Here is a 72,089-nt window from a genome sequence, read left to right as displayed (position 1 = left end):
TTCTTTATAATTCTTACAAAACTTATTTTGATGAGTGTATGACTGTATAATCCACTGTGCAGAGAGTGGATGAATATTGCAAGATCTTTGGCAACGCTTCAGTAGCCAAATTTTTGCCTTCAGAAGATCTTGCCGACACATTTAGATTGAAATTCTTGCATTTAATATATTTCTCAGTCTTAGGCCAACTATTTAGAAAAAAGTAAGGTTTCCGGTACGTTGGATGGATTACGATGCAGTAATAGTTCGTCATTACTCAGCGTAAATGGCTTTTCATTAAAAATTACCCGGCGACGCATCTTTAAAATGGCCGGCGACGCTTTGGGCTTAAAAATCCATATATTGGCGACGCTGCATCCACCCTCTGCATAGTGGTGTATAATAATGATGTATCTTCAACACCCCAGTCTGTCAGTCCCCACTCCCCAGCATAGTGGAAACGGGCCTTTACCTATTCACGCTGTCCCGGCTCACAACCTTCTTGCAGCCAATGACTTGCTCTACCCGCACACTTGGACCGCCTTTCTAACTTCTTGCAGCCAATGAGGTTAGATTAGGTCCGTTCATGTTTGTTTTGGGTGAGAAAGGTTGCAGCTTGTATAGGTTAGGCCAGAGGAGGTTTGGCCAGATGCAGTATGGCCATGTTTACATTTGGCAAGCTTATTTTGTGGCTGTGGACATCCGGCGCTATGGGTTTGAGCACTTGACTTCATAGGCCGTTATGCACTCTAGCATTCTTACCAATGGAAAGGAATATAAACTAAGTGTGAGGCTTTTGGTAGGCTTTTCGATCTATTTTCTTATATAAATGTGAGAATATATAACCTATCATAAATTCCACACTCCCTAGCCTCCCAGGGCCCAGCCCAGGTAAGCTGGTATTGCAGCAGAATGTAGGCAATTGCATTATTTGCATAGCAATAAAAGTTACCAAATTGTGGATTGTGCTCTGCAGTCTCATCCTAGCAACTAGAAACCAGAAATTAAAAAAAAAATGCAGCCACTTGACTGGTCACTGGTGTACCGTACTTCCTGTTCTACAGTTAGCCGCATCACCAAAGAATTGCAAATATCTAAAATGCAATAATTTTCATCAGAATGTGTTGGATAAGATCTTCTGAAGACATTAATTTTGCCACTGAAAATAGGCACTGGTGTGTTGTAAAGATCTTTAGATATTCATCCACTTTCTGCACCCTGGCCTCTAGCCTTTCATAGATTCAAGCTTTGCCTTGCCCTCTGGAGGCTGGAGTTTGAAGACCAATATAAACAGGAAATGAGGACTCAGGACACTGAGGACAGCCTGGGCAGGAGTCTGAGGGATGGGGAGTGGATCCTAGTCCTAGAGTCTTGACTCCTAAGTAGGACTGTAGGAATAGGTGTGGAAAAGATATACTTTCTGAGCCACACTTAGAATTAGTTTATCTGACTTAGAGTTATGAATTAGGAAACCATTTTTGGCCCTGCTAGATAATCTAGTTTCCGTTATAGGCTGCTAATGCTAGGTAAATAATACTAGAATAGTTCCTATTATTGATGAAACTGAGCTAGAAACTGAATGAATGGTTTTTCTTAACTCTGTCTCAAAAGTCATAAATTCACAAGATTATAAATTCCTCTAAAGCATGTGACTTTAGAATTGATCAGCCAAATTAATTACTTTGATTTTTGTCACTTTTCCAATCTTGCAACTGTTTTGGGAATAACTTTAGTAGTAAGTAACCATACGCTCCACTAGTGATGAGTCCTCTTGAATACGGTATGTGTTTTATTGTTAACATAGAGTTTTTATAAGATGTCACATTGCAGTGAGGTTCAAACTAATTTCAGGCATACCATTAATTTAATTTTTAAAATCCATCCATTAAAAATGATACAAATTTTTATTTGTATGTTGATGATATCAATAATTAGAAGCAATTTTCAACTTGAATGTAGCTTTTTTGTCAAAGATGGTCATGGTCTACATTATGAAATGTGGATGAGCAGACACTCATGCCTTCAATAGGTATTTTTTTCTGTTAGGTAAAGTCTTCACTATGTCCTCCCATGAGATGCCTGGAAATTCTTTTTCTCAGCAGGAATTTCTATGGGTTAACATTTCTAGTTTTCCAGAGCAAGGCCCACAGTCCACCAGCAGTGATGGCATCAACATGTGATTTCCTGGATGATGTTCCCACGCTCAAGTTTGGCAATGCAACTCTGGAGCTAAACCCTGCCTCTGCCAGCCCCTCCCGCACTGCCAGCCCCTCCCACACCGCCAGCCCCTGCCTTAACAATACTTGGTAACAATGTTTATTCAGGAGATAGTTTGTAGTTTAGATGCATGTTAACATAATAGATTGTTGTGTTGAATTTATTATTTGAAGCTAAGATATCTGTGATAATACATGAAAATGTTACATTTATTGTTTGTAGTTCTGATACATGTTAACATAATACATTGTTGTGTTACATTTATTGTTTGAAGTTTTGATACATGTTAATATAATGCATATTGGTGTTTCATTTATGCTGAATATTTTTCAGATCTTTCAGTAAGGTCATTTAATAATTTGCTAGTGTCATGTCATGCTTCATTTGCTGACACAAACTTTGTTATCTATTTTTCTGACAATATTTTCTGAAATCAGTTCATTACATCTCAGTATAGTATGCAATTCTTTGACCTTGGACTATTCCTTATCATGTAAGGACTGGGAGTATTATTATTGATGGCTTGATGTAGACTTCAAACATAAAATGCTATGAAATTTAATGATAGCTTTAAAAGGTTGCATCATTCAACTCATTAAACAGAATTACACAAAAACATGACCAAAGATTAGGCTTTCGGCATACGGTATATGATGAGCCTAAATGTAAAAATGCAAGGATTTTAAGTAATGGAAAAATGATATATGATCTAAAATATAGTTTTAAGTAAGGTGAAAAACTATATTCTATACCATTCACTGTTGCACATTTTAAGTATTTTGATTGAAATTATATTGAAAAATAAGCATTGCAGGCAAAATTCTAGGGAAATACAGAATTTTAGTTTGTAAAATTGAAGTTCCAACTGTTTGGCTCACCTGTTAAGAATTCTTCACTCTGTAGCTCGCTTGGCTCCCTATTTACCTTTCTTTTGTAGCCCACTCATCATGAATCATCATATGCCATAGCCCACTTAACAATATGGTATATTTTTGTAACCCACTCACCGTTAATCACTTTTCTTTGTAGCCCACTCATTATTTATTGCTTCTCTCTGTAGCCCACTCATTACTTATTGCTTCTCTCTGTAGCCCACTCATTACTTATTGCTTCTCTCTGTAGCCCACTCACCATGAATCATCATGGGCCATACCCACTTAACATTAAGGCCCATATCTGTAGCCCACTCTCCCCAATTCACCCCACTCAAAATCACTCATAATAATGAACCACCACTCATGCAGCCCACCTGAGGGGTTGCCCCACCGCCCACCGCCGCCCTCTCTCCTGCCCACTCTGTCCCCCCACCCCGTCCTCAGGCCCGCCTTCAGCGACCCACTGAGTGGGCTTGGGCCGCCCTGCACACCGCCCACTCCTGAAGAATGTGGGCTTGGATTCTACGCAAGAGAAGGTGGGTTAAAATGTGACTTTTTTTTAATTTAAAATTAAATATAAAAAATTAAAAATGAAAAAAAATTAAAATTAGTTTAAAATTAAAAATTAAATAAAGGCTCAAATTTAAAAATTAAATTCAAGGCTTTAAAATTAAATTTTTATTGAAGAAAAAAATCTTTGATAGACCCAGAGTTAATTTTTTAAAATATATTTTTATTTGTTAAATTGATTTCAAATTGAACCCAGAAATACTTTATCACAATGAAAAATTTTCATGGGATTCGACTTGATTGTTTGTTGTATGTACGTCCTACTGTGTGAATGTAAATAATAATAATAAATAATAATAATGAATGCCTGCAAATAATGTTTTTTATATGGCTTTAAAATGAAATTTTTATATAGATGCGAAATTTTTTTGTGATAGCCTCAAAGTTAATTTTAAATTGAACCTAAAAAGTCTTTGATTATCACAATAAAAAATTTGAATGAGATTCAAGTCTATTGTTTATAATAATAATAATAATGCACCATTTGTGTCAGGACTGAGTCATATCTTGACCCACCTTTTGTGTCAGGACTGAGTCATATCTTGACCCACCTTTTGTGTCAGGACTGAGTCATATCTTTGACCCACCTTTTGTCAGGACTGAGTCATATCTTGACCCACCTTTTGTCAGGACTGAGTCATATCTTGACCCACCTTTTATGTCAGGACTGAGTCATATCTTGACCCACCTTCTGTGTCAGGACTGAGTCGCTCGTTCTACAAGCAGCCTCCCATCGGTGGCCCCCGTCGCCATAGCGACGCCTCCCTCCCCCCGCCCCCCGAGCTGCAGGTGGGGTGCCACGTTGATTCGCTACACACAGAAAAATTGATGGTTCATTTGTACAATTACGCCCTTTATTACGGGCCAAAACTGTGTCAGGATGACCCACACAAGAGCAAAAAATGCATCAATTTAATTTATACATATTTAATACCTGATTTTCTTTTATATACACTTTTCAACACTACCGCTTAATTTTGCTGTACCCCGTTTAACTTAGTGACCGTTATATATAACCCTTATCGGTTTTCAGTTCTTCTCAGTGCGCGCCGGCGCGTTGTCGCGAGCGGTCATGCAGTGTCGCGCTCTGACCGACCCTTCACTGGACGGCGACATGAGAGGCGTGTGGCTCCTGACGCAGTGAGTGATATTATGAGGCAGTGAGTGATATTATGAGGCAGTGAGTGATATTATGAGGCAGTGAGTGATATTATGAGGCAGTGAGTGATATTATGAGGCAGTGAGTGATATAATAAAATATTGGATCAAAAGACGTAGAATTTTCTCTATATAAATCCAATAATATTTTGGAGCTGATAAAGTTACCGGGATTATTATTTATTTATTTGAATAAATATTGATAATAATTGTAATAATTAATTAATTATTTTATATTAATTTTTTAAATTTTATATTAATAATTAATTAATATAAATAATTATAATTATTAATTAATAATAATGATAATAATTATTATTATCATTATTTATTTTAAATAAATAATATCAACAACTTTTTTGACTGGGGCAGAGTGAGCCACTGGGGCATGGAGCAGGAGCGGCTGGTGCTGCTCCACGACTCCAGCCTCCTGGTCGTCAAATATGACTTCATTGCCCTCACTCCACTGCACTGCTCCAGGTGAGTGCATGCAGTGCTCCACTGCTCCAGGTCAGTGCATGCAGTGCTCCAGGTCAGTGCATGCAGTGCTCCAGGTCAGTGCATGCAGTGCTCCAGGTCAGTGCATGCAGTGCTCCAGGTCAGTGCATGCAGTGCTCCAGGTCAGTGCATGCAGTGCTCCAGGTCAGTGCATGCAGTGCTCCAGGTCAGTGCATGCAGTGCTCCAGGTCAGTGCATGCAGTGCTCCAGGTCAGTGCATGCAGTGCTCCAGGTCAGTGCATGCAGTGCTCCAGGTCAGTGCATGCAGTGCTCCAGGTCAGTGCATGCAGTGCTCCAGGTCAGTGCATGCAGTGCTCCAGGTCAGTGCATGCAGTGCTCCAGGTCAGTGCATGCAGTGCTCCAGGTCAGTGCATGCAGTGCTCCAGGTCAGTGCATGCAGTGCTCCAGGTCAGTGCATGCAGTGCTCCAGGTCAGTGCATGCAGTGCTCCAGGTCAGTGCATGCAGTGCTCCAGGTCAGTGCATGCAGTGCTCCAGGTCAGTGCATGCAGTGCTCCAGGTCAGTGCATGCAGTGCTCCAGGTCAGTGCATGCAGTGCTCCAGGTCAGTGCATGCAGTGCTCCAGGTCAGTGCATGCAGTGCTCCAGGTCAGTGCATGCAGTGCTCCAGGTCAGTGCATGCAGTGCTCCAGGTCAGTGCATGCAGTGCTCCAGGTCAGTGCATGCAGTGCTCCAGGTCAGTGCATGCAGTGCTCCAGGTCAGTGCATGCAGTGCTCCAGGTCAGTGCATGCAGTGCTCCAGGTCAGTGCATGCAGTGCTCCAGGTCAGTGCATGCAGTGCTCCAGGTCAGTGCATGCAGTGCTCCAGGTCTGTGCATGCAGTGCTCCAGGTCACTGCATGCAGTGCTCCACTGCACTAAAGTCGCCGGCTCCCAATGAACTAATAATTTCTAATTTCAACTGAAATAAGTACTAATTAAACGGAAATTAATAGTTGAACTAATAATTTCTATTGAGACGCATGCGAGTTAAGTGCAGTGTGTGCTGAGTGGTGACTTATGTCTCATTAGCGGTACTGTTTATATATTCTGATTATTAACTAATGAGCGTCGTTGCTTCTTCTTATTTGTGAAGCTCATTAGCTGAACTAATTAAGCGTCTTGAGCATTTGATAGCTTTCTTGCTTAATAGTTAACTCCTGTCATGTACCTAGTTAACAATCTTAAGTAGATTGGGAAACGTGTTAAGTAGTTTAGCAATCTTAAGTAGCTTAGGAAAGGTGTTGAGTAGTTAAGCAATCTTAAGTAGTTTAGCAATCTCGCGTATTTTTAAGTAGATAGTTTAACAATCCAAATTAGTTCAACAATTAATTAGTTCAAAATTGTTGAACAAATTAGTCCAAATTTGTTCAACAATTTTACGTGTTTTAGCAATTGTAATAGTTTAGTAATTTAGTAGTAGTAATTCAGTAGTTTAGTAGTTTCAAGTAGCTTAGCAATTTTAAGTAGTTTTACCAACCATATGTGGTTTACAATTTTTCGTATTTTGGCAATTTTAAGTAGTTTAACAAGCTTTGATAGCATATAAATCTCATTAAATCGCCTCATTAGCTCCTTGATTTAACACCCCCCATGTTACCCCGCCCCTCCCCCCCCCAGGTACCCGCTGGTGGGGCTGTCACGGGCTGTCGTGGGGGAGCTGGTCTACCCGCCCCGCTCCCTCGCCCCGTGAGTACAATGATATATATAATGATATATTGATATATATATTCATGTATATGATGATATATTCATGTATATAATGATATATTGATATATATAATGATATATTCATGTATATAATGATATATTGATATATATAATGATATATTCATGTATATAATGATATATTCATGTATATTATGATATATTCATGTATATAATGATATTCATGTATATTATGATATATTCATGTATATANTCCAATGATGTGTTGGCTGATGATGTCCGATGATGTGTTGACTGATGATGTCCGATGATGTGTTGACTGATGATGCAAGCTCGTGGATAATGAAAATGATTAGAATGTGACAGCAATTTATTCTGATATCCAGTTATTCTCTGACCCAATGACCATTCGGCCGAAGCCTAAGCGGTCTCCGAATTTTGTTAGGGTAGATACGGAAAGATCGGCAAAGATTTGTATGAACTTAGAAAAATATTGGACGCTTCTTAGAATGATAACATTTTATTTTTAACATTTTAATTTATATGGAAATATGGTCGGAAAAAGGAATTTACTTCAAAGAGACAAAAAAAGTCCGTGACAGGCGGAAATTTCCTGATAAAAAAGTGCGATAAGATAATTTGTGAAAAAATTGTGATTCTATACGTGCAGGAACACTAATTACCTACAAATTTAGTGGATAAACGGAAGTATAACACTTAATTTGAATGATATTCACAATGCTTCAAAAACGGTGAAAAATCGAATTTAAAATCGAATAATTGTCAGAATTTAGTTGTTAACCCGCATTCTGAACTCTAACGGTGAGAGTCTTTTACTGGTTGTCCCCATTTAGGCCATGTGACAATTTCATAAAGTATATGAAGAAAGCAAATCGTTGATGATCGAGAAATCAAACCCAAATGATTTTCTTTAGGAGCGCATCATGTTGGATATAAAAATACTAGCATCAACTATAACCTCTTTTTTCTTAAATTCAAGTTCTGTTTCATCATCTTCCATTTTATTCCTTCTTACTCTTACATTTTCCTTGCTTCCGCCTACATCATCTTTTCTCCTTGCCACTAATTATATATTTCCATCAACTTCTTTCGTCTGCCATCAACTTCTCCCTCCATTGTTTCATTCTACCTATGTCTCGTTTCGTACTCTGTTAGAAAAACGGTGAAAAAACGGTCCAACTGGCGTTCTAGTGGCCGGTCGCCCCGTGAAAATAAACTGTTTCGCCGTTTTTATCAGATGTTTTACGGATTTCTCGTGTTAAATTAGAATAAAAACGGCGACACGGTGTTTCTTTTCACGTGCCGACCGGCCACTAAAACGCCGGTAATACCGTTAACGGTAATTTTTCTAACAGTGTACGTTTCACTAGTTTCTAAACCTTACTCTTCCTCCCTCCTTTCCACTATGGTACACCTCAATTTCCGCTTACTTACGTTTATTTTAACTTTTTAGCGTTATTTCCGGACTGGCGGACAGTGTGATGTCCATCCTGCGGTCCGTGTTGTGGCCGCGGCTACATGCGACTCTGCATAACATCGCCGACACATCGATGTCAAAGTCCTTCCATAAGGAAGGTTAGTCTCTTATAACCTTCGCATGTGCTCCCATAACCATATATTTATGTCTTCCTCTTGCTATACTATTTAGACCCTATACACTGATGTGCTTCTGGGCCTTACTATGTCCGCTTTTCATAACCAATTTTGTTTATAACCGAAAAAAATAACGGTCCTCCGTAAGTCTCAACTTGCCTTCACTAATGCTGGTTTTTTCTCAACACACCTGTTTATGTATGCAGGCAAGCAAAAATTACATTGATGCCGTTAACGAAAAAATTGAGAACCTTCCATAAACTCACATGAAAAAATTAACTTTGATTTAATTTCAGAGAAACCTCCCAGGAATGAGTGCCGTGAAGCCAACAGCGGTGAAAGTGGCAACTGCGAAGGTACGGTTTTATTGAATAATTTCTTTTTTGTATATACACATTCATTTCTGTGCATAAATGTGTATTTTTTTCTCCACCGTGAATGGTGTTTAGTTCAAGAACGTGCTGATATTAATAAGTGTTATATACTAATTCAAAGGGCCGAGGGAAAAGAAGACGTTATAATAAATTCTGAACTATTCCGTTATTAGCAATGAATATAATTAATTAGGACACAGCATATTTTCTTCGAATTCTTAAATAATTTGTGGTTTTCTTCCGCGGAGTTTCGAAAAATAGACTTTAGACGAATATCCTTCTTCTAAAAGACATTAATTATCACTGGTTAACAAGAAAAACGGCATGAAAATTTTTTAATGTTTTCGTTACTTAAACACATTCACACAATGTAAACAAACTAGAATATCTGGATACTAATGTCAATGAGATACAGAACGTGAAAACGTATGCGACTGATGAGGGTTCTAGTCGCAACGAAGTTTAAAACCAACAAAAATCTAAGAGACGAACGTTTTGGAAAAAGCAACTAGAAATGTACCTACTACCTTATGAGTCGGCTGAGGCTTGTGATTAAGAAGTACAACTTCGGAAATGTATAGTAAAGTAACATGTAAACCCAGTCTTACAATGTGATTAAATTGTATCCGAATGTATCAGCAAACAGGTGCGCATAGCTCTTCGTGCATGCACATTCAATAACTCAACCATCACAAAATGACACGAAATAATCCATATAATTTTAATTGCATGCTCGTTAAATGAATTTGGCCTTATTATTATTCGATTGTATATCGTCGCAAGTAAAGAAACGTTAATTGATAAAAATAGCAAACTGATGTCCTTAAAATGGATAATAATAAACATATTCTAGAGCAGAGACGTTGAAAAACACATTCTTTTGGCAATACTAACGCAGAACTGGTTGATAAAACTCCTCAAGATACGAATGGTGAACAGCGACTTATCATATATGGTGAACATATGAAAGTGTTCATGACATACTCGCAGCACTCTAGCTTACCTGCCACCACCTCGATCTCCATGCGCTAAGTGCAAGTAGAAGTCAATACAGACCTCTGCAGACACGCGAAGTATCAAATCAATGCTACGATCTCCGTCACCTCAGTAACGTTTTGACAACAAACATGCGGCCGAACAATCAGACTCGCTTAAGTGCATGTTGCGGTGTAAGTGCACGTAGCGGCTTAAGTACTCGTAGCGGCCTAACACTTTAACCGCATCATGACCCATATGTGGGTCACGCGTGTCTGTCTCAACCTGCATCGTGACCCACATATGGTGCACACTCTTAAATTTATAATAATTCATTAAACTTCAATATCAACCTCCTCGATCACATTTTAGGTGTTGTAAGTAAAGGATAATGATGACGATAATGTATACTAAGCATATATTTTGCGTGTAGCGAGTAAACATTATTAATCATTCTTTGTTGAACTTGAGTCCTTAGGCGCTTTATGACGAAATGGAATGCTTCAGATTGAAGCATGAAACGCACAGATATGGTTTATTCTTGCAAGTGTCGCAATAAGTGTTTATCTTGCGAGTTTTTGAACGGGCTACTTTAGTTTCTTCCGCATGGGCAATTTGGCTGTAGCAAGACAGACATCTCTTCCTCTTCTTGCTTTTAGGCCCATCAGCCTCAACCAGTTCATGAGATTTGCGCTTTCCTGAGATGTTTGATCTACCTGGACCCGGGTTCAGATTCTCTTTAGCGATTCCGCAAATGAGTGACATTGCAAGACTCTCTTTGAATTTCAGAATTGACGTTTTTCTTCGTCGCTGCGAGAGACAAAATTGGTTATAAATAACCCAAGCATTTACAATTGAAGTTCCTAACAGCAATTCAATGGCAAGTTTTCTGTACCATTTGGTGCTTTTTCTGAGAACTGAATTATAAAAAGTCATTTGGTCCGATTTGTCAACCCCAACTTTTGCAGCATTATAATCTGTAATGCATGCAGGTTTCATCACCTCCTTACCCATTCGATTTTTTTACCAGTTGTAATAAGTTGCAAATCATGATCTGGGCAGGTTGATAGTGTGAAGACATCTCTCTTATCTTTCCAGTGGCATATTTTTACTCCTTTTGAGTTCATCTTTCCTGTTACCTCGCCTCTTTTCAGTTTTGCTGACATAACATCTTGTGGTAGTAGTTTCCTGTTCTTGCGTACAGTTCCACAATAGTAAGTTTTTTCTTGGAGCAATTTCTCGGCTAATGGTACCGAAGAATAGTAGTTATCAGCATAGATGGTTGCTCCATTTTTTAGAAGAGGCTTCGCCAGTTTGAAAACAATTGACTCCGAATGGTTATGCTCAGGCACATTCGACAAGTTGCCAGTGTATACTTCAAAATTCCATGTATACCCATTCACAGTGCAAAGCTTGTATAGTTTGATGCCGTATTCATGTGACTTGCCAGGAATGTACTGTCTGAAGAAAATTCTTCCTCTAAATGGAACCTGCAACTCATCCACGACTAGTTTCTCCCCAGGAGAATACACTGATTTGAAGTTATTCTTCAACATATCAAGGATTGGTTCTATTTTGTGCAGTCTTCTGTTTTGTTCAAAAGTATCATTATCGTTGAAATGCAGCATTCGCAGAAGGAGAAAAAATCGACTTCTAGTAATATTTCTTTTCACAAAATCATAGGCATAAAGTGTTTTCTTTGACCAATAGCATTCCATACTTGGCATGTTGACAAGGCCCATAGAGATCATGATGCCAAGAAACCTTATTTCGTCATTATTTGTCAGTTTCCAATCTGATAGAAGTGACTTCCTAGTCACTCTTTGAGTTTCAAAAACTTGCTCTGCATATCTATTTGTTTCCTGAACAATATGCGATATAACATCGTCAGTTACAAACAATTTGAAGGCATCAATAGGTGAAACAGTTCCATCTGCTCCAGAAGGTACAGGTTGTACTAATAGTTGTTCATTTCCTGTGAAGGAGAATGATCTCGCTGAAGCTACGGTTGAATTCCATTCATTGCCTGCGTTGTCATCACATGCTGAGCTGGCATCATCATCTGAAACGTCATTATTACTTGAATCGTTATCAGAACTACTTTCTGATTCATTTAGAGCATAAGTTGGTGAAAAATCATTGCATGTATCGGATGAAGAATCAGCAGAATCTCCAGAATCAGGGCTATCTGCTCCATTTTCATCAGCATCATGTTCAGCATTTTCAGAACCTCCGTGTTTCCGGTAAAATCGAGATGGATCCATGGGCCTGAAATGAGGATATTACATAATTCATTATATAGCAAACACTAAGTGTGTCCAATAATCAACAATATATAATGAATACTTGAAGGATCTCACAAGAAATTTTACAAATAACATGCGCTGGTCATGGTCACATATGGTGCACGATGCTACAGATAATAGCTACAATTACTCTCCACATCGTGCACCTCTATTGGTTCACGGGGATCGTGACCCCATGTAGCGCACGTTGCACAAAATGAACACAGCGCTTACTGTCCACATCATGTACCACATTTGTCCCACGGATTTTATAACACCAAATGTTTGTACTTACGTTCTTAGAGCGACACACTTGCAACCTCTCGTCTTCCTGGCTCAGTGGTGACTGAAGCAATCGTAGTTTGAATGAGATGCAGACGGGGCATAATGGCGATTCTCGGAGATGCGGTTAAAGTGCTAAGTACACGAAGCGGCTTCAGTGCACATAGCGGCTAAAGTGCACGTAGCGGTGTAAGTGCATGTTGCGGTGTAAGTGCACATAGCGGCTTCGGTGCACGTATCGGCCGATTCCTCGTCTGTGATTGGTAGTTTATACACGTGAAAAATTGTCAGTGATTGGCAGAACTCTTACGGACGGAATGTGAGTGATTGGCAGAACACTCAATTATTTTAGATAGTATTGTCCTGACCGCATCTCTCTTAAAACACTGCAATCCGTAACGCCCATGTGGCGTTCGAAGTATTTTGTATAGCGGGATCTATCACATGATGTTGTCCAAACGCTGACTCAGGTCTAGAACTTTTCTATCAATCTCTATCACGTCTAATGAATATTACGTTTCAATTACAGATGATAATATATAAGAATTTACATGTTATAATTATAATGAATATAATGAGACGCCAGTTTGACACCGGACACAGTTAGGTAGCATATCTTGTAAACTCATTGTTAAGCACGAGTCAATTTTTATGAATTCTGTCATCAATTAAAAACGACTGTAGAAGTTAGATTCTCTTCATTTTCTTTATTGCCGCGTTCGCGTAGAGGCGAAACGAATTTTTACTTGTATAATAATTGTTTACTAATGCAGTAATTGTTTAATGATGCCCTAATTATTTAATGATGCACTAATTGTTTAATGATCCACTGACTGTTTACTAATGCTCGAATTTTTTACTAATGCACTAACTGTTTACTGATAAACTAATAATTTAGTATTAGAATAGTAGTTTAATAATTTCGATCTAGGATGAGGGCAAAAATGGTCAAAATTTCGTTAATTGAAGCAAATGAGATTTTGGACGGAACAACCCACACAAACATGGGGAAAATTCAAGGATTTTAGAAATATTTTTCTCTCATTTCTCTGAGCATAAATGCAGTAGCAGCTTGGGGTGGGCATGCTAGAACCGGTAAGGATAATCTCTACGAACAATAACTAATTTATTCCGATGACGTTTAAATGTTGTTTAATTTTCTTTCAGGTCCGCCTTCCGCTTCTCTTGGACTAAACTCCGATCCTCGGTTAGTGAAACACACTTATTAGTTATTCGGTTTGTAGTAATCATTTATGCACCTATTGATTTGATTAATAAAAGAATGCTCACATATTAAGACTATAAAATTATTTTGCACGTCCTAAAATCCGCTTTAAAATTCAAGTAATATCCTGTTTCGTTTCCAGTAATTTGCCGGGGCTGCGGCTTTTCAGCCACCCAATCACGGATAAACTTGGTCACTCGTGTAATTCAGTAACGCCTGAAAGTGAAACTGATCGTGATGTGACTACAAAAACATGCCGTCAAGTTGTTGCTCCTCTGCGCCATGATGACATTTACAAAGGTTGCCAAAAACAAGATGGTGGCTGTACCAGTTGCCAAAAACAAGATGGTGGGTGTACCGATTGTCAAAAACAAGATGGTGACTGTACCGATTATCAAAAACAAGATGGTGGCTCTACCAGTTGCCAAAAACAAGATGGTGGATGTACCAGTTGCCAAAAACAAGATGGTGGCTGTACCACTTGCCAAAAACAAGATGGTGGTTGTACCAGTTGCCAAAAACAAGATGGTGGCTGCACCGAGCTCCAAGAAGAGGATGGTGACTATATCAGTTGCCAAAAACGAGTTGGTAGTTACGACAATCTCAAAAAACAAGATTGTGGCTGCGGAGATCTCTATACTAAGAAGGACATTTTTCAGAATGATGAAGAACAAAAAGACGCACCCAGAGTTTGTACAAAACACGATTGCGTCTGTATTGGCCAAGAAAAGCACAAAACCGGCCGCAATAAATGTGAAAAACAAGCTGGCGAACCAACATGGCGTCAGAGATGGAACCCATTCTGCAACGATTTGCCCTACCTTACACTGACGTCTCATCCTCTCTTCTGGTGCACCTCAGGTCAGTTCAAACTATTCTAAATCTACAAATTTTAAAGTTTGCAATAATTAATGTTATCGGAATGGATATGATAACATTTTTCATGAAACTATTATACTTTTGAATCATCGTTACACGTTTCAGACAAGTTTATCGAATGTATCAAACGTTCACGACACCTCGAATAAGAACAAAAGTTATTCATCCTTATTATAACTGCCAATAAATTAAACGAACTCTTGGCACAGGTGATGACACATCGATGTATGACGTCCTGCATTTATCGCGGGAGTTATCGGTGGCGCTGGATGAGCTGGCCAACCGAGCGGACGCTCCTGTATGCAAGCTCAAAGTGGCGCCCATGTTTCGCTCTTTGTACGACCATACAAATGATGTGAGGAGCTCTAATCTGCCTCACGTGCCACGAAACTGCACTGAAACGGCGCCGTTTGGCTCTAATGTAGAACTCAAGGCTAATAAAAATACGACCTCAGATAGCGATGCTAAATCAGATGGATCGGCGAAAAGTTTAAATAAAAATCCCAACGACGCAGAGAGATTTTGTGGGGATGTGGATGAAAATCGAAAGACGCAAAAAGATCTGATGAACAGCGCCCTGCCAAACAACCCTGAAAAATGTATTAAAAACGGCCGTTCCGATCAAAGTTCCGCATTCGCGGAAGATTCTTGGCAGATTTCGGCCCATTTCCCGCAGACAACCGGCGATGTTCAGCATATTACGACCGATTCCTGGCAGATTTCGGCCCATTGTCCGCAGACTACCGGCGATACTCAGCATGTTACGACCGATTCTCCGCCGGTTGCAGCCGGCACAGCGTCTGACGAGGACGACGAAGACCTGCAGCTGGTGGTGGAGAACTACGTGGGTCTGGTGTCCCTGCTGCACAACGCAGCGCATCTGGGATATTTCAAGACCAGGGGGAAAATTAGCTTCTAATCTAATCTTCAATCTAATCTAATTTGCGGCTGATATGGAAGTTAGAATTAGCATCTGATTTACTACGACAAAAAAGGGCTCCTACTTTTCTGCTAGTGAAGTGTGGGCTTCTAATTAAACATTCTGTTAGGTAGGATGGGCATACTTTACTCCCACTGGAGGATGGCTTTCTACTGTAACTTACTGTCACTGGGAGGGAGGATAGGCCTACTTTACTCCCACTGAGAGGATAGGCTTCTACCCAACTCCTACTTGTAAGCGTATTTCTTACTAATACCGTCAGATGGGAGGGTGGGATTACGATGTTATGACCTCTGAAGATTGTAGGTTTTTTTCTATAACGTATTTTCCCTGAAAATGTTCCTTTTAGAGTATATCCTCGATTTTGTAGGTTTAAGTACGGATCTAGTGCCAATATATCGTCTAGTCAGTATTCTTATAAGACGATACACTGTATTTAATCTGGTCAGTATTAAAGAATATTTAGTATTAAGGTGACTGCTTCGATGCAGTTTAGTCTAGTCAGTATTTATTTAATGAGAATACATTCCATTTATTGGTGACAGCTTTAATGCAGTTTTATCTAGTCAGTAATTAAGATAAAATATTTACTGTAGATATAGACGATGTTTGCCGTTCATCAAGACATTATTTATTACAATGTTTGGTGCTATTTACAAAATATTAAGCTTACATTCTTATTTTTAAAGTGTTGTTTATTTGTTCATGATTTAAAATGAATTAATGTAGACTGCTACGTTTTTCCTACCTGATCTAATGTCGTGAATTCTTTGTATGTAAAAGGTATTAAATTTTGATGTATATAATGTAACACAGTATTATTAATTAAATATGATTTCATTGAATATTCGTTAATATTGTTCCTACAATTCTTCATTATAAGCCTAATTTTACCAGCGATATATAAGACGATACACTAGCTGTTCCGTCATCAGTGATGGTGTTGGTCATTATCATCACAGTATCGTTGATACTATCTACTATCAGTTATAAGTATTATAAATGGCGTTTAACGGGTCATGCACCATATAAATAAATATGCATTATATATTTCATCTCTACAAACATTTATTCGCTTGCAAAGTTAATACTAGAGTTTTAGGAGAAAATAGTATTCGTCATGGACGAATACTATTCATACGTTTTCAATGGTTCCCCCTGCAATCAGTAACCAAGCGTTAGCAATCCAACCATGTTCAGTAATGTTGCTCAGGACTTGCATGGGTTAGCGTAGGTGCATTCAAGAGCTTAACGCGTAAGTGCTGGACAAATTCCGCTATTTTGTTTTTTCTATTGCATTGGCCGGAAAAAAAATTTGGTGGCGCACTCCCTTATTAAATTTTAAAACTACGAAAAATGAAATTTATTTTTTTTTGCACTGGAACCTATAAATTTACTCGTAAATATCGAATTATAGGCCTTTTTGTCCGCGGACTTGGCCTTTTTAGCGCATTTTGTCCGGCATTGCCGTCTGTCTGTCCGTGACGTCACGGACGGACGAGAAAATGCGCTCTCTGTCACTCACTGCAGTGAGCACTGATCTAATTTTTTAAGCTATCTGGCATCCCTGGTGTTTCGTGCCTCACTCTCAACGTCTTATTAGTTTCTGTTACATCTCTAGTGAATGTACAGCGATGAAGCAGAATCTTAATACTACAGAGTTTGTGAACAAATTATACTTTACGTACATTGAATTAAAGCTTGGAGACCAGCATGAAGCTTAGTGGTATGATACTCGTAAAAAATGCATTCAGTTACCGGATTCATATGAGGTGGCGGAGGTGCAAGAACCACAATGACAATGTAACTTTTGTTCATGCAATGATAAAGGTAATCATTCAAAATTTAAGCAATATATTTCATACCCAATTCTTCAATCGCCCATTCGTCTCAGTTCCCATTTTACAGATATACCCCACCCAACTATTAAGATGATTATTGAAATTATAATTATATGATTAATTTATATATATTATAATAATTTATAATTAATATCTTAATCATAATTATATGATTAAGATTATTGAATAATCACTTTGTTATGTTATGATAATCTCCGATTATCATAACATAACATAGTGATGTCGGCGCTGAAGTGTAGGCCTGATGTGGCCTGTCGCCGATTCTTTTCGTGCCTTGTTCACAGAAGATCTAAAATCGTGTCATTTGACCGGATCTTTTCATGACTGACGATAGTTTGAAGAAGCGACTAGACTTCCACCGGGTTCGATAAGGAGCTAGGCATTTCAAGTCTGAACATATATTTCTCCATAGCTTTATCTAGTCTGTTCTTGAACGCGTTTATGGAGAAGTCGTGCCTGAGGAAGGTGATAAATCAAGTTTGAGCTGCGAAGTTGACACAAGACGAAAGTAGTTTTGCCAGGATGAGACAAATGATTTGGTAACTTGAATGTTCCTGCAAAAGGAGGAATATAAATATTGATGCCGATAGTGTCATGCTCAGTTCTGACGTCGTGAAAAAGACTTCGTTCCTTACTCCGTCCAAGAGAAAATTCTAAATCCAATATGATCATGCGTAATGGCGTCCGTTAATAATACTCTAAAAGAAAAATCTTGAAGTTGGTTTACTCCACAACAGTGGTTTTTACGCTTCAATTCCTTAGGCGATTCCGTGCACCTTAAGCCTCTGCCGCCTGACATGAGTAACCGGAGAAATATTGTCTCGCGCCTACTTCCCGCAAAGGATAGGTTCTAGTGAGCGCTAAATGACTTGCACTGATGGTTGCCGCCACGTACGACAACTTTAAAATGTTCTCTGTTGCGTACAAACGTCCTCATGTTGCTGCACTCAGTAGTTTACGCATAATTTAAGTTGAAAGTTATGTTCCCGGAGAGTGACATACGGCGGTAGAGGGCTAAGGAAACCTACGAAAACTTGGAATTTATACTTCATAAACTAAAATATAAAAACCACTATTGGCAAGTAGTCCGGGACTCAGTAGTATTGTGCATGCTGCCCGAGCAACACACTGGGTATCACAAATACGAAATACCTTAGTTGTTGTGTCAGTGCGATAGTTGAGACCCACAGAATAACATTGGACCAGAAAAATTGTGAACAACCGAGGGTGTTCACAGCAGGGTTGCCAGGTGACCTAAAAACGGACAAGTCCGCGAACAAAAAACGCCTATAACACAATATATACTAGTATATTTGTAGGCTTCGGTGTAAAAATTCCATTTTTTGCAGTTTTTTAAATTTAATTAGAAAGTACCCTGTCATAAATTTTAGCTGGCCAACGCAATTGAAATAAAACTAAATCACGGATTTTTTTCAGAAAAAAGCGTCTGTCAAGTCTGGTTCACGGTCCATGAAAAAATGTCATATGAGAATTTTGATAACATATAATAGTTTTTTATCACCTCTACTCAGAAAATAGGGGCCTTTGAGGCAATTTGTGAAATTACTTCAAGGATGAGAGTGTTTTAAATACTTGTCACGAAAATTTCAACCATCTTGAAGGTAAAATTAGCAGAAGGTGTGTTTTTCGGTCCATAGCTACATCATAAGAATTATGTCTGACATGACATCACGACATCTATGCCAAATCATGAAGAAGTAGCGAGGAATGCATTTAATGCGGTTGTGGATAAATTTTTAAGTAATCACAAAATCCCGTATACATAATAATCGTCGGAAGATAGTTGATAGCGATTCAAGCCACAGGTTGCCTAATGAGCTTGAAAAGGCATTTCTTCCATCACACATTAACCATTTTCCTGTAAATTTGGGTGTTGTGAGTGACCAAGCATAATTTTCTACCAGGACAAAGAAAAGAGAGACAAAGGAAGATGGAATATTGGATCGGGTGACCCATGTGGATACATGCGCAGTTCAGAGTACCAAGATTGGAGCGATGAGCTGCGTGTTCGATCTCAGCTACCTGCTACAGTTCTGGCCGGGTGGTTGTTGACATTAAAGTGAATTTAAAAACTTATTAATACTAATCCAATTTAGAAACGGCTAAAACTAAGAAGTCCTAAAACTAAGAAGTCCTAAACTCATTATAAGGTCAAATGTAGCGGGATTATCACTGAACACAACAGCGCGAGTAGCGGGATTACAAGTGGACACAAAACAAGTAGCGGGATTACCAGTGGGTTGACTATGTGTTGAATAAACCCTACATCGGCAGGTTGTGTAGTGCCAGATCTTGTGGGTTGAACATAGGATAATATATCTTATCCTACGTCCTATCCTATACATTATCCTATATGAGTGAGTATATCCTACGTTAGGCGGATGTGTTCCGTGAATCACGTGTTAATACCTTGTAACGCGTGCGTCACAACGCGGATGAAACTGCCGCAGTCGCGGTGGTCGTAAGGGCCGGTTGAAGCTACGGACGACAACGGACGTGTGTAAGTTTTTCTGCCCATTTATCGACATCTGACGACGAATAGTTAATTGAGATTATTGCATTGATAGTTGAATTTTTCATTGCATTAATAGTTGAATCCGTCAAATTAAACAAAAAACGGATAAAATGCCCAAACGCAGGAAAAAGGAACAGGGTGATACTGCTTCAGTATCATCTGACTGCTCCGAGACCAACTCTCAATCTGCATCACTCTCTAAGCCTAATCTCTCTGGAAGTGCAATACCGACCTGGTCTCAAATGCCGCCTCTCAGCCCCAATGACACTGTCCTACCTAGTGCAGAGCCAGAGGTTGAGGTACATGACATGGACGACTTACATGTTAACGACACTGTCGACACAGATACATTTGAGGGCTTCCTACCTAGGCTGGAAAGCTATAACAACAACCTTCTGAATGCCAATGATAAATTTGAATCTCAGCAACACGCATCCATGCCAATCCCAAATCATCCTGACTCTAACAATAAAGTAATTATAATAGAACCTGTTGCAGATCCTGATGGCCCTGGCACTCGCCCATTGAGTAAGTTCTTCTCTAATGATATTGCTATTAGCACAGCTCTGGCTAAATCACCATTTGGTCAAGTGGGCATTAGCCACTTTAACAAGAACTCCAGACGCCAGCTCCTTGTAGTGACTTTGAAAGAGGATGCCCCTAATGATCTGAACCAACTTCTACGTGTAAATAAACTTGGCTCATGGAGTGTGAAGTGTCGTCTTCCTCTGAACCAGACAATGTGTTCTGGAGTCATTGGGCCATTTGGAGAGGACATATCTGATGAGGAACTAACAGCTGCTCTCAAGGAAGCAGGGCACAAGGATGTAAGCGCAGAGTGAATACTAAAAGGAAAACAACAAATTCGGACTTCTATGTTCAAGATCAATTTCCCCTCTAGCACTTTACCTGCATACCTCTATGTTGGATATCAGCGGTTCAAAGTTAACCCTTTTGTAGCTGACCCATGGCAGTGCTACAAGTGTCAAAACTTTGGGCACAATGTTTTATTTGTATTTTTTTTTTCTTGTTTTGTGTGTGTGTGTGTGTGTTTTTTTCTTGCAGATTCTTTCAGATTATTAGATACTTAGATTGTTACTAAATGATAGTTAGGCGTAAACCAAAAACTGTTTAGGCAAGGGGCTAAATGGACCAGTTTCCAGTGCTCCTATAAGAAGTAACAAGAAGAAGAAGAAGAAGGTGGTCGTAAGTTGTACGGCGGTTTTCAGCTCAGCTATTCAGCTTGAAAAACAGTTGCGTTATAAGTACTGACGAACATAAATACTTTTAAAAGATCCGGTCAAATGACACGATTTTAGATCTTCTGTGAACAAGGCACGAAAAGGACAAGAATCGGCGACAGCCTGTCGCCGACAGGCCACATGGGCACATCAGGCCTAGGCCTAGGTACACTTCAGCCCCGACATCACTATGTCATGTAGATAAATTCTACGACTATCGTATTTTGAACAGTGGTCTTATGATTTACTATTATATCATATTTAACTCTTGTCTTGAGTACGCTGGCCGCGTATATAACAGCGATCCTAATTCCTAAGATCTATAAACGATCGTCAGTTCTATTTCTACCAGTCCGTACCAGGATTGTAAGTTCAACATCCTGCAGTTCTACGATGGCCGTAGCCCGTAAGTATAGCGCTGGCCGCTGGTTGACCCGCATCCATTAGTGACACTGATGAAAACAGCTCAGATATTCCTAAATAAAATAAATGTTCAACCTAAGAGGTATTATATCTAAAATACAATTTTTCTTTCTAATTTAAATTTATTTCTGTCATAACAATGATTTAATTCATGTAGAGACAGTAGAGCTTCTTCATTGCTTGATGAATGATAATTATTGATTTGTTTGTCAAGGGATAGACTCAAATCCTGCATTTGTAGTGATTTATTTTGACATTTGTATTGATTTGTATACCAGATTTAATTTTTTAAACTATTTTAATGGAAATGTCAGGACTTTGTACATTATTCTAGATATAAACTGATATATGGGTAACTTAATTTAAGCCAGCCGTGTATCTACTCACGCACAAAAACAAAATCCCTCTGGCACTTTTCCCGGAAATTTTTGGCTAGCATCCTAGCAACACTGGTGACTGGTCATTAATGTCATGTCCCTCTGGATGCTCTCACCCCTGGCATTTTTCCCAGAAACGTTTGGCTAGCAACACTGGTCAGTCTCCGTTTAAATAACTAATAATATTAATAAATAATTATGAGTGGTTAGTCCTGACCGTTAACAGTCATGATAAGTGGGGGAGGGGGTTCCCCTTAATCAACACGAAATCAGTTATTGTTTTTTGTGCTATTTTTTGCAAAAATATCGTGAAGCGCTCAGCTCAATGTCACGGTACTGAGTTGGGGATGAGGCAACCCGCAAGGCTGCGCTCAGTGCTGCGGGAGGGATAGACGGTCAAGGGATAGACTCAAATCCTGCAGGAGTTTTATCAATTAGTGCTAGCCAGACCTGTAAAAGTCCTATTTTTTCTGAAATATTGCAGCTCTAATATAATTTAATTTCAGTTTAGTAGGTATGAAATCTTGCAGCTCTAATGTCATGTATTTTTGTTTGATTGAAAAAATTGCAGTTTGCACTCTGCACACACGTCATTTTATAAAATTTCAAACTTCTGCAATCTGCACTATTTCAACAATCCCGCCAAAATATCTTGCACAACAATATGAAACAAGTCAACCTAAAACGTTTCCCTACAGATTGTGTGTTTGCGGTCATGTCTGAGCGGTCAGACTGCATTATCTCATGAATAGTTGCCACTCAAGTGAAGACAAATGTTAGCATTAATTGTTTTTAGGGTAAAATTAGAGATTAGGGGTAACACATGCAAGGGACTTGGTAAAAAGTTCATGGCTGCCTGCTCCTAAATGCTTATTACGGCTGGAATATGGAATTAATGTCTCAAAAAAATTAAATCACAGCTCAAAGAAATGGAATCATGGCTGGCAAATCCATAAAACCACGGCTCCAAAAATTCAGTCACAGCTTGCCAAGTAGATATATTCCATGCCTAATGCCAGCTCATCAAAATCTGACTTAACTGCTGGCAGAGCTGGAAAAGTTTTTTTTTTCTTAAACATCTTGGCTCTAATATCATATAATTCCAGTTGGTGTGAAATCTCATGGCTCAAATGTCATAAATTTTTGTTTGATTGAAAAATTGTTGTTAGCACTTTGCAAGCCTATCATTTCATAAAATTTTCCGCTTATGCAATCTGCACTATTGCTTTACCATTCCCGCCAAAATGTCCTGCAAAACATAATCATCGTAATGTAAACAGGTCAACCTAAATGTTTTGTTGAAGATCGTTCATTTGGTTCATAGTTGCAGTCATGTCAGGCTGCATTAACACATGTTCAGCCTACAGTAAAGACAAATGTTATTGTTGTTGTTTTGACTGTTTTAGGGTAAAGTTAGAGATTTGAGGTAACACCTGCATGGACTTTGTAAATCAATTCATGCCTTGTGAATGGCTCTTCATGACTGAGGTACGGAATTCACAGCTTGGAAAAATGGAATCACAGCTCAAAGAAATTGAATCACGGCTGGCAAATCCATAAAAAACCCTGCCCACAGCTAGAAGCTACTGAAACAGCAAGTTCATATCCAGTAAACTCAAAAAATAATGCTTTAAGCCAACAAGAAGTACCACCACCCTTAGCTACTTTACCATCCTTGCAAGCTAACATAGAATTAATGGTAGAGCAGGACAACCAGGACCAAAGTTCAGCATAAGCAACCAGACTACCCATCAACAGCACTGGAAAGAAAAGAAACTCAGTACATGCAGACCTATCCAGTAAAAGCATAATACAGAATCTACCCCCATCAACAAGAAAGGCCCATGTCAGAAGCCTAGATGAAAATATTATCTTAGCCAAGCTAAACCCTCTGAAGCTGGCCTAAACAATAGACCAAATATGTGGATCAGTTCAAGGAGTACCCTCAAACAGGGTACCGTAAACTGGGGTAACTTTGACCACTTTTTTATTTCAAAATGATGCCATTTTTTTACTAGATAAGTTAAACTTAAATTGAAACATGCAAAATACAGGTCTATACTCTAGCTTTACTCACCATAAATTGCTGGCTCCTGCCTCTCATAGTTTTGATGTAATGTCAAAAAAAGTAATCATTTTTGAGTTTTAGGGGTTTTTGTTAAAAAAACGAAAAGTGGTCAAAGTTACCCCGCCGGTCAAAGTAACCCCATTTTACGGTAATAAGGACAGGCGGAGTAATAAGGAACAGTCCAACATTTTGTAGGAATGTTGTAGCAGCTAAACTAATTGAAATATTGCAAAACTAAAAATAGTGGCATAAAGTTAAACATTTTTACTATCTATGTAGCATAAAACAAGTTAAGAAATCATACATTTACCACCTTTCATCATACATTAACTACCTCAAAAAATCCTTGAAAAAAGTGTGAAAAGTGAGATTTTGGAAAATTACCTCTGCTAAGGTCTGTAGAAAAAAAAAATATTAACCGTATTAAAAAATTGTACTTACATTAAAGTTGCACACAGGTGTTGGCTTAAGGGGAGCATCTATGTGGTGAAAAAACTTTTTATTTATGGATGGATCACTTTGAAACTTTGTACACCTACGTGAAATGGAATTCTAAGACTTTTTTGTTCATGTAAATTTAAAAAAAATGAAAGAAAACATGAAATTCTTGGAAAATGGCTACAAAGGGATTACTACAGAAGTCTATCTCCTCTTAGGACTTTGATGCTACAACATCAAGGTGCATATCATTTGATGAGTAAGGACCATATCTATCGATTTGTTGTAGCTTGTTTTGAATTTTGAATTTTTGTGGATGGGGGTAGAATTTTTTGCAAAATTTTCAAAAATTTTAGATTTTCCCCCTTTCAAAATTAAAAAATTCCCTCCCCCCTTTCAAAATATTTTCAAAACCATAACAAAACTGAAAAAAACTTACCATTTCTAGATATTTTAATTGCGAATCAAATGGTATATGTCTCATCGCTGTAGCTTCAAAACTCTAGCAGGAGATAGGTTTGCCGTGACAATAGGTATGAATGTTCAGGAGAGCGCAACAAAAACCCGCCTGCATCGCAATAGGTACTCAATGTAGCAAGGATATGAAACTAAATGTTACTGGAGCTTGATTCCAGTCAAGGATGGTGGGAGTGACTGCATGCACACCACCCTGTACAACGCCAGGCGGGTAACTGAACTGCAGCTCAAGCTAACACTCTACTTAAGTGCTTGGCAGCTAATTTCCCCCTATCTTATTTGTTATAGAACTCCAAAACCCCCTCCCTTACGGGATGTGTTGTGATTGCATAAATCAATGTACAGAGATGGTGTTGGTAACATTGGATAGCTAAGAATGTCAGCTTTAAGATAAGACTAAACACCGGGAAAGCCAATACCGTCGATTTTCCACCTAGATGCTCCCCTTCAAAATGTGATTGACAGAATTAGCATATCGCATTCCAGAAAGAAAATGGTAGCCATTTCCACACGATGGGGTAATAAGGGACACCCCCCAGGGTAATAAGGGACACCCACCCCTAAAAACGCAGTTACAGTAGAGCCTTGGTTAGCAAAGGCTCCAGTTCTAAGAAAATCAATTAACAGCAAAGAATTTTGATTAGATTTACCTCGCTCAGCAAAAAAACTTCACTTGACAAAAAATTAGTGCATTATCGGTCATCACCCAACTGTGCATAGAATGTCATAGATAGAATTTTAACCAGGCAACATTGAATGTAAAGTTATTAACCTAAACTATGATTTTTTTCTCAAAAAATATAATGGGTTGTCACTAAATTATTCCTTTGTGTTTCAGGTATGTTTTTACAATCTTTTTTGTTATAGTGAATTCACTTGACTCAATTAATATGGTGCAAAATTACAAGCCATCCTGTAAGCTTACCTAAAGAAGAAATGCTACATGGCTGCTGATATGAAGCTTGCTGTGGACAAGGTTGTTGTCAATGCTAAATGGCATGTCCATGGATTAGGTAATATGACATCAATAATACTGTAATGTATGGAAGAGGTAATATCATATCAAGAAAGGAAAAACAAGTAAAAATCACAGAATATATCATTTGTTCTACATCTACATCATCTACAAAGGAAGAGGAAGACTTCAGATTACTGTTAGTAATGGATGAGAACACTGCATATTTCAAACATTTTAAAATTAAGTTTTATTTCAAGTGGCCATTATTACCCCATTCCCAGGGTTAGTTCATGAGGCTTTTATTTCGCATCTGGCTCGTTACAAATTGCATATGGAATTTTTTCAAAGATGCCATACAATAGCCCTCACAAATACCTTTAAACTGAGCCAAAACTTGTTTATGAAATGTTTCATGGTGAGAAGTTATAAGGGAAAAACGCTCAAAACCATCCCTTATTACCCTGTTTGATGGTACAGCACCTAATATCAGGATGGCTTTATATCTCTTGCCACATATTAGAACAAGTGAATACACAGAGGTGGGCAGCCAGGGCAGTAGTGCGCTACCGTAAAATGGGGTAACTTAGACCGGCGGGGTAACTTAGACCACTTTTCGTTTTTTTAACAAAAACCCACACAACTCAAAAACTATTTGACATAAAAAAATTTTGTCAATGGGCATTAAAGGCCTAATACTGAGGCTACATAACACAATAGAAAGATTTAAAAAGTGTGCATATCTAATAGGTTAAAAAATTAAAAATGTGACCCACAAAAAAAAAGCTATTATTTAAAGCCTATCAGAGTACCCCCTCCAATTTTTTTATTTTTTTGGTTAAATTACTCCAGGTTTTGATGCATTGTAGTAGAACTCTTCTAGTTACATATGCAAATGACAAATTTTAGGAAAGTGTCATAGTTTGCAAATGGGGGGCGCCGCCCCCAAATGGGGTAACTTAGACCACCTAATGTCAGCCCTGAGGGGGTAACATAGACTGGCTTGGAAGTTAATATAAAATTACCATATATAACATATTTTATGTTTGACAGCCTATTTATGTTTTTTCTTTATGTTTCAGACTCTACAGAGTCTTATATATGGTAATTTTAACTTAATTTCCAAGCCAGTCAATATTACCCCATCAGGGCTGCCATTAGGTAGTCACATTTCCCTCATTATGGGGCGGTGCCCCCCCATTTGCAAACTATGACACTTTCCTCAAGTTTGTCATTAGCATATGTAACTAGAAGAGTTCTACTACAATGCACCAAAACCTGGAGTTATTTTACCAGAAAATATAATTGATTTTTACCACCCGGTCTACGTTACCCCAAGAGCTGGGGTAACAAAGACCATCACTTTTTTTGAAATTACATAAAGACTATGAGAGGCAAGAGCCAGCAATTTATGGTGAGTGAAGCTAGAGTATAGACCTGTATTTTGCACGTTTCAATTCAAGTTTAATTTAGCTAGTAAAAAAATGGCATCATTTATAAAAAAAAGTGGTCTAAGTTACCCCATTTTATGGTACATGTAGTGGAAACTACATATTCAAGTAGCAATACGAGGTTTTGCCGCTACAGAGCTACCGCTACATTTATAGATAAAGCCCTTAGATTTTACTTAATAGTAAACTTATTTTTATATTTCAATTTGCTTACGACTTGTGAGTAATTGTTACAGGTATTGTTATGTTTCAGTTTACTTGCAGGTAAATGTTACAGGTACTTTTATATTTCACTTGACATGCAACTGGCGAGTAAATTTTACAGGTATTCTTTTACGTTTCAGTTTTTTAAAGTTATTTTTACACAGTTATTTTTATGTTTCACCTTCCCTACATGGATGTCTACTTTAATCTACCAATCTCAAAAATTATCCATATATATATACGAATAAAAGACTGATTTTTTATATGTATCTGTGGATAATTTTTGAGATTGGTAGATTATAGTAGGCATCCATGTAGGGAAAGCTAGACCTAAAAATAACTGTAACTTTTATTTACTGTATCTAACCCATACTAGTTTGGTTAGGCTAATTGCAATAAAGTTGCATTGATATGTTTTGAAAATGTTTTATTATCATTAAATATAAATCCCAATAACAGAACAATAAATCCCAATAACAGAACAATAAATATTTTGAGATTTCCATTAATTTTGGCCATTGTAGCGGCTAATGTAGCGGCGCTACATTTTACTGTAGCAGTAGTGGTAGCGCCCACTACAATCTAGTGGGTGTAGCAGTAGCGCATCTAGAGCATGTAGCAGTAGCGGTAGTGGCCGCTACATTTCTAAGTACCTAGCGCTGCCCAGCTCTGTGAATACACTACTTGCAGTGAGACTTCTTGCCATATTCAGCGCTATAGTGATTTGGATCTTGCTCCCTATCCAAATCACTATAGCGCTGAACTCTCAAAATACCCTTGGAAAAATCTATGCACCAGAACTTCAAAAAAAATTGAAGATTTATTGGAACTACTCAGACCCTCGGGAGTCACAGCTGTTGGAAAGCTCTTCCGTGACCCAGCAAAATCCCATATGCCATTATTCGTGCTGACCTTTTTAGAAAAGCAATGACCTGAAAACATTTGGATTGGATATAGCAGCTACAAAGTGGATCCATATTATCCAAATCCTATCCAATGCTACAAGTGTTGCAGGTGGGGACACTCTTCAACCTACTGTCGTAGTCCACAACTCTGCAGTCATTGGGGGACAAATGGAGATAGTAGACTAACCTGCCAAGAGCCCCCATGATGTGTTAACTGTAAAGGGAACCATGATGCCTTTGATAAAAGTTGCCCTATGTGCCTTATTTGTCATTGCTCTGTAAACCACCAAGTCTCCTACCCAAAAGCCAGGAAGAAACCCTGCCAGCCCAGCAAACTAATGGCAATGACAACTCTAGCAACAGAAGACTTCAAACCCATGCAACCAGACAGACCCAACCACCTCAGACACTACCACCAACACTCTGCTCACAAGCCACCTTCCCTCCCCTAACCTGTCCACAAAAGAGGAATAGCAATACTCTGATGGGTAAAAACACTACATACCTCTACACATAAACAAAAATTTTCAACAGAGTACCATTTGCACAACCCAAAATTCCAACTACAGGTTTCCAGCTGGACAGCTTCCCCCTCTAGTAAGTAGCTGCCCAGACCACTCTCCCATGATGCAGCAGGAGCTGGATGACATGGAAGAACAAGAATCCTCTCTGCCCCTATTACCACCTCTGTCACCACCACAAATAAGTCCTCAAAAACACCAGAACTCTCCATGACCATGCACAAGCCCCCCTGCAAACTCCAGCAACACAACCCCCTCCCCAGCTTGGTTCCTATCTTTGCTCCCAATAATACTGGAACTTCTACTTGCAACCTCTTTAAGTGCCAAAATAGAATGCTTTATTGAACTAGGATCAAAATTACAAATTGAATCAACTATCACCTCACTGCTTACAGAATTAGGCCTCACCTCCCTAACACATTCGTAATGACTCACTCCTACAATGGAATATCCACATCTTTAGATCAAACATCCCACATCCAAACAGCACTAGACAACCACGCACCAGATATACTATGCATGCAGGAAACAAATGTACCACCCACACACCCACTTACACTTGCACAGTGCCCGCCAGTGCCCAACAAAAACCATAACTCTGCCCACACTCACTGAAGCCTGTACCAGTGTACCACACACATATACCTCCCTTCCTTCAAACTTGCCATATGCTTACTATAAGTCCCCCCCTTGTACAGACAACAAAACTCTCCTCACTAAACTGACAGACATACTACAATTGCTCACCACACCTTACATCATCTGCATCGATGCAAATGCCCACCACAAATCCTGGGGATCTTCCTACTCAGACCAGCATGCCCGGCTCATAGCATAGTGGCTTCACACAAATAACATCATACTGGCAAACACAGCACCCTATCACATAAGCCCAACAGGTACACTCACACACATTGACCTCACCATAACTAGACAACCTGGCTCCCTCTTTAACATGGGAACCAGCTCCTGATCCATACCACAGTGACCTCTTCCTCCTCAATATAACCATAAATAATATAAACATACCCCTTCCCTCAAGGCCCAGATGGATCCTAAACAAAGCTGACTGAGCTGCCTACCAAAAACATGTAGACATCATGCAAACATTCCTTTCCCCTTCTGAGACATGCAGTGCAGTGGAGAGCCGCTTCGTGACAGCGGGTGCACTGGCAGTCCCCATCTCTACTAACCCCAGAAAACAAATGCAAACCCACTGTTGGTGAACTCCAGAGTGCACTGCTACACTCAGAACCAAAAGAAAGGCCCTAGTACTATACAGTCAGAAGCTAGGCACCATCCACTTATGGATGAACTACAGGCGTGCAGCTGCAATGTTTTGACGCACAGTTCTTCTGGCTAAACAGAAAAGTTGGACATTATTTGTTGAATCATTGACCTATATATCAACTAGAACCAAAATTTGGAATAAAATTTGTCAACTCAGAGAGGCACCACCACAAACAACCATCATCCTAGATGTTGGGAATAGACTCCTTACAAACCCAGTAGAGGTAGCAAATGCACTGGCTAGAGAACTTACTGGACCACCCAGCCCATCCCCACAAATCACAAAACTCCATAAAACCCAAAATATGCCCTCAGTAGTAAACTTCACTTCTTGGTTTTAACAGCAACTTCACTGTAATCGACCTAATTAGAGCAATAAACACTACATGCCCATCAGCACCAGGCCCTGACACAATACCACCCTCATTCTTGATGCACCTACCACACATGCAACAAACACGATTACTAGCTTTCTACAACTACATCTGGTCAACAGGAGTCCTCCATCAATGGCACTTGGCTCACATCCTGTCCTTCCTAATGCCCAACAAACCACCTGCAAATCCATCCTCAAACTGCCCCATAGCACTCACAAATAGCCTTTGCAAACTATTTGAAAAAAATTGCAGGTCACTGCCTGAGATGCTACCTGGACAAGAGCCCTATCAGGATCAGGTATAGCCTTGGTAGGAACATGAGATGGCTGGTGCCAAAAGTCTTCATCAAGAAGGATTGTGAGGAAGCCAACGAGACACAGTTGAAGAACTGTCTCACTTTGCTTGTTGATGCCAAGAGATTCCCTAACACAGGTGTGGATGGTGTTGTGTGATGAGATGTGCAACTTTAGAGATGAATCACAACATTGCAGTGAACTGAGCGCATAGTTTCAAGCATTTTCAACTTCTGATTGACTGGGACATTTTTTTAGCTTGTCATTCTGTCAAAGAGCATATGAGCTAAATGAACTGAAGAAGAAGAAAAGGTGTACGAAGAAGGGCATCAACGCGCTTGAGCAAGCAGCAGATGAATATGCAGAAGCAATGGAGAGAAATGGGAATTTGAAAATTTAATGTTAGGGTAGTGGTGTTGAAGAGTGTTCTGAATTGTGTTGACATTATCACATACAATCTTGTGTGCATTACTCAATATTTGTTGTAATTTTACAATATTGAATTCATATAATACCAGTGTGGGCTAGATTTTCAGATTTGTGTCATTTTTGTTCCTCTGTGTCTGTCTGCTCTATGCATTTACACGTTTGCTATTTATCAACTGAAGGAGATGGTAGAATATGCACGGTTAGTCTTTCAGTCGTGATAAACCTGTTGTATACAAGTCTATGAAAATTATACTGATGGTCATGGAAATGTCATGGAATTTTTTTCTATATACCAGTAATCTTGCTTTTCACACATTTTTTTAAGGATTTTCAGAAGTATTAAATGTAGGTATGATTTTTTAACTTACTTTATGCTATGCAGATAATAAAAATGTTGGAACTTTATGCCACTATTTTTAGTTTTGCAATATTTTGATTAGCTAAGCTGCTACAACATTTCTACAAAATGTGGGATGACTGTCCCACATTACCCCACAGACTGTCCCGATTTACCCCACCCATCCCTTATTACCCCGTTTGATGGTATATTGATAATTCTGCCTTTAAAAAAATTTTGAAATAGCATCAATTTCATTGTCTGAGTCAAAACTTTCATGCCCATTTTAATTCTTGGGCATGGTAAATGATAATGCTATGGATGGAACGATAGTCAGATAACTAATAATTGACTGGGGCTTGATAATGAAGCCTCAAACAAACAGGAAGCCATAATGGGTCTCTTAGTGAGGCGATTTCAAGTGACCATATGACCATATATGATAACTTGCCTGTGAAAGGGTTACAATTATAATGCTAAGTATACTTCTATGATTACTGCCAAGGATGATGTTGGTAATAAATATAGCAATATTCAATATTCAAATTATATATGATATTCAAATTCAATTGAATCCTACAGATGGCTCCAAAAAGAGAACCAAATTTTAAAATAGTTGGTTGGTGGGGGCGCCTCCCTATCTTAAATGTTGGCACACCCCATGACATTGACTCAGATGACGGCTCTTCATCATGCTCGCCGGGGGAAGTCATGGTGTTTCACCCCACTTGGGAAGAATTCAAGGATTTTGAGAAGTTTCTGGAATTCATTGAGGAAAAGGGTGCTCATAAAATGGGCCTTGCAAAGGTAAGATCTTTCAAATGTCTATTTTATCCATTTCAAGGGCAAGCATTGAAATATCCAGAAATTGAAATTTTAGAAACCAGTAGAATAATATAAGATGTATTATACAAAATATTTATTTATATGTACTTATAAAAATTTGGCATATTGGAGGTTTAAATCGCACTTTAATAATTTGTTAAATGCGGACACTTTACAAAATATTTTCTTTGTAATTAAATTAAGTTTATTCAGATGACAAAATTAATAACATAACAATTTAATACAATTCAATTAAATCAAGTTACCTTAAATAATTAAATATAAGTGATGCCATGTATGGGATAATTAGTTGAGGCATGATAAGAAAGCCTCAAACACAAACAGGAAACCGCCCATCCCTTATTACCCTGTTGATGGTATTTTACATTTTGGGCATGGTAGGGGGAGATGCTAAAGATGGAATGATGGACAGATAAATAGTGATTGACTGAGGCATGATAAGGAAGCCTCAAACACAGAGAGGAAGCCGTGGTAGGTCTCTTTGTGAGGCAATTTCAACAGACCATGTATAGTAACTTGCCCGTGAAAGGGTTAATGTTTGTTGATATTCAAAATTCTTACAAGATATTAATGCTGATCTATAATCACTATACAGATGATTGCTTTTTCAAATAATTTAGTTGTATTTTAGGGTCACACTTATTGATAATAAAGAAGTTATTAAAGTAGATATCTTTTGGTGAAAATTTCAGCTGAAAATAAATCTCAGTTATTGAAATTATTTCAATGTAGTATTTGTTTGCAGTTATTGAAATTATTTCAAGGTAGTATTTGTTTGCTTCTTAGATTTTGTTGACAAGAAGAAATTTCATGCTCTTCATATTTTACTCAAGTGTTTATCGTCATTCACAGATTGTACCACCAAAACAATATGTACCACGGAAGGCCGACATTGATCTGAAAGGCCTCATGATTCATGAGACAATTATGCAAACAGTTCAAGGCTGCGAAGGTGTTTACACTCTGAAAAACAAAATAATGAAACCAATGTCGGCGCACGAATTTAAGACGCTGGCTGAGAGTAGCAGTCACCAATCACCTCTCCACGAGGCTTATGATGATTTGGAGAAGAATTACTGGAGCTCCATCACCAGTCACAATCCGACTTACCTTGCTGCTGCGGAGGGCACATTAACTGACGCAGAATTGAAGGTATGTGTCTTTTTTTGTAAATTCTGCACAATTCTTGGTAATTTAAAGTTATCAACTTATGAGTTGTTTAAGATCCACATCGAAATTGAACTTAATGTATTGTGCAGGTATGGAATTTGAATTCCCTGCCTTCAATTTTAAGCCACGTTAAAGAAGATTATGGTCAAACTCTTCCCGGAATAAATTCGAGCTACCTGTGCTTCGGATCCTATAAGTCTTTGTTTGCCTGGCAAACCGAAGACATGGACTTGTATAGGTAAATCAAAATTATTTGCCTCCTTGCTTTGTTTTCTTCACCTTATCCTTTGAATTTATTATTTGTCATATGCTGTATAATGACCATGCAGCTCCTCAAACTCTTGTTTTAACTAAGGTCCGAAAATATTTGCTGCCTCTTTTGTTTTGTGTTAGTGTAAGTCCAATTACTTGTGTCAGTAGTGCAAGTTATACTTTATTCCCACTATTACTTTATACTAAGCGTAAGGCAGCTGAATTGTCGATATCATGGCAAATATATAATTTACTCTCATTGCGCCTAAAATTAAAGTTCTCCAAGATTTCTTAACAATGTTTTCCAGGTATAATTCAAAACTATTTAATTGTGAATAAAGTCCAGTGTTGGTTGTATATTTAGGGGATTTTTCACTGAACTTGTGATTAGTTAAGATTTTGCTTATTCAATAAGCCTAAATGTAAATTTCAAATTTCGTGCATTGAGGCTTCCTCTCTGTGTTGCAGCATTAATGTACTGCACTCGAGGGCTCCCAAGACCTGGTACGGTATTTCCCCCGAATACGGTAGGCAGTTTGAAAAACTGGTTACCCGATATTTCCCAGAGTACTTCAGGGCCTGTCCAGGCTACCTTCGTCATAACTTGACCATCATGTCACCAGAAATTCTCAAAAAACGCCGCATTCCGTATCACAAGGTCAGTTCTTGTCAGTAATAACGGGTCAGTCATAATCTTTTGTTGTTAATTAATTATGTTTATTTTAATCTAATGGCTTTTAAACTCATGGGGAATTTATTATGTTTTATTTTAAACTCATGGGGGGATTTATTGTGTTTTATTTAAACTCGTGGGTTTCCTGAACTCTAGGTGGCAATTTCCTAGAATGCTTAATAAATCCACAGTTTATCTTCAAATTCTAATACATTTTACCCCTCTAGCCTCTGCTTTAATGTTGCTTCTATCTTGTATAATTTTTCTCTCTTCCGCTAGTAACAAAATGAACATGCCATGAGTGGCAGGAGCCGGTGTAAAGGCCTGACTCCGGAATGTCCATTTTCAGAGTCAGTTTGTTCCAATATAATTAAAGGCCAAATTAGCCAATAATGAAGCCTAAATTTTAGATTTTGATCCACGCAAAGTGTGATAGTGTGTGTTTTGATAGTGATATCTAAATAAGACTTTATAATTGAAGTTATACACGTCTCCAGGTGACACAAGAGCAGGGTGAAATTATCATCACGTTTCCGTATGGGTACCATTCGGGATTCAACAATGGCTTTAATATCGCTGAGGCCACCAACTTTGCGACGACTCGCTGGATCCAGTACGGGAAGTACGTCAAGCAGTGCTCTTGTGGCAGGTATGTTCTGAAACTTAGCTTAGCGCCTTAATATAGATACGATGCAACAAATGCAGCAGTCATTAATAATTTTTGTGACTTGACAAATTAGTAATTTCTATAATGTTAAAAATAGTTTTCCAATAAAATAATGTAAACTTGTGAATAAATTGTCTTTTATATAGAGAATTTGTGTCTTCGCAGCAATGCAGGAGTCCGCTTCAGCATGGACACATTTGTTAAGAGGTACCAGCCTCATTTGTACAGAGCCTGGCAAGACGGCAGAGACAAATCAGGATGTCCTCAAGATCCAAGCCGCAACTTGCCTGCTCCGCAACCTACGATTCGGGATTTTGCGTGTAATAAAAGGTGAGAAATCTATAGTCGTGTCTAAAATTATAGTATTGCGAACTTATCAATTGTGTTGGAACATTTTCAAACAATGCTTGTAGTGTTTAAGCACATTGCAATGTTTTCGGTTGGACTTAAATTTGTCTAGTAAAGATGTTGCTGCATTTGGTACTATTTTTGTAATATACGGCCCTCATTGATTGTAACGTTTTCGCACTTTGCAGACACTTCCCTGACCCCAGTCTGCAGCCGCTCTTCCTCGAGATCGTTAAGCGAAGCCGCACGATGGCAGACGACTCATGTGAGTTACGCACTCAGGCTAAAGCCCACTCAAAGATACCATTGATTTCGAGATCATTTGCAGATTAGTCTTCAGGTATATTATTATTATTACTTCTGTCCAGGTAATCTTATAACATGCCTCTTACTCACGTTTCTATAATCTTACAACATGCCTCTTACTCACGTTTCTATAATCTTACAACATGCCTCTTACTCACGTTTCTATAATCTTATAACATGCCTTTTACTTACGTTTCTATAATCTTATCCCATGCCTTTGCCCTTAACCCCTTAACGCCCTTAACCCCTTAGGTTGAGGCTGTAAATATGTTGGAAGATTACTCGATGCCGAGGCGGAGGCGTCAGCGTCACCGCGGGTCTGGCTTCGTGACGTTCAAGAGTCCACTTGACGCGGAACGCGCGGTTAAACACAACTACAAAGACAACAAGGGATTTGAGGAGGTCATCGTTAAGTGGTCTAGGAATAACACGTAGTAAATAATCGTAAACTCTATGTCGTAAACCCAATCAAACGGGATATACGACTCAATGTGACACGCATGAAAAGCAAATGTCGTGCGTAAATTAATCATGACTTATTATTTGTTCGTCCTTGAACATGTACTCATAGCGAATTGTTTTTTTTTTATTTTTAGTCTGTGTACTCGTCTCTAACAAAGCAGCAAATTGGTAGGATCTCCCAGAGGCCAGTAGCTCTAACTTGTCCTAGCAGTATTACGACTTAGCATATGTGACCTGATATTCTATAAGAATTCTGCTGTTAAGTTCTCTCACGATAACATGAATATCGTTAGTCTATATTTCTGATAACTTTGCATCATTTTCATGCCAAATGTGCCAAGAATAATGTTAGAGTTTCACCTGACGGATCTCAATGTTATTAGCAATTTTTTGCCCATTTATGACATAATGATGTCGGCGCTGAAATGTAGGCCTGATGTGGCCTGTCGCCGACGTGTTGACGACATCAGTTGGTATGATGTGTTGGTTTTTTATACTAATTTTCTAGATTACTGCACAATCGACGTGATTGTGCTAATGAATCTAAGTGTCTATGAATCTTCAATTAATTGCTATTGTACATTCTACATTCCCTTTGTGTAACTTAACCAGGCTGTTTGTACTGTATGGCCCTGACCGGAACGTTTCTTTAACAAGATATTATTTTAATGTTGTACCATACCGAGGTAGTTCTTTATGTTATAAGACTGCTTTTGTCTGGGTAGAAATCTGAATAATTTCTTTATGTGCCTTAAAATGTTTCTTTATGTGCCTTAAAATGTTTCTTCAAGTGCCTTAAAGTGTTCGTTTCCAACTGACGTTCAGAGGAATTACCTTAACACTACTATAAGTTCTGCCTTCTGATGTAACTCTATATTGCAGAGAACGTCAGGTCTCACAATAAAAAGTAGACTAATGAGATCCGGCTTTTATTGACAGCCATCCAAGAGTGTGCGGAATAGACTTTCGTGACAAGTATTAACAACTTCATCAGACCCAACCTCTGTTCTAGAGCTCAGAATTGATGAGAACCATCTTCACGCTTCACCTTATATGTCTGATCGCCTTCAGAAATAATTCAAGAACTCATTTTACTGAATTAATAGAAATCGTCAGAGTTCTTTAAATTGAAGCACGCGAGCATTCTTAAGCATTGTCTGAAGACCTACTGCGCTGTTATCTCTAACTAGTGCTTCACGGCGCTATTATCTCTAACTAGTGCTCCACGGCGCTATTATCTCTAACTAGTGCTCCACGGCGCTATTATCTCTAACTAGTGCTCCACGGCGCGCGCTATTATCTCTAACTAGTGCTCCACGGCGCTATTATCTCTAACTAGTGCTCCACGGCGCTATTATCTCTAACTAGTGCTCCACGGCGCTATTGTCTCTAACTAGTGCTCCACGGCGCTATTATCTCTAACTAGTGCTTCACGGCGCTATTGTCTCTAACTAGAGCTTCACTGGTCCAGATTATTGTGTTCCAGACTAGTTTATTGCTCCTAGGCTGAGTGTAGTTATTGAGCTGAGGCTGGGCTCTGGATCAAGATCTTTTTTAAAAGTTGAATTTGTGACCTAGGGCTCGATTATTGCAAATTTGAGCAAAATTTTGAACTTTCGCATCAAGATTTTTAAATTTTGTTAAAATCGAAGAGCGAAGAAAATAATTATTGTCAAAGTTTAATTCTTTTGCAGAGTTTGAATGATGGATAAGAAACATCCGTCATGAAAATGCACGTATAAGGAAAATATTGTATTAAAATTACAATTTTGATGATACCATCTCGATAAGAACAATCTTCACTTTATACCCCTCACACTTACAACATTATTGCATGTAGTAATCATCACTAAATAATTATATTGATCCAAATTAAAATGAACAATTTATATGCAGTTAATAATAAGACAGTATCCCTTAAATTAAATGATACCGAGAAATTTTTTTCCAAATTTTCAGCATAAACAATGTTATTTTAATCATCGTGTCACCCATAAACGGTACAATATTTTTTCATCAGTTTTTAGAGATTATTTATAACTTATAAATGATATATTTCTTGTAAGTTAATCCTGCAGCTGAAAAAATCCAGTATATGTCTTAATGGAAGAAAACTTCATCATTAGACCATGATCTAGTCCTTTTTAATAATGGCGTCACGTAGTATAGCCGGCCCAGCCGTAAATTTTTTGAATGATAATTAAAATTATTTAGATTTTCATCATGGAAATGAGCAATCAAAATTTCAAAACTATCATAAGATTACCTAGATAAGTGTTGAAAAATTTATATCTCGCAATTTAGATGACCGGATCATTTTTATTCAGTTGGCTATGAAAATTTATAGCTCAGTATCTCCGTCATACGGATTAGTATTAGGAGGAATATTTTAATTGTATTAATTTTTTCAAACGTAATATGCTTTTTAAAGTATTTTAAGAACTAATACTTCACTAAATTACAGACTTTAGCATGTTTATGCCTTTCATGCCTGTATTTATGCAAATAATATTATCATTTCGTGCCGCTGACGTCCAAATTTGACCAAGTTATGATTATATGCCAAATAATTCAAGCGTAATACTTTTTGTATACGTTCAGGAGATCGCGACTCTACGCTGGAGCAAATAAAGTCGATAAAATTAAAATATGACGGAAACGGCTAAAGCAACCGATAGTGTGCGGAGTGACATCTAGAAGGTAATCTGTCTTCTCTGCAGATGTTACAGAATTATTCGATATTTAATTGAATTTAATGAGATTAAGATAGTGATCTAGGCGCTGAAGTGTAGGCCTGATGTGACCTGTCGCCGATTCTTTTCGTGACTTGTTCACAGAAGATCTAAAATCGTGTCATTTGACCGGATCTTTTCATGACTGACGATAGTTTGAAATAGCTAATAGACTTCCACCGGGTTATAGTGTATTTGGAAGAATTGATGAAAGTCTCATAAATTTTGGAGTCGGCTACGGCAATAGGGAAGGAATCGGTTCATATCCTCTTGAAATAGTGAATCGCTAGGCTTTTATTCTTGTTTTTAGGCTAGTGTTTTTTCTTAAATTTTATTCTTTTCGTATCTCCGATGACTCAGTGTTCCGCGAGTCCTGTTTCTTCTATTCAATATTAGATATTTTTTAGGTTTTACGTCTGTCCTAGAATTTTGACTTTTAAAATGATTGTATTCATTTTTAGATTGTCAAACTGATGATGGAGCAGGACTCTGAAACGTTTTCAATATCGATATAGTGAATTTGCTTGGCATTTTCTTTGCTTTAAATTCCTTGTGAACTTGCGATATGAGCAGACTGAATATATAAGTACTTATAATAAGGCTCAAATTAACATTATCACGTTTCACAATGAACAATTCCCACATAGTCAACAATAAGATAGTATCCCTTAAAATACTTGATTTCGAAAAGAAAATGTATGAATTTTTGGGACTAACAACGCGATTTTATTTAACGAGTCGCCTCTATTATTTTGGTCGATATATTTGAAAGAATTGACGTAAATACACTATCTCAGTTCAATCCAGTTTTTTACTTAATATATGATATATAACTATGAGGTTTATTCTGCTGCGGCACAGATTTTATTGTTTGTGCTAATTTGAGAAAACTTTATCCCTACACAGTTTATTGACTTTATTCATTGCATGGCGTCGCGTCGCCGTCAGAAGTAACTTTTAAAATAACAACTAAAGTTATTAAAATGACCCATCCTAAGCACGAACTTTTACTATCTAGAAAATGACACATGAGTTAACTGGAAATAAATTGAGATGATCTATACTTCCCATGATCTCCGTCCCAAGAATTTTTATTTAGTTACCTATGAAAAATTGTAAAGAAAAACATTCATCATTTTACTTGTTTTTAGGCAAAATATCGCGGTTATCATAATTTATTTAAACGCAATGTATTTTTATACAAACTATTTGATCATTCATTTTCATGTATTCTACGTAACTTCATGTTGATCTCTTTTACGCTCGCGTTTAGGCTGAAAAAGTTGACATTTCTTCTCGGTCTGATCTAAGTTTTCAGATGAACGCGATTCAATTTTCCAAAAGCTCTATAATTTTGAAAGTCGGCAACGGCTACAGCAATGGAGAGGGCAGAGTGACATCAAGAAGTGAATCTGACATCTGATTCTGTTAAGAATAAGCACCCCAGTATGACCTTGTTAAGAATAAGCACCCCAGTATGACCTTGTTAAGAATAAGCACCCCAGTATGACCTTGTTAAGAATAAGCACCCCAGTATGACCTTGTTAAGCATAAGCACCCCAGTATGACCTTGTTAAGCATAAGCACCCCAGTATGACCTTGTTAAGAATAAGCACCCCAGTATGACCTTGTTAAGCATAAGCACCCCAGTATGACCTTGTTAAGCATAAGCAATACATTTCTATCTTCAAGAATTCACGAGGCAAGATCGCTTCTCAAAAAATGCCTTTGAAGCTTTATGTGATCATATTGCGGCTCTGTACTTTGACTGAGATATGTTTACGTTTATCCTCATCATTTGGGATTTAATGTTTTGCATTGTATTTTTTACATTGAATTGTAATTCCTATAAATGTTTATATATACCTAATTTGTTTGCATTAGTCATTCAATTAACCTAATTAAAAATGCCCACCCCAGTAACGTCTGAGGTGCTCATTCTTAACAAGATCCAAGACTTCTTTGCATGCGTTATAGATTAATCACCTAGCGTTTAACACTGTAATTATTCTTATTAACCCATAGTCTCTTGAACACAGACGAAGAAATTAGACCTTTTGAGTTTAGTACAAGCAGGTATAACAAATTTTAAAATATACTTTCTCCTGAGCATGTAGAAAGTTTTTGAATATTGAAGACAGAGATCGTATTCAAGATATTTAATCGTAATACAATCATTACGTTATAAAAACAATTCTAACTGTTTGTCTTTTAAAGCGCGAATATTAGGGAAAACTATTCAACTTTGATGTAATTCAAGATCATAAATTCACTGATCTTGATTGGAGATAAATTTTAATTTTTGGTTTAAAAATTCATAAAGAAGGTCATTTTGGTCTCTGAACCACAAATACTAATATTTTATTAACTAAAAATAACAGGAGTTGATATTATGTACAGAACGATGGGCTCCTGCCTGGTGGTTGGCAGAGGCACGATAACGAAGCGTTTCCATGTATGGTAACGCCTAAGAGTTGCCATACATAGTAACGCTTATGAGTTACCTTATATGGCAACTCTTCGAGGTTTATACATCATAAATGACATATTTCGTTAAGTTTATTTTCACAGTTTATCAAAATTCAGTGTTTGTGTTCATCGAACATAACTTTATTTTACTTCTAAATTCTACTCACTGCTGTCGTCACGTCGAACATCGTTTATCCGTAATTTTTAAATGGGAATTAAAGTTATTCAAATTACCATAATAATCTTGAGCCGTTACAATCAAGAAATAGATTTGGATTTAAGTGCAAATACGGCAACAGGCCATGGGCCTATTTCTTCAACGCCGACACTTCTATTCTTCTATTCTATTCTATGTGAAGATGCTTTATATCACGCGCGATACAAGGTGAGATATTTTTATTCAGTTATCCATAGAAAATAGTAATTTGTTATATTCGCTATTTGAGCTGTACAAAGGTAAGTATTCCAGAAATTATAATTTAATGAAACGGTAACATTTGTTTTCATCGAAGATATTGTAATTAATCATGGATTTCATGAGGTAAATTGTTTACATGTCTATTAGGCGGACGTTTATGTAAAAATATTTTATATTTTTTGATGGTGATGCGTGATGTGAAAAATTTTGCACACTTCGCGCTCTCTCTTCCCTCGTTGTATTGCGATATATTTTTGGGTCGGCACCGACCATGGTAAGGCAGATGTACAGATATGGACTGCGGCGGCGAGCCGATGCTTATTGTGCAAGTTTCATGATTTATAATTGGGTTAAGTAGCGTCCGAGACGTTCATTTTTAACAGAATATCTATTCTATGAATAAGTTGAAAAGCAAAATTATAGAGTGGCATAAATAAGCCGATTTTTAATGATAAATGAACCTGTAAAATTAGATTTTTTATGAATGAATAAAAATTTTTGAAGCTGGTACAACAATTACTCTTTGCTTAATTTGCGGAATTCGTTAATCCGCGCTATTTCATTGATCATTCGTTCGCCATGTCAGCCACTTGAGCGTCTTCGGTCGTCCGCGTCAGGTTACACAGCGTTGCCAGATGGTATATTTCTATACCAGATTTCACAAATCTGGTATTTTCAGAAGGTGTCTGGTATGAACATTTTAGATCTGGTATATTTGCCTAAATCTGGTATTTTTCTGGTATTTTCTGATTTACTGCAAATTTACTGCATTAGGTTCCACCTCTGAAGTTTGAATTTCCTCCAACGTAGGCGTGGATTATATAGATTACCATCAGAGTGGCGCGACTAGATGTTTCCCGCCATTTTTGGAACCGCAAGTTTACCGTTTGATAAAATAACCCCAATTTAATTGTTAACATTTAACAAAAGTGCTTAGTGCAATATAAGCACGAGAGTGATGATCCTTGATTGATTCTGATCAGTGATGAACTGATGATATGGCCTAGGACGAGTGAGGTTGTCGAACCGATCTCTGCGACGCAAGCTCCACCATTTTTGTTTGGTGGTTTTGAATTCTAGAGTGACACTTGAATTCTGGGGTGCCATTCATTATTTCACTGATCTTGACAATTATCATCCATTCAGGGAACTGGCTGCCTACTGCATCACTTGTCTACTTTGACCTGTCTCCAATGTATTCGTGGAGCGAGTGTTATCGCAAGTCACCTATGTGAAAAACAAGCAACGAAATAAAATTTCAACTAAGGTACTGGAGTCCGTTATTCGGACCAAAAGCTATCTGCTCAACCGCAATAAGTGATCACACCCGAAATTTTAGATTAATGCAATATGCAAGCATGTACGAAAATAAGCAAAATGAAGATAACCTGTTTCCGTGGCTTGCTCATGTTGAGCGAAGAGGAAAAGTGCCACAATGACACTGATAAAAAAAAGGAAAAAGTGTCAATGTAATCGAACACAGGGGAAAAAAGTGTCAAAATGTACCAAACAGAGGGGAAAAAATATAACGTGTTCAATTTGGCTAATTATCGTCAAGCCAGATAACTGCACAGTACATAAGATAATTTTTTTCTAACCAACGTTTCTGACGAATAGTTTTAATAAATTTGGAGGTATTAGTCTATTTTTGAACGATATAATTTCTGGTATATTTCTGGTATTTTGAGCTAGGCAATCTGGTATTCTCGCAAAGAAAAAACCTGGCAACACTGGTCAGGTATTACCCTGTCGGCACGAGACTAGGATATTCTCGTCAAAGCTGCGGTTGAACTTGAGGCGGATGTATGTACCAATTTGTGAGAAATAGTTCTTTACTTCAAGTAATTCAGGTATTTAGGATACTAAGGGAGCAAGGATAGTTTGAGGTTTTGTCCTTTAATAAGATTGATATTTAGGTAGGCGATGGCAATGAGAAGAGTAGCATTTTTGCTGTATCGTTTTGCTATTTTTTTACTACTCAGACCTAGTAACAGTTTTGTTTGTCTATAGGATTTTTATGAAATCTAGAACTATTACTAATTCTTGTATTTTTATAATCTATACCAAAGTTTTGTTTATATAGTATAATAGTAGTTAGTACATAGTACAGACAGTATGATAGTAGTAGTACTAAAAGTACTAAAGTGTAGTACTACTAGAAAAGTAGAAAACAAATCTTTGATATAGACAAACGCAAGAATAATTAGTAATAGGTCTAGAGTCTAGATCTTCTAGTAGGAATGAGTAATGACTCACGCTCACGCATGCTGGAATTCTGGAGAGCTATTAAATTAACCAGTGCACATACCTACCAACATTTTTAACATAATAACATTGGCCAGTATTCCATACCTAAAAATGACATATGCTGATAATCGAGATGCATTATGCACTATCTTAGAAGGCTAGAATTCTAGCTTTCTAGTTGGTTTTTGAGGTGCCGTTGTTTTTGGCCCAAAAACAATGGCACCTCAAAAACCAACTGAATCTACATTTAATGATTTATGATTTCTCCACTCAAGTCTCAACCATGAAGGCATGAACTTACCAGCAGACTCGAGCAGTCTGGAATCTGGATTTTTACCTACTCAATTGAGTCAATTTCAGAGCCTTGACTGAAGACTGAGCAATGAGCATGAGCACCATTTACACCATCAACACCATTACACCAAGCCACCAAGGTTACTATAAACTTTTCACCCATATGATATACGGTACTATATCATATGGGTGAAAAGTTTTAGTAACTATATAGTAACTCTTGCCTTGCCTGTTGTCCAAATTCTGCAAGCTGCAAATTCAGTTTTCTAGCCAACAAACTTATAAGTTATAAAGAAAAGAGATCAAAACCTTTTCAAGATGCAACACCAATTTTTATTGTCAATTTGTGTAAAATTTAATTTCTAAATTGATTTGTCAAATGTCAAGTCATGATGACAATGGCCCAGGCCCTAGTCCAGACTGCCTGCCACGCTGCCAGTCTACTTGCTAGAGTTGCTACCTGCGGCCTGCCTAGGGCTAGTGCCTACAGTCTACAGATGCAGCAGTAGCAGCACTAACACTCAAACAGCAACAGTTACCTACACTGTAGGTAACTGTTAGTGTTAACAGCAATGGAATGAGCAATGGAGTTAGACTAGTCTACTAGAGTTAGAAGGTGTACCTAACTAATCAAAAGCAGTAAAGTAAACTTCTGAAGTTCTAACTTCTAAGCCGAGTTTTAAATTCAATCATAGAAAACTAGTAATTATAATTCTTATCTTTACAAGGAGCCAAATAAGATTGTTAGCCAAGTTATTTGCAAAATAGCAAATAATCCGTAAACTTCTCTCGGAACGACGGCAATCAGACTCGGAACTCGGAAGGTCACAGACTCAACGTCTCAAGTCTCAAAAACAGTCAGGTCGTCAAAATCACAGAGAATCGTGTAGCGGGTAGCCGATAGTTCAACATTTACTAAACAATCGTGAGGTCCACAGAAGTGCACTAACTTCTATGGCATTAGCACGGCGACAGCAGAGATCAAAACAGGTAAAGTTATAATATTTATTTAAATATATCGGGCGAAAATAATTTGCAATATACCAGTCCATTTCCAAAACCGATGTTGAATTTTTCAGATAATTTACCCCCACTTTGTACCAAGATAAAAAATTTCCTGTCTCTAACGAACATTGAATTAGTTTACTACGAAATTAAATAATTAATCAAAAGTTGAAAACTTCATGAATTTCTTTTATTTATAGAGCCAATTGTGACCGGCAATAGATCGGAACACTTATGGACCAGGTCTTGTAGCATTACTCTCTTCTACGGTGCGACACTGCGACTCAACTCTACCCACGCAAATGAAAACCTGATTAAGAGCCTAAATAATCGATTTACACACAAATTTTGAACAGAATCTATTAAAAAGCACATAACGCCTCGAAGGATAACAGATGCGCATCCGCTGCCTGCTCCAGGGACCGTTTAGCTAATGTGCATTAAGTAATCCAAAAATTTTTATATCAAGGCAGATTCAACAAAATTGTTTACAGGCATCTATACATACTAATGGTTCGAACGGTGAAGAGCGTTAAAAACTAAATATCATGGGGGGATATTAGCACGTTACTGAGATGCTACGAGTAAGAATGCACGAATGAAATTTCCCCCCCCCCACTTTCTTCCAGGTTAAAAGTTCTTTCTAAAATGAGAACGCGTTTATTTCAAGAATATAAATATGACGTGAATATCAGAGGACAGTTTTTGTTGTAGGTTCCTTCCATATGAAAGCAAACTTAAACGCGACCGAGTGAGAATTTAAACAACAGTGAAAAGCCAGAGCATTTATCTTAGACGAGTTCTTTTTTCGAGTTTGGGTCGAGTGTTTTCAGCTTCCTTCTTCTCCTTCATGGACTTGTATTCAGCATCTGCACAGTTGAATAGATTTAAATTAAATTCATGGGATTAACAGTACAGTACATAAGATAGTGGAATAATAGTCGTTACGTAGCCGATCTACAGACCTTGCCAAGTAAATCAAAGGTAGATTTCGACCTTGAATAAACGTTTAAAATTTATAAATAAATGAAAACTATGGACACCAAGATGACAAGAATGCTGTTGCGTAGTATTTGCCCATCCTGGTAGTGGTGACTAGGGAGAAGGAGTGTGATTTTTCAGGGCACTCAGGCCACTAGTAGTTCCACGACCATCACTGGCTCGATGACCGGCCAGAACCATTTTATTTGCATAACACAACACCCTGGACAAGCAAGGTACACACTTATTTAACCAGAAATGAATGAATGGCTGAGTTGGCTATGAGCTGAGCTTCCCGGAAGAGCTTGTCCTGCGTGGGACTCGAACCCAGGAGCTGGGTGCGAGAGACAGAGTCTCTCACCACTGCATCATCGCAGCTCCTGAATTAATTTATTTATTACAGCATATTTAATTAATTGAAATATTTATTAAAGCACTAGCAGTAAGAGATGACGACACACAATCGGCGATAAAATTCTGTGTCCCTTGGTAGGAAACAAACCACGAAAACGAAAGTTAGGCTTGATTCGTCACCGGATAAACAAGGCATTGTATCTGGTTAAGTATCAGGCATAAGATAGATGAAGACAAAAAAAAAAAAAACTAAAGCAAATAAGTGGACAAGAACTAAAAAATTCAAATGGCACTGGGGGAGGAAATGCCAGTTCCGTTTGTAAGCCTAGGAAAGAGACAGAAAAGCCAACATATATAATGGTAGGAGAGAGTGACTAGAAAAAGCAAAAAAAAAGAGGAGCTACAACTTAGACTGGTAATGGTCAAGGAACAAAGTACCAGGCCCCCGTGTGTATGTTTCCATCTCAGACATCCCAATACTGTAAGAAAGCAGGTGTTGAAAAGCAGAGAAAATGCCAAGTCAATTCATGATAGATGTCTTCAATGAAAACAAAAATACCTAAACGTGTATATTATTAATTAAAATAATTTAGTGCATAAATTTAATAAATAATTACAATAAATTTGAATTAACAAACAAAAATATATTAAACAAATGGTTATTAAAAGTCAAGTACCGGTAAATAATTAATCATGAAACGCAAATTAAATTAATTACCTATATAACTATAAAATATAAAAATTAAATTTTTATTGCATTTTAGGCCAAATATGATGAAAAATATGATATGAATACAAGAAAAAAAAACATGAATAAGAAGCCACTCAATAGTGACATCAGAAGACACTGAGAAGAATGTCTGATTTATTCAGCATCTGACAAAACCAAAGATAACTTTGATAACAGGATAACAAAAGATAAAGATAACAAGTAAAACCAAAGATCGAGAACTTTGTCACGCACCTGCAAGCTTTAAGTTTGCAAGTTATTCTCATAACTAACAGACATAGCAGAGAAATTTTCCTCTAAATTATGAGACATCAAGAGATCCAGAAGAAAGAGGGAATAACACAAGACATACAGAGATCCAGTAGAAAGAGGGAATAACACAAGACATACAGAGATCCAGAAGAAAGAGGGAATAATACAAGATATCAAGAGATCCAGAAGAAAGAGGGAACAACACAAGACATACAGAGATCCAGTAGAAAGAGGGAATAACACAAGACATACAGAGATCCAGTAGAAAGAGGGAATAACACAAGACATACAGAGATCCAGTAGAAAGAGGGAACAATACAAGACATCAAGAGACCCAGTAGAAAGAGGGAACAATACAAGACATCAAGAGATCCAGTAGAAAGAGGGAATAACACAAGACATACAGAGACCCAGTAGAAAGAGGGAATAAGACAAGACATACAGAGATCCAGTAGAAAGAAGGAATAACACAGAGTCGCAGTAAGGAGCAAGACGAGCTTTGCAGTGCAACCACAAAAAAATAATAATAATATTTAAGGTGACAAAAACAAATATACAAGTTATGGGACGTGTTTCTTCCTGAATTTACGCAATTCATTTAGAAGTAATGCAAAATTGTTCCTGATGAAAAAAAATTATTGATCAATGCAGAGCTGTTATTCGTCATAGACGACCGTCTAAATACCTAGACGTCATTGTCTCCAACCTTAGAAATCATGCATGTCAAAATTATATGCTTGATCAAAAAGCGAACAAAGTAATCTCAGTTTGATCAAGGTTCCCTAATTTAATAGAAAAATTTGTGAACCAAATTTCTTAACAACACTGACTACTGATTGCTACTAAGATAAATTGGCAATTGTTATTGATATCTTCCTCATTCAACTACGCAATTATTAAATAAAAAAATTATTGCACAAACTACAAAAAACATTGGACCTTAAATGATAAAAAATTAAATTTAATTGTACAATCAGGTAAAAGTATACAGACGCACATGTCATCCTGTTTATGGAAGGTCCATAGAGCATCTCCTGCTTCCACTGCAGGGCCTTCTTCAGGAAATAGTCTGTAGATTCTGTTGCGCTCACCACGTGCACTCCAGCTGTAACACAAACAACAGTGGCACAATCAGTTACAACACAGACAACAGTGGCACAATTAGTTACAACACAGACAACAGTGGCACAATCAGTTACAACACAGACAACAGTGGCACAATTAGTTACAACACAGACAACAGTGGCACAATCAGTTACAACACATCCTTACAGGTGCCCAACAACCTTACTTAGATACTATATATGCAAGTATGAGTGAAAAATAACTAAAAATATACATAAATGTATTTACCGTAGTACATATAAATCATATCGCTCACTTTTATAAAGGAAATGGTAGAGCATCACTGACTTATAAAAATACTAGCAAAGAAAATGCAGGAATAAATGGAGGCAATGAACCTCAAAATTAACAAGGGTCAGTATACATGGATGAGCATTCGGCCAATGGTACGGTACAAATTGAAGACTTCTTGCAACTCCCACTGATAGGAACATAAGAGGATCGTTAAATCTATCCATATAAAACACTTTTACTTACAGATTTGATCTTTATTGTGTATCAACGAAAGGCTAGGTATTACTCAAGCTTGCTTATTCCAAATTAGATAAATCTATGAGAAAAATATGGGTACTATCTAAATTGTGGGTCAATTTATAGGACTTGAAAGTTGAACAGGAGGAGTCTAAATAATATACGTTTAAAAATTACTTTTTAAAGACAACACTTCCAAAGAACCCAGTGTCTCCAATCTTAAAGATGTACCATGAATTTCTCATTTAATTTTCGAATATTAAAAAAAATAATTTTAGAATTTTTTTATATATAAATTTTTTTCAATAGACAATTTTTTTTCAAAATTATTTATTCTATTAATTGATTCATGCATTGCCTCTGACTTCACACAAGTGTGCAAAATTTCAGATCAATTAGACAGGTAAAAGTGTGTCAAATATCAGTTATAAGATTTGTAGCTGACAAAATTATTTTTTCAATTTTTTTAATATTGAAAAAAAAAATTTTTATTACTTTTTAAAATCATTTATTTTGACATTTGATTCATGCATTGTCTCCAACTTTAAACAGGTATGCAAAATTTCAGATTGATAGGATAAGTAGAAGTGTGTTAAATTTTGATTACAATATTTGTAGCAGACAGACAGACAGACAGACAGACAGACAGACAGACAGACAAACAGACAAACAAGAAGTGAAGTTAAAGAGAAGTGTTGTAAAAAGTCTCTGCTTTACCACAATGATCTAAAATTATCTCAATACTTACGATCTTTATGGAAATAATCAACTGGTTCACTGTCAGATTCATTGTCACTGGCACCACTACTCAAATCTTGATTACTTCTGTGTTCTTCAGCTGTTGTGTTGAATTCTGTATCCATTTCTTTATCTTCATCAATTTCCTCCTCGTCTATCTTTGTCTTCAAAGCCTTGGCACTCTGCAGTAAGTTGGTGTCGAGCAGCATGGCCTTCATCTTATTATCTTGTGTAGTCTGAAAGAAATTATTAAGATAAGTAGCTAGAATTCTATGAAATGAAAACATGGCCTTCATCTTATTATCTTGTGAAGTCTGAAAGAAATCATTAAGATAAGTAGCTAGAATTCTATGAAATGAAAACATGGCCTTCATCTTATTATCTTGTGAAGTCTGAAAGAAATTATTAAGATAAGTAGCTAGAATTCTTTGAGATGAAAATATCCTAAGAATGTACAATTTTGCTATACAATAGAATATGATGGTAGAATTTATACATGCACAATGTCCATGATAGTATGGCAGGAAAAGCAAGTTGAAGTGATGATTCAATGCATTGGGTCAGTGGCATTCAATGAATTTGAATTCACTTGCATTTTCACAGATAAAATATATTTCAGCTGCTAAACACCAATGAAGAATTTACATTTATCTGTCATGCATTTACATTATAAAACAAATGATCTATCATTAAAAAAATACATTTAGAGTATCATTTATTGACATTAGATGTTGAAAAGAAAACTGTTTGGCCTGCCATAAACCTAAGAATAAATCCTTTCCAGTTTCCAACTATTTTCTTAGCACTAGAATGCATCATCAGAGGAGTCAATACTGTATTTTACATGAAAAATTTCTGAATGCATACAGAAATGCAACTGTGCAACATGAGGAATTACATCAAATAAGATAAACACTTACATAAAATAAAAGACATTTACAATAGTCTCGGTAATGCCCTTCATTTGGATGTGATGAAATTACTTGTACTATTCTTTAATTACATGAATAGCTCAGAAATTTCATCAAAATCTAGACTTAATAACAAATAAAATTACAATAAAAATTTTCATCCAAAATTTAAATTAAATTTAATTACATATTAAAATATTTGGAGCAGTTTGAGTTAATAACAAATGGTTATTAACTCAGAGGCATCTGGCACTTAGGCTTATTAGGGTTGTATACTTTGGATAGAAATGCATGAGCAGCATTTAGAAAAACATGATATAAAGATCTGTATGTACCCTAACCTTCATGTAATGCTTGGACAAAAATGAACTTACCTTGACTTTCTTTTGTTGAATATTTCTCTCATGTCTGCGCGCTCTTATCTCTTTAATGGAATTTTTTTTCCTCTTTTTCTCAAGAGAAATGGATCTTTCTTTGTCTTTGGCATCATTTAGTATTTCATTTCTAGCTGCTTTCAAGGGAACTGCCACAGGAGTGTCTGACTCGTAATCACTGCTTGACATGATTGCTGCTCGGTGTAGTAAAAGCTTCAGGTAAATTAGGAAATCTTGGATTTGCTGTTTAAAGCAACTTCAAACCTCTGCAAGACAGTTAAGAAATGTCATTAGATTTACAATTGAAATATTAGGTTCACAAGTTAAATTTTTTTATACCAATGAGAACTCAACGGTAAGTAATATCACATCAGATCAGGATTGGGAAAATCCTAATTTTGATGCTAATCCTTGATGCTAATCATGCTATCATGTTATAGGTCTAAATAGTTTGAATTGATTCTTTTGTCAATGATCCTTAAGTTGCCACTTGGCGCACTCCACACAAGTGTGGAATAGGTATATCTACTTTCCAAGTTGCCCTGCCTGTTAAATCTTCAAGATTGCTAGGGTCAATCTTCAAGATAGGGCTTTTGCTACCCATCACACCCCACCTTGCTAACCCCACTGGACCTCTGGTCTAATCCTGGACCAACTTTGGCATATGCCTCTCATTGCTCCTGCTTCCTTTCCCAGAGCTGCCACCTTTGCTGCTTTGCAGGGGCGTGCTGCCAAACAGCAGTCCCTGGCAACTAACAATATTAAGATAGGGCATAGTTTCAAATAAATTTTAGGTGAACAAGATGGTTTCATCAACAATTTTTGACAATAGCTGGCAATTGCCTGTTGAGTGTTATTTGTTTTAATTTTCACTGAAGAAATTAGTCAAATTCAAGGGCCAAATAAAATGAATGGTTGAAATTGACAACAAGCATGAATAATTCTCTCTCATTCATGGGTAGTTTCAGTCCATTTTTAAAGTTCGGCCAACGTAGGAGTTTTGCAATCTCCTAACAAGCCTGGAACAGTAGTACACAAATATTGTAAACAAAATAGATTTTTTCTGATTCTCAAAAATCACAAGCAAAAATGTCTTTCTTTTTAATTTTTACTGAAGAAATTACCAAAAGCCAAAAGGTCATAAGAAGGGGTTAAATTCATCATGATCATGGGCATTTTTGTCTTACTTATACATGGTTGGCTTCTCGACTTCTTTATTCCAAGCTGCCTCTATTATTGGCCCCATAGTGCGGCCATACTAGTGAAGATTGTAGAAAACTTCTATGGTAGCTTTTGGGGCACAACTAGAGCTTTCCTAATCCTAAGTCCTAACATTTTGGATAGGGGATATACCAATACCATGTCTAGGAGATTGTGGCTATAAGTAGTTGAAATACTTCCTATCTGATTGTTAATAAATGCGTATAGTATAATAGAGCCACAAGATTTCAAATATATTGAACATTTGTCACATTGAAGTTTGCAGGTGCATGATTCTCCAGGAGGCAAGAAGCCAAGAACACCAAACAACTTAACAAGTACTAGAAAAATTCTATCCATCCAGCCCCCAAGCCCCAAGGCAGCAAGGCCCACTGTGCAGAGAGTGGATGAATATTGCAAAATCTTTGGCGATGCTTCTGTAGCAAAATTTACGCCTTCGGAAAATCTTGCCAACACATTTAGATTGAAATTCTTGCATTTAATATATTTATCAGTCTTTGGCCAACTATTGAGAAAAAAAGTAAGGTTTCCGGTACAATGGAATGAATGGATAGATCAGGATACAGTGAAGCTTGTCCAGGATTCACTTACAATGAGTTTCCGCAAAAAAAAATGTAAACAAGTTTACAGTTGCGTAGTTGCGGTCAGACTGCATTATCACATGTTCAGTTGACACTTGCTGTACAATTGGACTGTTATTAGGGTAAATTTAGTTATTTGGGATAACATCATAAACATGTATATCAGTGTATGCAACCTTGTAAATAAGTTCGTGGCTTGTGCCTTGTAAATAGTTTTTGATTACTCAGCGTAAATGGCTTTTCATTAAAAACTACCTAGCAACACATCTTGAAAATGGTTGACGACGCTTTAGGCTTAAAAACCCATTACCCATATACTATTGGCAACGCTGCATCCACCATCTGCACCCTGGCCCAAGGCCCCCAAGCCGCCCACAGCCAGTGTCAGCTCAGCTGACGAACCACCCCTTTCTTCAGAAGCAAGAAAGCTTTTTCCGGGTAAGGTTGTGTTACATGATCGGTCCTCGGTCCGTAAAGAAGTGTCGATCGGTTCAAAATGACAAAAGACCAGGTTCTTTTGAATAACCTATAGAATTGCACCATGTTTCCAGGCGACCTTCACTGCATCCTGAATCATCCAATCATTACTGTCCACCAGCCATACGAGCACCAACAATTTGGCTTCATTAAAAGCCAGAGATTTTTTCCATTTTTCATAAGGCTAGTCACAAAAGTTTATTTATTTATTCCAATGTACCAAAAGGCTAAAACTTTACTGTGTGCGCTTGTGGTCTTTCAGATTTTCATCTATTTTCTAAATAGTTGGCCAGAGACTGGCAAATATATAAAATACAATAATTTAAATTCAAATGTGTCAGCAAGATCTTCTGAAGGCGTAAATTTTGCTGCTTATGCGTAGCCAAAGATCTTGCAATATTCACCCACATTCTGCATCCTGGGGAAAATGCAACTTCTTTTCAACTGAACCAATCATAAGGTCTTCAATTCCATTTTGATGTGCTGAAAATTCAGAATATAACTCATTGTTAGTAATGTGCCATGGATAATCAAAGGAATTCTTACATTTCAGTCAAATGAGTAAATGAAATTTAAAAATGTAAAACACTGAAATCATGTCAAGGAAAAATCTAACTTTTTCTGAAATATTGCAGCTCTGATATCATCTAATTTCAGTAGGCATAAAATCTTGCGGCTCCAATGTCATGTATTTTTGTTTGATTGAAAAAATTGCGGTTTGCATGCGGATTGCGGAAGTTGAAAATTTTATGAAATGACATGTTTGCGAAGTGCAAACCGCGATTTTTTAATCAAACAAAAATTTATGACATTCGAGCCGCGAGATTTCATACCTACTGAAATTATATGATATTAGAGCCGCGATATTTCAGACAAAAATAGGACTTTTCCAGACTAGCTGTACACACTGTCTATGGCACACTGACACACATAGTGTATTAGCATTATTTTTTCCTTATGACAAATTCATACTAAAAACATCCTATTACACCAATAATCCAATTGGTCTGTATCATGCTGTATGGTTTCATGGTTTATGGTTAATTGGTTATATCCTTATATTCAAATTTCACTAATGGGGTTTGGCATATCAATTATTCATTGTCACATCATGTCAATCATGGATTAAAAGAAATTGAATTACATGATCTTAGCAAGTTAGCAATGGAAAGTTGGCACTATTATTAGCCTATCTTGCCTAAGCGGCCTGCCAACTGGCAACTTGCAAGTCGCAATAGATCAGGATAGGTAATCATAAATGAACTGGTTCCTGTAAAAGTTCTCGTTTACCGTTATGCCAGAGTAATTAGTAGTTATACGAAGATGCAGTAGCAGTTTTTATAAAGGCCTTTGGTTGGGCGGATCTCAAGTCTCAACTTCTCAAGGCACATCGCTCTGACTCCTGAGTCCTGAGTAGCGAGTACAGCCGTACAAAGATGAAAGAATGCAAGTGAGGCTATAAGCAACACGAGACTCTGATGTTAAGTGAAATCCGTCGTTCTTCCTGCAAAGTTGCGGAAATCATGGTTGAACTATAAATACTAGTTCAACCATGGCGAAAACAACCAAGCGTGAAGCGATTTTACTGTCAAAGCCAGAGATTACATTTACAGTGAATTTATTAATAATTATCAATCCATTTCACTGGGAAAAAATGTATTTAAATTTATTAGTATTTTTTTACGAAATATACTCTATTACAGTTCAGAGTACCAACTACCAAGATTGGTGCAGTGAGGTGCGGGTTCGATCCCAGCTTTTTGAGACAGTTTGTGGTCAGAATCGGCTAGGAGGTCGGGCGGTTATGCACAGCAGAATTGTAGCAGTGAGTTGCGTGTTCGAGACCGCAAAATGCTGTGAATGTTCTTTATTACTATATGTATTAATATAATACAGCGGTTTCAGCGTTTATTAGGCCGCAGGCTTGTCGCCGATTCTTAATAGCATTTCCACACAACTTATTGCGGTCGCGAACACGCAACCCACTGCTACTATTCTGCTGTGCTTAACCACCCGGCCTCCTTGCCGATTCTGACCAGAAACTGGCGCACAGAGCTGGGATCGAACCCGCACCTCTCTGTTTCACTCCTATAACTCTGAACTGTAACCACGGGGCCACCCTGCCCAGTAATAGTGGTTTCAGCATGTATTATCTAATCATATTTAATACGCTATTAATTCATCATGATATTGACGCTGACCGAAGCGAGACTTCTCCGATCTCACCCATGTGTATCTCACCCACCACCCACAAACTCGCCCGCGGCGCTAAAAAAATCAGCTGCGCTCATCCATAAAGTATTATATTTTATATTGCACTCACTAATTGCTCACTTGACAGCCAATAATATAATTCTAAAGAATAAAAATCGTATCACTATCTCATACACTATATCCTAGGAATTTATTGTCAAATGAAACAAATGAATTGAGTGTGATGGGCATGCTTCATTGGTCATAGATAAAAATGAAATTTGGTGGAATTTTCTTGTGTCAAGATTGAGATCGTCAAGACTCAATCAAATCACTGCGATCGAAGAAGATGAATTATACGGGCTACCCCGATCGAGCAACTAACCTGCGGTTGTTAAATTTTTATCGATAGCGCTCATTAGTTGGGTGTGAGAAAATCAGATGCATTGACATCAGTCATAGCTTACAAAACGATGTACTTGGATTTTCTGGTATCAAGACTGCTATAAATATGACAATTAGGCTATCGTTTGCCACAGGCATTTTGCGATTGGTAAACGCTATATATGTAGTCGCACGTAATATGGTCCATTTTCCCTGTAGCTGTTTTGTTGGTACGAGGCTTCATGCTCGAACTTGTGCAAAATTTTTACGAGTGGGGGTTTAAACGAGTCTCGAATTCAAGAGCTTTAATCACGTATGAAGTAACCGATGCTAGCATATAGGATGGTCGGCCGGGAGAACGGCTCAATGCTCGTCGGTTGCGCTCCCTCGACCGCCCGATATCGGAAGCAGAAGCGCAGCCGTTAAACAAAATACTTTGTGAGCTGCATGAAAATAATAGCTGTATAAGAAATTAAATATTATATTTACCCGGTCTCTAAAGATAAAATTATCATATAGGTAACAGTAATAATAGATTCAACTACTTCATGTCAAGGTAAATTGTTACGAGAAGGCAAGAGTTTCGACTTTTCAAGTGCTTGAAATAATTGAGATTTGTAAAACTAAGGTGAGATGACAAGAAGCACGTGAGGTAATTGTAATTCAGTGAGAATTAGGCAAGAGTACGAGTACCTGCGGTAATGGTAATGAACGAGCATACATAGGTAAGAATACAAGTACTTTAGGTAATGGCAAGAGACTTTTGTGAACTTTGAGCGGCCAAACTTTAATACCACCATTAGAAAGCTGGTGCAGGATTTGGTACATAAATACATTTGGTCTGAGCTGGTGCAGGATTTGGTACATGAATGTTTAAATAGAGTACCTGATTGTACGTTTGAAGTTAACAAAGTAATACTTAAAAATCACATGCCACCCACCTTAGACGTACATCGAATCTTTAGTCTTCGCCGTGGTATAGTGTAGATGCCCAGGCAGGTCAAGACGTCCAACAGGGTTTCAGCGCTGAGTGTAGCGTAACCGACCCAGGTCAAGACGCCCGACAGAGTCAGCGCTGAGTGTAGCGTAACCGACCCAGGTCAAGACGCCCGACAGAGTCAGCGCTGAGTGTAGCGTAGCCGACCCAGGTCAAGACGCACGACAGAGTCAGCGCTGAGTGTAGCGTAGCTGGCCCAGGTCAAGACGCCCGACAGAGTCAGCGCTGAGTGTAGCGTAGCCGGCCCAGGTCAAGACGCCCGACAGTGTCAGCGCTGAGTGTAGCGTAGCCGACCCAGGGCAAGACGCCCGACAGAGTCAGCGCTGAGTCTAGCGTAGCCGGCCCAGGTCGAGACGCCCGACAGTGTCAGCGCTGAGTGTAGCGTAGCCGACCCAGGTCAAGACGCCCGACAGAGTCAGCGCTGAGTGTAGCGTAGCCGACCCAGGTCAAGACTTCCAACAGAGTTTGCGCTGAGTGTAGCGTAGCCGACGCATAGCAAGACGCCCGACAGAGTCAGCGCTGAGTGTAGCGTAGCCGACCCAGGTCAAGACGCCCGACAGAGTCAGCGCTGAGTGTAGCGTAGCCGCAACAATGAGTCTGGGGCACGAACCAATGTCAGAACTAATTGGGACTCGATATCGATAAATTTTTTATAAATTGTATTCCAGACAAGCAACATCATATCAAAATAATTTCCCAGGAGTATCTGCGCTAGTGTAACTAATCATAAATTATCCCAAAGAACATTTAAATGAGAATTTCCGAAGCTTAACTTTTGAATTTCTGCACTGACAGGAGGTACCGCGAACCGAGCTGCCGGTGGCGATGGGCGAAGACAGCCATTGAAAGTGAGGACCAGCACTGATGGCACTGAAATTTTGTACATACTCTAATTATACAATATTCACGCTTTAAAAAGCACAAAAGTACATGATACATCAAAAAAGCCCAGGCTACAACGTGGTCTGTTTTCGAATCGATTTAACACGACTTCAACATCGATTTTTCATGAACTCATCCAGATAAATCGTAATGTATCATTATCCTCTGAATTAGGTTCATGTTCAGTATTAGTATCAGTACCTTCCATTAGGTACCTAATCCCCCCCTCCCGCACTTAAGTACTATGTAACCATGGGAGACCATCGAACCTGCCAGGCTGCCGACCACCCGCTGCTGGAGTCAATCATCACTCGCCCCTTGGCCGCCAGTCGCTCTTGTACAGTAGCGTTCTTCGGTAACTGGAAGTACAGACAGGTAAGTTCAAGCCTTGTAAACTGATTTCGCTTCTATGTTTATTCGTCGTGGGTTATTCTCATGTAAATAATATGTGGGTGGATTCATACAAGATAGGAGTGAGACGAAATCGTGTGTAGATCCTTTCGTGGCCGGCATTCTGGCACGAAAAATGATAATTTTTATGCTAGATTTAATGATTGTGACCGATTGCCTGATCTTTTTACTAACATAGATTTAGAAAATAGAAATCATGATTGATAAATTCATAGCAGAAGTTTACTCAGATGTAAAATTGCTCAACCATGTTACTTTTTAATAAAATACGAGTGGCAACTTCTCGAAATTCTAACATTCGCGTAGCGAGAAATCGCTACGTTAGTGATCACGATAAAAACCGGGCCAAGTGTGTTAATTTGGGTGCTTGGCTTTTACGTATGTTTTAATTCGTTTCACTTAATTCTCAGGCATGGTAGGATGTGCATGGTACAATAATGATACTCAGCTGAGTGATGATAGGCAGAGGCATGAAAACGATGAAAACGTCGCATGATCACACGTTTTCGTGCGTTATTACTTAATAATAATAATAATAGCGGTTTCAGCGTTTATTAGGCCGTAGGCCTGTCGCCGATTCTGAACATCGCAGAACATTCACAGCATTTTGCGGTCTCGAACTCGGAACTCACTGCTACAATTCTGCTGTGTTTAACCGCCCGGCCTCCTTGCCGATTCTGACCAGAAACTGTCGCCCAGAGCTGGGATCGAACCCGCGCCTCTCTGCGCCAATCTTGGTACTCTGAACTGTAACCACTGGGCCACCCTGCCTTGACTGCGAAAAAGTCATTGCTCAACTGCCACTCATAGCTCATGTTTGTATTTATAGTCCTTTTACACCAGGATACTTTCCGAATAACTCCCTGGCCTGGTACAAACATTTGATGCCACAGCTTGTATTGCGTTTCAAAGCAAATAGTTGTTCTTTTTACCTGGTATTCAGTTTTATGACTAATTAATAAACTGCTAAGACCTCATTTTGAACACGAGAATAGAGTTAGTTTGTTCAATTTGATTTTTTTTATAGTTGGAGGCACTTTTTTATAGTTTCGAGGTTGTCCGAGACGGCATCCACAGGATATTTTCTTTTTTATTTTCAATGATTTTTGTGTTTTTGTATAATTAATTTGCGTAGTATTATTGAGTATTTATTACTGGAATCGTGACGCCAATTATTTGCCTAAATTTTCATTACTACAAGCTGGAATTTTGGGATTGAATAGTCAGAATGACAACAAGATTTCTTCCAATTTTTTATTAATCTGGTTGATTAATTACGTTTATTTTATTCTTTATACAAAATCAAAGTCGACGGAATCAATAATAGGCAGAAATATAGGTTAAGACTACAAGCAGAAATCACGATGATAAATCATTGTAGAGCTCATTTATAAATCGTTCAGTGAGTCGACGATAGAGTTCCTTGATTTATAAAGCCAATGAATATTTGACCACTCTATAGGTCTCTAAAAATCTTACAGGAGTGAGTTGATGATAATGAGCATGTAAACCATTTGTAAATAAATATTTCACGCTATTTTCATTTCAGAGAAAATTTAGGTTTGAACCTTAAGTCCGTTTTGAAATGATTTCATTTTGATGATATATTGCACTATTATGCTTTGCGTACACTAAGAAAAATGAGGAGACTTTAACGGTATTTTTTCCGGACAAATTCCGCGTTGTAGTTTATTGCAAGTGCGTTGACCGGCTAATTTATGATACGGGTACTTCCTAATTAAATGAACTAAAGAAGAAATTGAATTTTTACACCGAAACCTACAAATATACTAGAGTTTATTGAGTTATAGGCCTTTTTTGGCCTTTTTAGCGCATTTTCTCATTTATGGAAAAAATGCACTATTGTGCTCGCCATGTCCGTCTGTCTGTCTGTCTGTCCGTCTGTCTGTCTGTCCGTCCGTCTGTCCGTGACCTCAAGTTTTCGTCGAAGAGAAAATGCGCTCTCTGTTACTCACTGCAGTGAGTACTGAGTTATATTTTTTGTTTATGGATGTGGCCGTTTTTAGGCCATCTGTCAACTCTTGTGTAGATCATCCTGACCCGGTTTGGCTCGGCTAAAGCCGACAGTCACGTCAGTTCTCTGCTCGCGCTGCGGGCATAAAAATGTGTCAATATCTGGAAAATATGATCCATTATTTTTTTCCAGAGTAGCGACGCGGGCTTCACGTTTTTCTATATATGTGGACCGAAATTGCTAATGGACGTCACTCAGAGCTCTGCGTGGTAAAAAGGCTTAGAGCATTCATGAAATCATCGCTTGCATACATAAGGCCCAATTTTCGGCAGAAAATTTTAATTTAATTACGAAATATTATCGCATATCTTATAATTATTATAATCAGTATTGGTTGAAATAAATCTTATATACTTCGAAGATATAATTCAAGTTCAGAAGATATTATATTGTATACACATGACTTACACACGAGAAACTAACAGAAGCAAGACTAGCTTTGGTCTGTGTGAAAAAATTATCAAAATACACGTAGAATGAGTTAAAGAACGATAATATTAAATATTCATACCATTAAATAATGTGAGCAATCTTTTCTTTGTTTTTTTTTTTTAATACTGACAATACATTTGTTTAGCACGTAGACATGATTTCCATGATGGCCCATGCAATTATTTATATTGCCTTATTTCTTATTATTTATTTTTTATTTCTTATTTATTTATTTTTTATATATTGCCTTATTTATTACTCGTGAAAACATTTGTTTTCACGAGTAATAGAGATGAAGATTGAAGGCTCCGATTTCAATGCATTATTAAGCACAAAAGTTCTTACTGTGCATGTTGTTTATGAACTTGTATACCAGTCAGATGTTTTAATTTGCATGAGGCAGTTCTAAATTACAGCGGCAGATTCCTACCTTGAATTTATTGAGCATTGCTATAGCGAGAATCTTGCTTGAATTATCTTCAATTTACGCGTGAATAAGTGTGCAACTTGGAGATAATATGTGAACTAGTCTTAGTTGAATTATCTTCAATTTATCCGTGAATAAGTGTGCAACTTAGAGATAATATGTGAACTTATCTTAGTAGAATTGTATCTAATTTACGCGTGAATAAGTGTGCAACTTAGAGATAATATGTGCGCTTATCTTAGTTGAATTGTATCTAATTTACGCGCGAATAAGTATGCAACTTAAAGATAATATGTGTTATTATCTTAGTAGAATTATCTTCAATTTACTCGTGAATAAGTGTGCAACTTGGAGATAATATGTGAACTTATCTTAGTAGAATTTTATCTAATTTACGCGTGAATAATTAATAAGCGTCAGTGAACGGTGGTAATAATGTAATGTAAATATGACTTATTAAAAAACTTTACATGAGTTTATCGGATGAGAAGAATAATAAAGGCGGCTAGAAGCACGATATTGTAGTAAATATAATTTAATTATTCAGAGACTCGTTTAAGTGGAAGAGATTTATATCTGAGGATTATATTTAATTATCTCTGATATATCTCTGATTATATTTAATCAGAGATATTCCAGGAGCTTCTGATGTATAAACGTTAATTATCAGTTCAGCTTAATAACTGACGCTCGTTATTGTTTATTGAGTCACAAATTTTAACTGTATTATGATTTTTGACGATATTGAGAAGTTGTTCTCTTACAGGCGATCTCCCTAAAACTGAGTTCAGTTTGCATGCAAAGTAGAATATTAAAAGGCTAGATATTCAAATAAAAAAGAAAAATTAATTATAGAATATTAAAAGTCTAGATTTTAAACACAAAACAAAAATTTATTATCAATAAACTCCTATTACTGCAAACATTGAACCACAATTCCCTGTTTTTAATTAATAAAATCAATTCTTTTTTTTTTGGTGAGTGTGGGAGGCCTTTTTATAAAAAAAAAAAAAATAAATGAAATATATAATAATTTCACTAATCACTCTTCAGATTAACTTTTATTTCTCTCGAGCCCTGAAATTCACCTTCAATCACGATTCGTACAAGTTTTTAATATCACATGAAGATAAAGAAATATTTTCTCACTGCATTGTTAGTGTACAGTAACGACCGTGAGCTGAAGGTAGCAATAGATGGCAGTCCATTACTTGGCATTGTTGGAAATAACTAAAATTTTAAATCAAGACTCTTCCTAATTACAAGAAATTTTATATTTTGTATATATATATATAATTTATGATCATATATACCAACCTTTTTAACTTTTTATGAAGGCTGGTAATGAAATCGGCGCTGAGTCTCAAGCGAGTTCGTTCTCACATTAAATTTGTTTTCAATTCTCTTTTGGCTGCATTATTTTTCGTTTACATTGGTTTGTATTGTCACTTTTATTATTATTATTGTTATTATTATTATTATGATTATTATTATTATGATTGTTATTATTATTATTATTATTATTATTATTACTATTACTATTATTATCATTTTACGCAGCACTTATCGCGGCGTATGGTTCAAACGAAATTCGAGGGCACGTTACACGTAAGTTTAGTAGCAAGCGAAAATAAACGATAGAAAAGGAAGAGAACGCGTGATATTGACTATGCACTAAATTCATAGGCTATAAACATTGTTCGTGCATTGCTATTGACTTACGAGTTGCTGGCACGCTTGTATATCGGCGTCTTCAAACGAAATCGTATCAGAGATCTTCTTATCATTGTAATGTAAGTGCATTTAATATAAATCTAGCCTCGAGGATGTCCTGAATGTCTGCGGAAGTGCAAACGAATCTTCAGCTCATTAACAGGATAAGAAGCTTTGCTCTTGATCAACTTAATAACGCTTATCAGACACTGCACGTGAATTTTGTAAAATGATTCTACAATACACTGCAACTACAGCTATCAAAAAAAATATAACTCAGTAGTCACTGCAGTGAGTGACAGAGAGCGCATTTTCTCGTCGACGAAAACTTGAGGTCATGGACGGACGGACAGACGGACGGACGGACAGACAGACGGACAGACGGACAGACAGACAGACAGACAGGTACAGACGGACGGACATGGCGAGCACAATAGTGCATTTTTTCCATAAATGAGGAAATGCGCTAAAAATAACGGCTTTGTTTGAACTGATAGTCACGTTTTTTCACATCGGGCTACTAGATTTTTAACATGAACACTTTACAATTCAGCCATTTCAATTAAATCATCATCATATCTTCCCTCATCATATCTTTAGCCGGTATCAAATCATTTATATGTATAGAGAATAGTAAATTTATACAGGTTTGGTTGAAGACCAGAGCGTACTTTTTATTTTACGATTTTCTTATTGTTTTTTTTCGATAAGTCGAACGAAATTTCTAGCTGAAGCTTGGAGATCAAAAAGCAGATTACCGAATGACATTTTATTGCAGTGCGACGTTTCGAATATATCAATATTCATTATCAAGCAAGTGAACAGTTATTACAACGCTTAAAATTGAAATTTGGACATGACATAAGTTCATACAGAAAGTATCGTAGATACGGTTTAAAATTGAAAATCAAATTAGTCCGAGAATAATTTCAACGTCCTGACGAATCCGGTGGTTTGCAAATCCAAGCTCCAGCTAGAAATTTCGTTCGGCTCATCGAAAAAAACAATAAGAAAATCGTAAATAAAAAGTACGCTCTGGTCTTCAACCAAACCTGTATAAATGAAGAACTTCTGCCTAACTACACTAATAAAGAATAGTAAAATGTACTTAAAATTTTCTACGCTTGATTTGTTGCGGTACTGTGCCTAGCATTATTTTTGCCCTGAGACATAAGAAATTCTAATATGACCTGTCATTCCACACTCTACCTTATTGTTTTTTATCATTAATTATCTAATATGAATCTCAGAAGACGTTTCGGACCTTATAGCTAACAAGATATTTACTTTTCTAGGTGTTCCGTCGCATTAAACTAATTAGATTTAATATGTACATGCTGCTGTTTTAATCAGCTAATCAACTATAATGGACGAATTAATCTAATGATTGTTATATTATAGGGTCTAAAAACAGAGTTTTATCCTCGCGTGAGTAATGCATGCAACATATGGCGGGCTGCAGCAGTTGAATTTAATAAAGATACACTGCAAAGTAATGGTGATAATAAACCATTCTTAATAACTAACCAATGATGACGGTAGTTGTACAAAAGGATATCGTTAGCTAATCCAGTGAATTGGAGGAACTGTTAGGATAATCCACTGTACTGGATAAAATAGCTAGATAATTCAATCCAGTTCTAAGCTGTAGCTAGGGCTTCACAGGCCCATACTTTCAAAAAAGTTAAGAGATCGTAAGTTCATCAGCCAATCATTGACGGCCTTTCAAGCAAAATCCACCAATCATAGACAAGAAAATAGAGCGTAAGTACTTACGTTCACTTAGCGAGTTTTGAAAGTATGGCCCCTGATTTGGATGTGACTAGGACATCATTGAACTGATATTTCCACGTTACCTGCTTTTTCATTGCACGTGAATTTTCAAGTAAATAAGATAAGCGAGCAACTGAACATTTCTGAATTCTGTTTAAATAATTCTCAGGCCGCAAATTGGCTATCCCTTATATTTTAGTTATTTTTGTGCACACGTGGGATTATAAAGTGAATAAGTTAAGTGAAAAACTGAACATTTCTGAATTCTATTTAAATAATTCTCAGAATAATTCTTTTATTTAAATAATAAAATTGACTATTCCTTATAATTTTTTTCGCCCACACGTACGATTTTATCTTCAAAAGTGACAGAATTTCGCATCAAATCCAAGTGTCCAAACTTTCTTCTGTACCAAATGATGACAGAGCGTGAGTGATGGCAATCGATGAGTTAGCTTGCGAAATTCTTTTTAAAAATCAGAGGCACAACGGCGCATCGCACATGTTGTTTTGATGACAGCAATCAGCGTCGTAATTGCGCTGAAGCACCGCGAAAAAAATAACAGTTTATTATGTGGAAACAATATAAATTTCTTTTGTGGTGAAATTACTAGATTTTCAAACCACTGCAAGACGATCGTTATGCACCATTCTAGTTCGAACCGTAAACGTGGCCAGAAAATTTTCTAGGTGTTGTATTCTTTGGTCGTTTTGATGAAGGTGGCAAAGTTCGGTCATCATAAAACATGGCTTTCTGACCCAACTTCCATGCTGCAAATATGTTCGAAAATCTTTCCTGAAAATGTGTTTTCGAAGCTAAACCGTTGATTGACGCTTGTCTGATGTAGTATACCGTCCGGCATAACAATCTTTTTTTGATGGATGGTCGTCTGCAATACCTCTTTAAATGTTTTTTGTTGTTTTCACTGCAGTAGCTGCAGTTAAAGGAATGTAATGGGATACGTTCTTCGACTGCAGTAAGTACAGTGCACGAGCGGCCGTTGCATACTTGCTGTTATTGCAGTGCACGAGTGGCCGTGGCATACTTGCTGTTATTGCAGTGCACGAGCGGCCGTGGCATACTTGCTGTTATTGCAGTGCACGAGCGGCCGTGGCATACTTGCTGTTACTGCAGTGAGGGAGCTGCAGTGGCATGCTTGCAGTTACTGCAGTGAGGGAGCTGCAGTGGAATGCTTGCAGTTACTGCAGTGAGCGAGCTGCAGTGGTATACTTGCAGTTACTGCAGTGAGCGAGCTAGTGTTGAATGATGCAGTGACTGCAGTTATTACAGTTTGCTGCATTTTTGAGGTTTCGGACACAAACTGCCATTAATTGAACTAACGATCTATACTATGATAAGCCGGCATCGAATGCAAATGCCTTGATTAAGACGCAGGCATAATGCTTGTGTTGCAAGACACGTTTACTCCCAACATCCAACGGCGTCAACTAAAACATGAAGCTCGCGTCTTGGTTTGTAGCTGTCATGTTACACGCACTGTGTGGTCACGTGCTGCTTGAGACATGCGTGTCACATGACATACTTCTTCAACATGCGTGTCACATGACTGCTTCTGCCACATGCGTGCCACATGACACGCTCCTGCCACATGGGCGCCACATGGCAGGAGATCTGCCTCCCTTCGATGCCCATGACCCAGCGACGTTATCACATGCATGTCACATGACAGGAGAGTTGCCTCCCTCCGATACCCATGACCCAGCGACGTTATCAGATGCCCGTTCCTCTTGTGTCTAACTCACGGCAAAATGAACTACCGCTGTCGGTTAAACTTTCACAGTTTGGCAAGGTTATATTGCTCTTCATGATTCGTGGAGTAGGAAGACTTGACTGATTAATACACTTGATTGGAATGGGTTGGCATGCGGCCGTAATATGTGGCGCTGAATTTTTCATGTTCTTATAGCGATTTGTCAACACTCGTTGCATGCACCTGAAGATATTGAATATTCCACATAACTATAATAACGTTCAACTGAAGTCACCCGAAAGAATGTCTTGAAAAATATAGCAGCAAAAATGATAAAGGAATTAATGTTTCGACGTATAAAAATAATAAGCTGGTATTTAGCTAGATTTTCAGGCGTTCAATTGAAACAATTATTTCGCCAATGCCCGCGCAGACGCAGTCGTAGTTGACATCTTAGCTCTGGCATCTGTAGAAATTCCATTGTAGTTTATATCTGCTTTGCTCTCGAATACTAGAAATTAATCTTTAATTTAGCTGCCAATCGAGAATTTTTGTATTAATTAGCGCCAGTCAACAGCATGATTGATAGTTTTTCGATAATCGTGAGCATGGCGATCACTAGACGAATTTCCTAGAACTGTGCAAAAGAATAATTGCTTAGACTGCAGCATGAAACATTCCAGCACTGAAAAAAATCAACGGCGTAACGATGGAGTAGAAATCAGTTAACCTTAGGAAGCATTAAAGTCAGACGACGTCCCGTGACAAGGTAGCGTCAAATTATTTTAATTGCATACAGCTGCTGTTCACCTCTATTTATTGGCGTTCATGAACAAATTTCAAATGAAAACGGAAGACTCACACTTCATTTGGTTTCGTTATTATAATTTTTACTATAAATGATAATGATGGCATATTTGTTCAGCTTTATAGCTGGTTCCAAAGAAATTAACCTTGAAAAACTCACTTGTAATTAAGGCAGTCCGAGCCATTCATTTGGCGAATGCAGTGGTCTTGGCGAGGACATTTGATCCCTCGATCAATGGCATGTACTTGCATTGGTTGCAGGAGTCCTTTGATCCTTCAATGGCATGTTCTTGCATTGGTTTCAGGAGTCCTTTGATACCTCAATATCATGTACTTGCATTGGTTTCATTGGTCCTTTTGATCCCTACATGACACGCCCTTGCATTTGCTTCAGGTATCCTTTTTATCCTCCAATGGCATGTACTTGCATTGGTTTCAGGAGTCCTTTGATCCCTCAATGGCATGTACTTGCATTGGTTTCAGGAGTCCTTTGATCCCTCAATGACATGTACTTGCATTGGTTTCAGGAGTCCTTTGATCCCTCAATGGCATGTATTTGCATTGCAATGGTTTCAGGAGTTCTTTGATCCCTCAATGGCATGTACTTGCATTGGTTTCAGGTATCCTTTTTATCCTTCAATGGCCTGTACTTGCGAAGGTTCTCGAAGTCATTTCGATCCCTCAATGGACAATGGCATGTACTTGCATTGGTTTTAGGAGTCGTTTTGACCCCTCAATGCCATGTACTCGTACTTACATTGGTATTAAAAATCCTTTTGATCCCTCAATGACATGTACTTTCATTGGTTTCAGGAGTCCTTTGATCCTTCAATGGCCTGTACTTGCATTGTTTTCAGGAGTCGCTTTGCTCCTTCAATGGCATGCAATTGCATTTGCTTTGAGTATCCTTTTGATCCTTTAATGGCTTTTACTTGCATTGGTTTCAGATATCCTTTTGATCTTTAAATTGCACTGGTTTTTCAACACTGGTTCTTTTTGTTACTCCAATGACATGTTTCAGGTGTCGAGCCATCACAATGTTTCACCTGAACATGCGCCACAACCAGCAGAAGAAGAAGGAGGAGGAGCGGCAGAAGGAGGAGCGGCGGCGGCAGTGGGAGGAGGAGCTCAAGGAGGAGGAGAGGCAGGAGGCTGCCGAACAGGCTGCCAAGGACGCCAAGAAGGAGGGCCGGAAGAAATCGGACGATGAAAAAACGGAGGATGAGTAGGGATGAAGCCATTGTAACGGAGGAGGATGAGTAGGGACGGAGCCGTTTAAACGGAGGAGGATGAGTAGGGACGGAGCCGTTTAAACGGAGGAGGATATTGTAACGGAGGAGGATGAGTAGGGATGGAGCCGTTTAAACGGAGGAGGATGAGTAGAAATTGAACCGTTTTAACCAAGCGTGAGTATGGATGGAGCCTTTTCTCGTTTTCATAAGTGTTTGATGATGTTTATTAATATAGCATTCTTTCCATCGTTTCCATGGTGTAGTGTGTGACCAAGATTTAATTCAGTGTTCTACGATACACAATGACCTCTCAAGATAATCAAATTCGGTGACTTGAATGTGATCCTGAAAAGAGGTAGAATCAACTTTATAGAAGTAATGAATTCAGAGAAGTGATGTACTTTTCCATTGCTTTACAATATAGTGGACGTTTAATCAGTACTTCTCAGTCACCGGATTGTCATTCCTTATAATTAAAAAAATATCCATGTCATCCGATTCCCCTTCTCTAAATTATAATAGACTACAAATTAAAATTCATCTGCCGACACAAAAACTATTTATCAGGAAATCGAGAGTCCCTTTGTAGAAGATAACGACATTAAATTAGACACAAATTATCTTGCAAGCAGCAAATATTCACGATGGAAACCCTTCAACAACAAATAATATAGGCCTTTATCGCTGTCTTCATGGCGTTCCGTCACTTATTCTTATATAGCATCGAGCAGCACCGGCCTTTTGTGCCAGTTAATTCGGTACCATCACCCAATAAATATTTTTTCTACACAAACCATATTTTCAACTCATAGTCGGAAAAAGTATAATTTATTGCTCAGTAATTGCATTGGTTATAACTAAACTTGCGATAGCCTTTACCTATTTTTCCTTGAAGTGTCAAGGCTTGAAAGTTCAAGAATCGGCAACAGGCCATGGGCCTATTTCTTCAACGCCGACACTTATATTCTAATCTACTAATTAAGAGAGATAAAATGTGATATCTTTTGCAGCTTTAACGTAGATTACTACCATCCTCATTTTTTCGCAAATAACTTTGTAAAACTATATACCCAGTAAAATTGCAAAAGAACTAGCAATCGTACACTCCAGATCACCGAGCAGGGGAAGAGTCTGGATCTGGTATCCAGTTTTCTTATCGTTTTTGTGATGTGATGGTTTGGATAATTTTTTGCGTTGCGCTTAGTGACAATATTTCATATATTGATTACATTATTGACATTACCTTACTCTAAATTTTGAATTTGTTGTTAACACTAAGAAAATTTACTGCAAATTAAAATATTCTAAAAAAATTACCGGTGAACGTAATTAAAACCGAAATTTTGTGACGCTGCAACCATCAGATTCTCCACAGTAATAAATTCAGTATCTCAGTGTACACAAAATACTGAGCTTACACCGCTTCTTACTTGTTTATGTTAAAAAATGTGTTTGTGAAACAATAAATTGGTGTGTAAACAGTTTTTTTCCTGTTAGGATCCCTTAATATAGGGTTTTGTCTGCACATTTCCTTTAGAAGCAAATACGACGAGTGGGCTGCAATCAAATTTTGTGAAGCTGCAATCATCAAATTCTTTGCAGTACTACATTCAGTATCTCAGTGTACACAAAATGCCGAGCTTACACTTTTTCTTACTTGTTTATTTAAATAAAAAATGTGTTTGTGAAACAATAAATTGGTGTGTAAACTGTTTTATTCCTGATAGTATCCTTAATATTAATATAGGGGTTCGTCGGCACATTTCCTTTTGACGCGAATACGACGAGTGGGCTAATGTGAGGAAATGCAAGAATAAATAATACAAGGGGACACATTATTAATTAATGTGAGGGAACATGGGATTATTTATTACAAGTGGACACATGATTAATTATTGTGAGGGAACATAGGTTTAATTCATACAAGAGCATACATTATTAATTATTGGGAGGGCGGATAGGACTAATTCATACAAGGGGACACATGATTAATTATCATGAGTGAACATAGGATTTATTAATACAAGGAGACATATGTTTAATTATTGTGAGGAACAAAGGATCAATTAATACAAGGGGACACACGATTAATTATTGGGAGGGAACATAGAATTAATTTGTAATATAATAACATGAGGTTCGAGCAGCACGGCTGATGTAAGCTGGCGTATCAATGGCAATTTTAATACTTAGTTTTTTTTTGTTTCTGCGCATTCCTTTTATGGAATGTGCTCATAATAATGCCCATGAAATGTTCATAATAATGCTTACTCTGATGCCCGTTGAATATTGTTGTATTTATGTTAATATAAACTATAAAATATAAAACTCATTGTCAAAGTTATTGATGACAATTTTCACGCCTCATTTGTTAATTTTAATTTTCACTAAGGAAAAGATTTTCTCTCATAATAAAGTTTTCTATGCGAGGTATTAGCTGGTCTAGCTCCAATATAATAACTAATTTCATTACAACGTGATGAAATTAGTTCAAACTCGAGGTTTGAAGCGTTTAAAAACGATGGTAAATTTCGACCAGAAATTTCACTACCAGTGGCGAGTTTCTAACCCCCAACAAGCTGCTCTAATCTTGTTGGTCTTAACCATGCGGCCTCCGCGAGATAAATGAATGATCATCAATAAATTTTGAAATAAGCAGACAATTGCACTGACATGTCATGCTATGTATGCATGCGCATGCATACTTAAAATCATCATATATATTAAAAAAGAATATTTAATTGATATAATCATTTATTTAGAATAATCATGAGAATGAGTCGTTGGCATACAGTTTATTTAGATGAAGGAAGACTGTGGTTGTTGCTGAGGCCTCATTTAAGATGCGGGTAGGACGTATCAAGTATCGAAGCTCTGGTGCAGGAGGTGGAGACACCAGCGTGCTTTAGTTCAGTTCAGGTTCAGAGAACTTGAGAAGTCAGGTTCTCAGTGCTCATCTTGAACAGACTGGCCATTGCTTGGCACGCTATGAGGTGATGTGAGTGCGAGAAAAAACTCTATTAGCAACTGCGGTCTCATAATATGTGTACGGAGGAAAAAACATAAACAACTCGTCGTTGCAACTCAATTGTGGTATAAAGTCAGTGTGCAGATTTAGGTACTGTGCAATTATCATGCGCGTATCATTTCCATGTGGTATAAAGAAAAAAATCTGCTAATGAATGTTAGTGAAAAAATAGTTCCAAAGTTCGATCACAAGATCCATTGACTCCTTATGCAAATCAATCATAATTGAATTAGGTTGATG

At 37.7% G+C, this 72,089-nt stretch overlaps 3 protein-coding genes and 1 long non-coding RNA gene across 5 annotated transcripts in view; 3 read left to right on the top strand and 1 right to left on the bottom strand.

Annotated features, from left to right (window-relative positions):
- The window catches only part of LOC108681103, a 16,659-nt gene extending 453 nt beyond the window's left edge, over positions 1–16,206 (top strand). The window contains exons 2-13 of the mRNA XM_047885209.1: positions 2,108–2,285; positions 3,441–3,607; positions 4,342–4,430; positions 4,675–4,781; positions 5,172–5,279; positions 6,914–6,982; positions 8,436–8,557; positions 8,872–8,931; positions 13,659–13,698; positions 13,859–14,184; positions 14,245–14,577; positions 14,805–16,206. Coding sequence (XP_047741165.1) covers positions 2,143–2,285; positions 3,441–3,607; positions 4,342–4,430; positions 4,675–4,781; positions 5,172–5,279; positions 6,914–6,982; positions 8,436–8,557; positions 8,872–8,931; positions 13,659–13,698; positions 13,859–14,184; positions 14,245–14,577; positions 14,805–15,514 — 2,274 coding nt within the window. The 5' untranslated portion in view covers positions 2,108–2,142 and the 3' untranslated portion in view covers positions 15,515–16,206. The remainder of the gene's footprint in view (positions 1–2,107; positions 2,286–3,440; positions 3,608–4,341; positions 4,431–4,674; positions 4,782–5,171; positions 5,280–6,913; positions 6,983–8,435; positions 8,558–8,871; positions 8,932–13,658; positions 13,699–13,858; positions 14,185–14,244; positions 14,578–14,804) is intronic.
- A 4,749-nt stretch (positions 16,207–20,955) lies between these two features.
- On the top strand, positions 20,956–37,362 carry LOC108681101 (probable lysine-specific demethylase 4B). 2 transcript variants are annotated; one of them, XM_018170086.2, is made up of 9 exons: positions 20,956–21,580; positions 32,302–32,526; positions 33,418–33,717; positions 33,825–33,973; positions 34,456–34,645; positions 35,158–35,309; positions 35,493–35,657; positions 35,864–35,940; positions 36,234–37,362. In XM_018170086.2, exons 2-9 carry the CDS (start codon positions 32,302–32,304, stop codon positions 36,236–36,238), a joined length of 1,263 nt encoding a protein of 420 aa, XP_018025575.1. In that variant the 5' UTR covers positions 20,956–21,580; the 3' UTR covers positions 36,239–37,362. The 2 variants fall into 2 exon arrangements, with proteins under 2 accessions (XP_018025575.1, XP_018025574.2); XM_018170085.2 differs by lacking the exon at positions 36,234–37,362 and having other exon boundaries at positions 35,864–36,218.
- Positions 37,363–46,378: 9,016 nt separating this feature from the next.
- On the bottom strand, positions 46,379–55,281 carry LOC108681106. Its single transcript, XM_018170092.2, has 5 exons — positions 55,114–55,281; positions 51,545–51,810; positions 50,270–50,495; positions 48,923–49,030; positions 46,379–46,477 (listed from the first exon to the last, which is right to left on the bottom strand). The coding sequence occupies exons 2-5, from the start codon at positions 51,731–51,733 to the stop codon at positions 46,395–46,397; spliced, it is 606 nt and encodes a 201-aa protein (XP_018025581.1). The 5' UTR covers positions 51,734–51,810; positions 55,114–55,281; the 3' UTR covers positions 46,379–46,394.
- Positions 55,282–58,565: 3,284 nt separating this feature from the next.
- Positions 58,566–68,910, top strand: LOC125179411. Its single transcript, XR_007157259.1, has 2 exons — positions 58,566–58,654; positions 68,611–68,910. It is a non-coding gene; the product is annotated as an uncharacterized LOC125179411 (long non-coding RNA).
- Positions 68,911–72,089: the final 3,179 nt, after the last annotated feature.

The sequence above is a fragment of the Hyalella azteca genome, unplaced genomic scaffold, assembly GCF_000764305.2.
Source record: "Hyalella azteca isolate HAZT.00-mixed unplaced genomic scaffold, Hazt_2.0.2 contig17306, whole genome shotgun sequence".
Lineage (NCBI taxonomy): Eukaryota > Metazoa > Arthropoda > Malacostraca > Amphipoda > Hyalellidae > Hyalella > Hyalella azteca.
The sequence above is the reverse complement of the archived record's forward strand: the minus strand, read 5'-3'. Positions and strand labels throughout refer to the sequence as shown.

Excerpts from the sequence above, each read along its gene's own strand:
- LOC108681106 (XM_018170092.2), bottom strand. The coding sequence starts at position 51,733 with ATGTCAAGCAGTGATTACGAGTCAGACACTCCTGTGGCAGTTCCCTTG. Across the intron at positions 50,496-51,544 it reads TTCAACAAAAGAAAGTCAAG|ACTACACAAGATAATAAGAT; the intron begins GTAAGTTCATTT and ends AATTTCTTTCAG. Across the intron at positions 46,478-48,922 it reads TTCCATAAACAGGATGACAT|ATGCTGAATACAAGTCCATG; the intron begins GTGCGTCTGTAT and ends TCAACTGTGCAG.
- LOC108681101 (XM_018170085.2), top strand. The coding sequence starts at position 32,302 with ATGGCTCCAAAAAGAGAACCAAATTTTAAAATAGTTGGTTGGTGGGGG. Across the intron at positions 33,974-34,455 it reads GAAGACATGGACTTGTATAG|CATTAATGTACTGCACTCGA; the intron begins GTAAATCAAAAT and ends TCTGTGTTGCAG. Across the intron at positions 35,658-35,863 it reads GATTTTGCGTGTAATAAAAG|ACACTTCCCTGACCCCAGTC; the intron begins GTGAGAAATCTA and ends CGCACTTTGCAG.